This window comes from Erigeron canadensis, chromosome 1 (assembly GCF_010389155.1).
Source record: "Erigeron canadensis isolate Cc75 chromosome 1, C_canadensis_v1, whole genome shotgun sequence".
Lineage (NCBI taxonomy): Eukaryota > Viridiplantae > Streptophyta > Magnoliopsida > Asterales > Asteraceae > Erigeron > Erigeron canadensis.
The window spans coordinates 19,466,876-19,538,964 of NC_057761.1; the positions used below are offsets into that span (position 1 = coordinate 19,466,876).

Sequence of the window (72,089 nt, forward strand, 5' to 3'; positions counted from 1 at the left end):
TTACATACTCTAATCGACCTTCTATCACCCTTTGTCACCACCACCTCCTCCGATATCCACCACCGCCTCCCTTTTATATTGTCATCGCCTTCTAACCACCGTAATGAACAGGCACTATGCTTGTTTATATCTAAATGTTGTAATCAAAAGTTGAAACTCATCCAATGATCCTTATTCTTTTTATAAAAGAATTAAACAATTTAATGTCTTACGTATCTCTAAATCACAAATTTTTATAAGGTTTCGACATATAAGTTTGCAAAAATCTACAAAGGTAACATTAGAATTAAAGGTAGAAAAGTATATGTATAATAATAGATTTAGTTATGTAAAACAGATGGACAAAATCATGTTTTTAATTGCATTATATTGGAAATTAATTTGTAATGACAAAAAAGAGTATTAGTGCTCCATTTGAAATTACAATTAGCTTCATAAAATCATGTCTTTATTTGTACGTGAATAGTAATATTTTATATCTTTATTTTATTTATATTATTGTTACCATATATTAATATTATTTAAATATATATGAGGTTATAGTTTGTCTAAATATATAAAATAGAATGACTAATGTTGTGTTCACCTAATAATAAATTTGGTAAGTATACAATTATTATGATCTAATGGTTAAAACTAAAAGTTTGAACTCATCTAACGATCCTTATTTTTTCATAAAAAAATTTAGAACCTTGTTATATATATATTGGTAGATATTGTTAACATATATTAATATTATTTAAATATATATGAGGTTATAGTTTGTCTAAATATATAAGATAGAAGGACTAATGTTGTGTTCACCTAATAATAAATTTGGTAAGTATACAATTATTATGATCTAATGGTTAAAACTAAAAGTTTGAACTCATCTAACGGTCCTTATTTTTTCATAAAAAAATTTAAAATCTTGTTATATATATATTGGTAGATAAGCATTCCTAAAAAATGATTATGTCATAAAAATTTTGTTTTATTTATATAAGAGAAGAGATAAGAGATTCTAAAAAGCTAAGTTAAAATTTTTTTTAAAAAAAATAGTTATAAATAATTCAACCCTTTTATTAAATAATTTAATTTATAATAACTGATAATATTAAAGACTGTAAAATTTATACCATCTTAAAAAATAACGAAATTTTTTTTTTTATAGAATTTGGTGTCTCTTTGATTTGGTCATATCTATTACATATGACTAGATCCTCTACTAAGACCATTCGTAATTGTTCACCCTTTCACCTACACTTTTTTCTGCCACATTGGCATTACCTTCTCATTTCTTTCACCTTCTAATTTTTCCCTTAACCATTCACCTATCATTTGATCCCCACTAAATAAAACATAAGATATTAAAAATATAACTAAAAATACATTAAATAATACACAAGCAAGGAGAGATACACGAGATATCAAAAGCAAACAAAAGAAGCAGCATGTTGACCCCACCAAATAGCCTTTTTACCAATAACATAAAAAAAAAAAAAAAGAACAGAACATATAGCCGGTGATTGCTTTCACCGAGTTAGCTTTAACCAACTGATTTCATTGATGCCCCTTAAAGCTTTCACTTCTCTTCATTTGCCATCTCATCTCATTTCACCTTCTCTTCACCAACTTGTTACAAATGGTCTAATAGCAAATCAATACTTTTCATATTAAGTCACTTTTGATGGAATTTTTCTTTCTTAAAGTTAGTGGAGAAATAAGTTTGCACGATATTCTTTTACAACTCAGGTAGTAGATATAGTAGGTTAGTAAGTTGTTAAGAAGCATGAACTTGTTATGAGCTATATACCAAACGAATTAGTAAGAGGCTATCCAATGGGTACAACTCATCCTTCAAGGATTAGTCCCTGTTAGTGCTACATCAGTAAAAAATACCCCAAAGACTAATCCCCCAAAATACACCCAATGCACTCATCTCTCAAGGACTAGTCTTGGTCCCATTAACTATTTAATTCTACCATTTTATCTAATTATTTAATAATAATAATAATAATGATGATGATAATGATAACAACAACTAACTCACTGGCTGCCACTTTCTAGGAACAACCTGGGTTCGAATCTTGCCAGAGGCAGAATTGAATTTAAGTGGTTGAATTACCTTGACATTATCTCTGCTGGGGTTATGTGGGTACCAATTCGGTATATAGGATCAAACGGTTCCTATCAATCTACCATTTTTAATAATAATAATAATAATAATAATAATAATAATAATAATAATAATAATAATAATAATAATAATAATAATAATAATAGAAAGTGTATTTATTTAAAGAAAAAAAAGTTTATTTAGTTTAGGGTTATTTTTAAACTAAAGTTGAAGTGCAGGGTACAAATGAAAAATGTATAAAGGACAAAAGGCCAAAGCTCATTCTTCTTCCCCCAACATCCCCTCCTCCTCCTTCCGGATGATTTTCGACCGCCGGAAAAATTAAAATCAAACACACGCACACACACAGTCACACACTTACACACACATATATCTATATATTTATGTATGTATATATATATATATACGAGAGCAAGTACCCGCGCATTGCGGCAGTGAGATGGTGGGGGTGATAGGTCATAGTGTGTGATAGTCAAATGCCTTAACCGTACGGGCTCCGCCTTCGGATTTAAAAATTCGTCGAAAGTATATCGAATGACATCTCTAATGAAAGAGCATTAAATTTTAAGAACACCCATACAATTTTTATAATTTATCGATGTACGGTTTGTGAGATAAAAGATTTTGAATGAGTTGGATGAAGAAATGATTTATGGAGGAGAGTAAGAAAAAAAATGATTGGTTGAGATTTGAAGAGAGAGAAAAGGTGTTAGGTAAATATATAATTGATATATGGACATTTTAGAAAAGTAAATGTTGAAACTTAAAATGTATACAGGGGAGATCTGCTTTATAATATAGTATATATATATATATGGGAAATAATAAAGAAAAAATAATAAAAAACGTAATTAACAACTCGTCCCTCTATGAATGAGAGTACCGGACGAGCATGACGGAACCAGGGACGAGTCCCACCCAACGGTGTGGACTCGTCCGAAGAAGCCGAACGAACAGATGGACGGGCCAATTGGGTAGCCTCTAAAATACTACTTGCAACATAGACAAATTCTTATGTCTCGAGGTTTTCTTATTCAGATTATTTACGAAAAGTTATAAAATCTTTTAATTTACTTTGATATATGCGACCTAACCGAGACATTTCGTAATTGATTCTAGAATTTTCTTTGACCACCCCAAAATTATATCATTCAGAATTCAAATCTAATACCTCTTTTATGGACACTAAGACATATTCTTATAAAAAAAAAGTTATTGCCTTTAGTTAGTATAAAATTATATCTAAACTTTGTATATTTTCTTAGAGTCTTGTAAACCTCAAGTACTCTGTCTTTGTTAAAAAATGATTTTAAAACATCGAGTGTTACGGTTGTTTGCTCAGCTTTGAAATTGTCTTTATTTTGTCTTGTTTGACATCGAGTTTAGTGGTTATTTGAAAAATAAACTCAATAGTAAACTAAAAAGTAAATAAATAAAATCAAAACTAACAGTTACCCACTAGCTACGATAGTAAATAAACTTTCTTGTTTCTAAGATAATTAAAAAGGAAAAATTCATAAAAAAGTAACTCATTTATATGAATTTCTTATTAAAGGTAATTTATTTTGTTTTCGTCTATTTAAAGGATCATATTTTCAAAAAATTTTTAATAAAGGGTATCTTGTTAGTTTTTGATAGACTGAGCTCGTTAAATGCCACGTCATCAATTTTGCTGACGTGACACTTGACTTGACTTGACTTTGACCGGTCAAAGTCAAGTGCCAAGTCAGCAAAACTGATGACGTGGCATCAATGATGTGACACTTCACGAGTTTCGTCTGTCAAAAACTAACGAGATACCCTTTATTAGGAATTTTTTGAAAATAGGATCCTTTAAATAGACGAAAACAAAATAGGTTACCTTTAATAGGAAATTCGTGTAAATAGGTTACCTTTGTATGGATTTAACCCTAATTAAAAAACCTATCAATGCCTCATATGTGTGATCATTTTTCACATATCGAAACTTCCTATTTTCTATACAATTAATCATTTACCACAAAATAGTTTGGCTCTTCATATTGATTTTTAAGTTCTTATTTAAAAAAAAGTAATCTAAAAACAAAATTCATGAAATTTTTGAAACCAAAAATAAATTTAAAATGATGGTACATGATGTCTTAGGCTTAATAACAAGATAAAACTAATAAACAAAGAAAAATTAATGTAAAAATGATGTGGCATCCGATATTGTCTATCATCCAATAATTTATAGAAAATGGAGAGAATGAAATATTTTCATTCTCACCAATTTGTAGAAAACGAAGAGAATGAAAATTATTCTACATTTCTTTTTTCATTTTCGTTCTCTTATCATATCAAAAGAAGTGATTCTCATTTTTTTTCTCTCATTTCTATTCGTTCCCACCAAATGCGTCTGATTTGCATCTTGTTGTCATTATTTTTTTTTTTCTGATCAGATCTATGAAGTAAAAACCTCTTTTAAGCAAAATGATTCACAATTTAATATATACCATAAAACATAAATGAAAATTTCAAATCACAATACATGAAGATAACTATCATAAACTAATTAATATTATCATTTATTTCTTCTCTTTTACTCGTATTTTTATCCTTAGTCTTTTTTTATAGAACTAGCACGGTACCCGCACTATGCGGCGGTGGTTGTGGCGGCGACGTTGTGATTATTGGACTACTGTTGGTGGTGGAACGACGGTGAGTTGTGTATATATTTGATGTAAAAGGTTAATGGACATATTTTAAATGATAAAGGACTGACAGTGTAATTTAATCATTAATGTTAAGAGGATAGTGTATATGAAAGTATTTTAAGGGGTGTTAAGTGAAAATATTACATATTTTCAACATTACCAAAATAAAAAAGACTATTCTTTTTATAATATAATATAGATAAATCATTCTTTTTTTTTTTTTTAAATTTTAACCTTTAAAATGCCTACACTATCCTTATTTTTTATTCACTAAAGTTAATATCTCTCACTTAATATACATATAATACTCTTAATGAAATTATGTATAACATGCATTCTTAATACACGTAAGGTTAGAACAACATGCATTCTTAATTTTAATATCCCCCATTTAATATAACTATAATAACCTTAATGAAATTATTTACAACATGCATTCATTAACCCTTAAAATAACTAAACTACTCTCATTTACATTAGTTACCTTTATATTAGTAATCACACCATCACCGCCGCCACATCCGCCACCCGTCACCTCCACCGCCACTATTCACCATCACCGTCACTGCATTACGCGGATACCCATCTAGTATCAGTTAGAAGTAAAATTTTATGAAGTTGGTAATCATTTTTGGTAATGTTCCTATTCAGAAAATTTTAAACTTGAAATAAAAAAAATTAACAAATTATGATGCAATAGTATATTGCACGAATAGGGTGTTTGTACTGAATTGGGATACCAGATATGCATCGGTCAAAAAGTATATACTTGTTAATAAGGATAATGACATACGAATGTAAATATGTCATCACCTATGACAAAATGGTTATGTAATGTAGTGATCTACTCGGGTGGTTATGTAATGTATGCATCTATGTTTTTGGGCTATACTATGTAAAATATGTACGGACCTTACATAGTATAAAAAAAAATAATACATAGGTCCTTACATTGATTGACCCAAATAAAAAAGTCCTTACATAGTATAGCCAAAAAAAACATAGGTGCATACATTAAATAGCCACCTGAGTAGGTTACTATATTACATAACCATTTTGTCATAGGTGTTTACATTCGTATGCCATAATCCCTTGTTAATACTCGTAATACCTATACATCGACAAGTTAGAAACTTAAAATCTCGTTTAGAGCAAACTAAAAAGAAATAAAAGTAGTATTAGTAATATTGTGGTAAAAGGATTTTTTTTTTTAAAAGGAAACTCTATAATCCTTAATATCCTTAGTATTAGTAATATTGTTGTCTAATATGTTGTTAACAGCAAATGGTTATCTGTTGTTTCACCTTACATTCAGGGAAGGGTTTGAGTTTTTATTTCATCACCTGAAAAAATTAATGTGACAGCAGGGGCTAATGTTTATAGTATATAACATTTTCTGTTAATACTTATGTTTTCTATCCGTAGGGATTTATGTTTTCAAGTTACATCTCCACAAAACTAACATGTATATGGTAACCCCATTTATTTGTGAGTTATGAGATCTTAAGGGTCAGACCACTCGATCTATATAACCCGCATAATGCGGTATTGGCAATGATTGGTAGTGAAGTTGAGTAATGTAGGTTGATATAAATGTAATTTCTGTTAATGGGGATAACTTGGATGATGTTAACATTATTTTGGTTGCATGATGTTGCTCTTATAAACCATTAAAATCATGGGGGCTTTTTGACATGTGTAAAAAATGATTTAAGTGAGTTTGTGATAGGAACGCCATCTAAGATTTATGATGTTAACATCATGGAACATTTTCCCTTTATGTAAAGGTGGTAGTCCGGGGGTGTGGACGTCACTGGTCAGAAATTTGGATAAATCGTGGGTGGCAGGGACATTTGTTAAGTACTTGATCAGAGGAGAGGTGGGGAATGGGGCCGAAATCAGATTTTGGATCGACCCTTGGTTAACACCAAAGCCTCTTATGGACGAGTTCCCTTCGCTTTTTAGGATGGAAAAAGATAAGAAGTGTACGGTGAAGGATAGGATCGGGGATAACGCTAAGTGGGGGTGGAAGGGTTCAATAATTGGAGGGAAAGAAACGAAAGAATTAGAGATGCTGGAAGAATTGGTGGAACAGGTCAACTTAACAAACTCGGAGGACAATTGGGTATGAATCGGGAACATGAAGGAGGGATTTGACGTTAGAGGGGTGACGCAGTTGATTAGTGAGGACAGGAACTTTAGTGGGCGGTTCGTATTCAAATGGGTACCAAAGAAGTGCAATATCTTCCTTTGGAGAGTTTTGATGGATCGTGTTCCCACAACTAAGGCGCTCCAAGTTAGAAACTGTTTTAATGGGAATCCCATGTGTGGGCTGTACAACGAGGAGGATGAAACTATTGAGCATATTATGTGTTCGTGCAGGGTTGCGAACCAGGTTTAGGAAATGGTTGGGTCGTGGTGCAGGACTAGTCCACCTATTCTTTTCTCAACTAGGGACCTACTGTACTTTCATAAACATATGGGTTTTGCTGGAAGAAAAAGGAAGATCTATAAAGGAGTCGTATGGACTACGTGTTGGTGTATATGGAAAGCAAGAAATGACAAGAGGTTCAACAACGTGGAGGTTAGCCCGGTGAAGATCACTCAAAGCATTAAAGCGCTCGGGTACCTTTGGTTCAAGAATAGAGCAAAGCAACATAGGCTTAGTTGGGTAGAATGGGTAAACTTTAACATACTGTAAATTCGTTTGATACATTGTAATTGTTTAGGTCGCTCGTATTTGCGAGGACTGTGAATACTTGAATACAACATACCTTTCAAAAAAAATGTAAAGGTGGTAGTAAAGATAAGAATTTAAGATGTAAATTAATAAGATAAAAGTTATTGTGAAAATTAATTAATTAAAAGCATAATCGTTATTTTGAATTGGAACATTTTAATATGGGTGAATAACTTTTATATAGGGATAACAACATACGAATGTAACCACCTATGACCAAATGGTTATGTAATGTAGTGACCTATTCAGGTGGCTATGTAATGTATGCATCTATGTTTTCTTGGCTATACTATGTAAGATTCTTTTTATTTGTGTCAATCAATGTAAGAACCTATGTATTTTTTTTGGCTATACTATGTAAAGTCCGTACATATTTTACATAGTATAGCCAAGAAAACATAAGTGCATACATTACATAGCCACATGAATAAATCACTACATTACATAACCATTTGGTCATAAGTGGTTATATTTGTATGCCATAAACCCTTTTATATAATAATATAAATGAATAAAGAGTAGTGATAAAACCTTTAAAATAGTAGCCTAGTTATCCTCCTACAGTCCTATGCATGTTTAAAAAAAACTTATATTAAGAACATTATTAGACTAATCTATGATCAATCATTTTCCATAGATAAATAATTAAATATTATGCTTAGTGCTTATATATCATGAAAATGATGTGGTATATAGAAGGGAAGTGATAAATCTATAACAATTATCTGTCATTTACAATAAATGTGTAAGTTTTATTGTATAATGTACAACTGTATAAAGCAGGCGTTGTTATAGATGGCTAAAACTTGTTGTAGCTATACCACTTCCCATATAGAAGTTTAGTTACGGAGTAGTACTTAACAAATAAAATAACATAAGAAAGTAGTATTTTAAATGGTTGTTAATGAATCCAAGTAGGAGATCAGCAGAATCACATGTTAAAACTTTCACTAATATATTTTAAAATAAAAAAAATGAATAGACCACCTTTTATGAATTCCATTTATATATTAATGGAAATCAACTAATCAAGAATATCAACTTTCCTTCTGTCCTTCCTTCCTTGAACTCTTGGACCTGTCCTGTCTGTCTGGTCTCCCCTGTTTCCTCTTATGGTTTGGTTTTTTATCTCATGTGCTTTTTTTTTTTTACCTTCTTTTCTTTATTAATTAATGATACTTAAAAAAACGTATGTGTGCCTCCATGAATTCCATCTATATTAATATTACTACTATTACTAGTAGCTGTAAACATCAGTTGGCTGCTTTCCATCTTTTTTGTTTCCTCTAAATATATATATAAAAGTCAACATATATATCTCTTTTAGTTGTCTCTACAAATTCCAGAAGTTACATGATGGTATTTTATCTATAATAATAGTGATATCATATCATATAGCTTTTTATATATTGGGGAGTTGTATATAAATCTTGAAAGAAAAATGAATGGTAGTATGTATAGAAGAAGGAAAATGATGAATAAGAAAGAAATAAAGAATGAAATAAAAGAGTTTTTGAAAGAAATGATGGTTGAAAAGCCATTATATCCATTAGTCATCCCTTTGTTGTTGCTTTTATGGAGCATTGAGAAATGGTTCTTTAATCTTTCCAATTGGGTTCCTCTTGCTGTTGCTGTCTGGGCTACTGTTCAGGTATATATGTTTTCTCTTCATTAATTTCCACCTTCTTCTCTTTCTTTTTTGTTAAATTGTTTCTCAACTTCATTTATTCTTATATTTTTTATAAACCGGAGAGGGATCACGGGGACTCTGATGTCCGCGGTCTAACCGGGTGGCCCTTTCTTCCCTGCCAACCAACCCAAGATGTTTTTGAACCCGGATGGGTCTCTTCTGATGCCTTTAGGACATCTTACTACTAGACCACCTTAGAGTTTGTTATTGTTATTATTAATATGTTACAATCTTTATACATGTTTATAACTTACTTTGGTTTCTGGGTTTCCAGTGTCCTCAATATTAGAGGATGATCTTTGTATATTTTTTGTTAATCGATGTGGAAAACACACATATCCCAAAAATTTGCTGTATTTTTTTTTTTTCTAGAACGGCATTCTAATCTACTCCTATTCCTTGGGAAAACCCGGTAGGGATAACTGTATGTTGAATCATATATAACAATGATACATGCTAAAACCCGTATGGACCTTATGCCCGTCTATATGAGCTGGCCACCTGTACTATGAATTGTATTATCTACAAGATTCGGTAAATATTAAAGTGGGGAGTACTAAGTAAGGAGAGTTCGGTTTTAGGGTTGTTATAAAGTTGTCGATGCCAAATATAGATAGATTCAAGAAAAGAGAAAAGATGCATAAAATGAGAGGCAACGTCTAATGGTTTTTAAGTTTTATGAATAAACCATTATAGTAATATTGAGTTACGGGATCACAGATTGCAGGATCAAAGATTGTCTCATTTAGCTGTAATATTTCCTTACTAAATTAAAAAGGTTAAGTTATCACTTTTGGGATACCTAACTTTGTCTTTGTTGAATGCTAAAGTATCAAAGGAACTTACATTAAACCATGTATGCATTCATTATGTTTATGTAGGGTAAAGAGTAGTATAAGAATCTTTAGTGAATGACTGTTAGTGTATTACTTTACTGTATTAAGAAATCCCATGTGTGTCAAACAAGATTTCACATGCTTCATTTGTTTAATAATGCTTTGCATCTAAAAACACCATCTTGTTTTTATTTTATTTTATTTTTTTTGTCTTTTTTTACTATCAAATCTGTCAAGTGAATTAAGCTTTTCCTTTTTCACTGCCTTATTCTAGGTTTGTGGACAAAGAAACATATTAAATTTTACAAATATCATAAATTTAAGATGATATATTGATAAAATGAGTTTTCTACACCAACACTTTCGCGCAGAGTTGATTTATCTATGCTGATGGTATTAACTGGAATTTTCTAATAGACAAAACATTTAATCGTTTTTTAGATAAATCAAATAACTAGGTGTGGTTATACTAAATAGACAATGTACTCTTTCTTGTCTTGCAAACCTAAATTTTCTTTCTTATTAATAGTTGCATAACTCATATGTTGAGGTCATGTGAAATTAAGATTGAACGGTCAAAGTTTGTACAAACATGGTGATAAGTAAGGCGTCGTCTAGTTTTTTGAGTAGTTAAGATGTGTAAATATGTTTTGTATTGTAGTCAAGTAATAATGGTCGAAACTAATTCTGTATGGTGCGGTTGTGAAGAAAATGATTTCTAGTTTAATGTTGGACAATTGTTCCTTTCTGTATATGTCAAAAATTTTGTCGACGTTTTACGGTCAAATCTTCATACGTATGCAGATTTTAGAATCTCAAAAATAATAATAGCTGGTACAAGTTAATTTGGTTTCAAACTTATGACAAGAGTCTTAATAATAAATGATGAAATTGTTTGATAGTATTATGTATAAAATGGAATATAAGATAGATTGATATATTAATCTGCAGTATGGAAGTTATCGGCAGCGGACTGTTGTGCAAGACTTGAACAAAAAGTGGAAACAACTCATTTTGCAAACATCTGTATGCTCTTTTACTATAGATAACTTTCTTGGTTTGGTTATTATAGTACAAGTTGAACGAACCATCAGTGCATTCTAATTTTCCACCAGCCTACAACACCATTGGAGCATTGCGAGTGGCTCAACAAGCTCTTAGTTGAAATTTGGCCCAATTTCATTAATCCGAAGCTTTCATTGAAATTTTCATCCATCGTTGAGGTGATTACCCTTTTCTTATTGAAGGTTGTATACTATCAGTAGTTTGATCAACATTTAATCAAACTCTTTAATTCTGTTTTAGGAAATAAACTTCAATTAGGTGCTCATGCATGAATTACATCTCCTTAGGTGAAAATATTCAACCCATTTATATACTAACAGATGGAATTGGGTTGTGTTTAATCTCAAATGAGTCAATCTATAGCTAAAGGGGAAATTGGTCAAATGGATTGAACACTTAAGCGGGTTGAAAGTTGCACAAAGTCTGTATTTAAAAGCTTATGGTTTTCCATTTGAAGCTTATATGACCTCTATATTAATAATATTGTCTTTGTAATATTATTGGTACATTATTTATTTATGAAAGAGTGCAAAAAGTGTTTGTCGATCAACTCCATCAAGTCCTATTTCAACTTACACTAAAAGGTGTCCCAACACTAGGCATGTCTTAAATCACAATCTAGGTGACCACTCATCAATGAAACTATATGTGTTTCCTTTGCTTTGTATATATGTAGTTAGTATAGGCTGACAGGGCTTGATTTTCCTCATGCAGAAACGTCTAAAGCATAAGAAGCCAAAGCTAATTGTAAGCTCATCCATCTGTATGCTTTTTAAACTCACATGATTGAGAGGACAAATGTTCTGAATGTCATTTTGAAAGGGTTATTCTCTTCTGTCAGGAAAAAATTGAGCTGCTAGAGTTCTCTTTAGGTTCATGCCCTCCTATATTGGGAATGCATGGGGCTCAATGGTCCACCATAGGTGATCAGGTTTGATCTCTTGATCCGTGGACCTTCTTTATAACTTTAAAGTAATTCTTGATCAGAACTTGTATTATTATCCTTACAGAGTTTCATCCGTATGGGGTTTGACTGGGACACTACTAACATAAGTATCATGTTGCTTGCGAAGTTGCCAATGGGAACTGCTCGAATAGTTGTAAATAGCCTCCACATCAAAGGGGATGTATGTTGAACTTCTTTAACTTTTTCAGCACGTAGGCATGTATATGTACCAACCAAGTATGATGCTTATCATTCACTCACTTGGTACGTTTGCAGCTTCTTATTTCACCAATTTTGGATGGCAAAGCAGTTTTGTACTCGTTTGTGTCAACTCCTGAAGTCAGAATAGGTGTTGCATTTGGAAGTGGTGGCAGCCAGTCATTACCCGCAACAGAACTCCCCGGTGTTTCTTCGTGGTTGGTAAGCGTCTTAGTATATTAACTTGAAAAACGGGCCGAACAGATTAAAAGTTTCGCGAAGGAGATTTTTTATGCATAAAATCTCTTAGATTTTTTTAGTTAAAAGAAATAAATATATTTCCTTAATCATATTTTTCAAACCATTTATGTGTACTAATTACATGTAGCGTTTCACTGACCTGATCTGTACCAAAAAAAAAAAAAAACTTAAATTGGTCTGAATCTCTTTTGACCAATTACCAAACTACCCATGTATCCATATAGGACCGTAGAATTCACGATAAAACCCTTGGCTCATGGTTTTTAAAACTCACAGGTTAAAGTAAGTAATGATTCTCTGAATAAAACAATGGTTGAACCTCGTCGGCGTTGTCTTTCTTTGCCACCAGTGGACCTGAGGAAAAAGGCGGTAGGGGGTGTAATCCATGTTACAGTTGTAAATGCTGGGAAACTTTCTAGGAATAGTTTTAAAAGAAGGTATACAAGTGATGCTGGTGTAGTAGAGGATACCGAGATTATGGGTAAAGATTTTCATACATTTGTGGAAGTGGAACTTGAAGAGTTGACAAGGAGAACACCTGAGATTGCTGGACCCAACCCAACATGGGATTCAACGTTCAATATGGTTCTTCACGATGATGCGGGAATTCTCAAGTTTAACCTTTATGAATGCTGTGCAGACACTGTGAATTATAATTACCTTGCTAGCTGTGAAATCAAGGTATGTGTATTTAGTCAAAGGGCTAAACCGCTTCAAAAATCCAGCTGAAACATTGATTTCTACATAAATTAGGTACAACTGGAGATCTCAACCTGTTAGCTTATGAACGGGCCAATTCTGGTTATGTTTATCTGTAACGAGTCAAATAACAAAGGTTATCCAAAAAATCAAAAAATAGGTCTGACAGGTAAAAAAGTCAGAAAGAATATTTTAATGGCATAAAAAACCTCTTAGATCATATCATACTAGAATTAACTCATCATGTAAAATATAATTTTCATAGTCATCTATGACAGTAATTAATTATGAAGACTTTGAAAATGTTGGCAAAAAGTTTTCCGGGTACCTGACGCATCCAAAACTATATATTATGACTCATTGCCCACCTGCCTACACGCCCAATTCTCGATCTCTAGATTTATACACGCAATTTCTGTATCATAAACAATCAAATGTCACTGTCGTATAAATTGGGAAAAATAAGTCACGTTTGAATCTAAGTATTTTTGATGGGTGCAGCTGAGATATTGTACGGATGACTCAACCATCTTTTGGGCCGTAGGAGAAGAATTAAGTGTGATAGCGAAGCATGCTGAGTTTTGCGGAAAAGAAGTTGAAATGACGGTTCCGTTTGAGGGTATTAACTCAGCCAAGGTATGCTTATTTGCATGACATATTTAGGCCAGCTTTGAAAAGTCATCACACAGCTTCTGTCTCAATATATATCAACCTTTTTTTTTCTTGTAAAAACTTATAAGGTCTAGTTATTTTCTGGTACATATATTGACTCAAATATTACATTTGACCCAGATATATTATGCTTTACGTGTAAAATAAAGTAAGTTTTAATGGAAAAGACTTTTTGAGACACCCAACTTGATCAGTGAAAATAGTTGATTTGGGAAAGTATCTGTGAACAAAGTGTAGAATTGACTTTTGTTTCTCAAACCATCTCCAGTGGCTATATTAAAACTTCCTCTCTAGAGGTAAGAAATCCTCTGCAGTAGCTCCTACAAATGTGGATTTTATACATTTCTGTAAATAGAAAAGATCACGGTCAATGTGATATGGATCTAATATTAGTAATTGATCACCAATTTTGAAAATGCTAGTATAGTTAAATCCTATTTCTATCCCAAGAAACTGAAGATGGTTTCCATTCTGGGATTTTCTTGCAACTTGAAATATTTCAGTAAATTCTATGAGCATAGTGTTATCATCTAAAATTGTTTTAACCATTTAGACTATGATCTACGGTATTAATAATCATTCTACATATGACTAGTTTTTCTATTAACGCTTCTATGTACGGGTTTACAGTTGAAAGTGAAACTTACACTGAAGGAATGGCAATTTTCCAATGGTTTGCATAGCTTGAGCGGTTCTCAACTTAGCACACGAGCATCATCACTATATGGGTCCACTTCTAATCTTCAATCAAGAACCGGAAGGAAGTTTTATGTCACTGTTGTTGAAGGGAAAGAACTTCTAGAGAAGGACAGAAGTGGAAAGTCATATGTTAAACTACAATATGGGAAGGTATATGTATATGCATATCTCTATTTCTAAACGGGCTAAAAGTCTCCTGTAGAGTTAGTTTTGATGCATAAACCTTCTAACCCATTTTATCTGTATAATTTAAATTAATGAATAAAATGATATACCTGTAATCATATCTGACATGCTAGCTACATATAAAAAAATGGGTACACTTTTTGGACAAAAATGTTTTGAATCAGACCAATCCGTACTATAAGAATACAGTTTGAACCCGTTACCCAACTTGGCCATTTTACTATCCTACAGTGAGACAGTTAGTCGTTAAATATTCCTATATTCACAAGCTCGTGTGTTAAATCTTGAAATGAATTATGATAGACTATCCGAAGGACGAGAAGTGCTGCAAATGCTTCCCATCCTGCTTGGAATCAGAAATTTGAGTTTGAAGAGATCAGCGATAATGAATACCTAAAGATAAAAGTCTATAATGAAGACATGTTTGGAGATGAGAATATTGGTGGTGCAAGGGTTAATTTGGAAGGTCTAGTGGATGGGGTAGTACGAGATGTATGGATTCCACTTGAGAAAGTCAACAAGGGTGAAGTGCAGCTTCAAATCGAATCAACAACAATCGATGATTATGAAGTTTCCAAGGTATGTAATAATTGTGTTTGTTTTATTATATTGCTTTAAATTACATTCTTTTTAATGGTGTTAAACTCTCCTCAGACAAGGAATTAGATATATTTCTAGTTTGACTATAGTGTTGGGATTAGTACTTTTGGATATACCAATTCAGTTCGTTGGGTAATGGTTCAAAATAAGTTTTACCCAAAAAATGGGTGAGTTTTGTTATTGATATCTGGTTGTGTTGGCTCAACTACATTTGAAAATAATGGAAGAGGAGGCTATTTATCAAAAGTGTGGGTGGCTTTTGAACCCATTTGACATATTTACCTTGAGAAAAATATGGAACAGCATACCCTTAATTGAATTATATGAAAGTTGCTTGGTCAACATTGCGACCTCTACTTTTCCTAATTCAGAATTAAAATGGAAATAGTTTAACCAATTCTCAAAAGTATGACCTATATTCTAGTACCTAGTATTTAGGTTAATGAAGCAATCTATGATTCCCCAAGCCTTCTATGGATTCTTTTTCATGGATAGGGAGTAATTAGTCTTAAAATCACTTAGTCTAGTCTGATGACATTTGCTTCCATGCCTTTCTGGTGATATTTAGAGTTCACAAGGAGGTTTGATAGAGCTTGTTCTTATTGAAGCACGAGATCTTATTGCTGCAGACATTCGGGGAACAAGTGACCCATATGTCAGGGTACACTATGGCAATATGAAGAGAAGTACTAAGGTGAGATTTATTTGTTTGACTTTATTCTAATCATTAATAAACTCAACCCACAAGATTATCTGAACATTTTTAGTAAACTAACATGGATGTGTTTGGATTTTTGATATTTTACCCGAACGGGAAACATTGCATCTGTTTTGGGGCACTGCAAAATTTATTTGGGCATGAAGGGAGTAGCATTTACATGTGATTTCCGTGTTCACATAATTAGTCTTGCTTTAACTTCAACAGGTAATGTATAAAACCCTGACTCCCCAATGGCATCAAACTTTTGAATTTCCTGATGACGGAAGTCTCTTAGCTCTCCATGTAAAAGACTATAATGCCCTTTTACCAACATCAAGTATTGGTGATTGCATTGTCGAATATCAGAGATTGCCTCCAAATGAGATGTCAGATAAGTGGATACCCCTTCAAGGTGTTAAAAGGGGTGAGATTCATGTTCAAGTTACTAGAAAGGTTCCGCAAGTACAAAAGAGAGTTTCTGAATTTGAGTCACCCTCAAGTAGAGGACGTCAAATTTCAGGCCAGGTTAGCACTTGCATTTCTGAGCTCTTTGCATTCTCTAAGATCATGATAGGGATACGTCGTAGGGGATCGGGTTAATTTTTTGCAATTCTTGGGATTTCCTTGTTTTTTTTTTCCTTTTTGTTTACTTAGTTTTCTTGCGTCATTTGTTTCTTTTACTTGCAATGATTTGTTTACTGGCCGTTAGAGTTGACAGTTAGATATCGATTAACTGTTTTAAGTCTTGGACTTTTGTGGTACTCCTACTTTTTAAAGTGTAGGTACCATCTTAGTGATCTCTTTCATTTTCGTTCTTGCTAATAAGAATTTAGCCCCCACTTGTCTCAAGATCAGTACGCCTACGTCATGGTTTGAGTCATAAACACAGCTCTTCTTTTAATAATATTTTAACCTATCAAAGTGAAAAACAAGTGGAATTTATTCTATTATTATCGGAATATATAAATCAAGATGTATAAAGAACCATGCATTCATGCAGCAAAATAGCTATATAATATTGTTGCACCTAGTGAATATTGTTTTTATGTAAATATGTAAGAAATATGCAACCTTATTTTATAACTTGTTATACTTTCTTACAAAAATGATATTGTCAAGACTATATTGTTTATGCTACATGCTATGGTTTCACATTTACTAGAGGTGAAAACGGGATGGTTGGTTGACGTGTCAAAACGGGTAATTTGTTTGATGTGTGCCGCAACTGATTAGGTTGATTCACACACTTATGTTTTCTTCTTTTTTTCTTTGTGTTTACTTGTAGTAATTACAATTACTATTACTATATTAGCCTATGTTATCTGAAAAATGGAGGTTGTGTAGATTAGATAATACCTCCAGGATGATTTTTGATACAATTCTTTTTTACCAATAAAACACGGCCAATATCTGAAGGAATGAGTCCACCTCTGATATTTGAATTTTGGGCCACTTGTATGTAGGTTATCATTGTAACTCTTTGGATTTCATCTTGATTTTTTTTATACCATGACTTTCATAGATGAAGCAAACAATGATGAGAATTCGGTCGTTGATCGAGGATGAAAGTTTTGAAGAACTGTCAATGTCTCTGAATGAGTTGGAAAGCCTGCATGAAGTTGAAGAAGAATGCATTCTCCAACTAGAAACAGAGCAGATGTTGTTGCTCAACAAAATTAATCAGCTTGGTCAAGAAATCATCAACTCGTCACCATCTCCATCGCGCGCCAAAGTTCAAGTAATCGAGTAAGCAACATGCATAGATCAGGATAGGGTTGATTATATGATGTATTTTGCATGTGGCTATTATAAGGATTTCAGATAAGATGGAAAACATACACATATATGATGAAAAACTTCAGTGAGTATATATATTTAAGGGTGGGTTTGATTCGAGGAACTGGATTTTGGTATGGGTTTGAAAATGATATATGCTATTTGGTTTGAGGGCATAGGATGATTTCAACATGTGGAATGGGATAATTCACGGAGCAAAGCTAAACAAGTCATGACTGCCACAACTGGTAGTCGGCATCGTCTACACTCTACATCACATCACGCCGATACGCAGGAAGTTGATAAATAACCTTTTGACTTAGAATTTTGTATATAACCCTTTAGCTATTAGTTATATAAAAGTCAAAACCTTCATTTAAAACATTCTGCATTTTTATTATGATATAAAAGAACCTTGAAAATTAAAAGTACAAATGTTGTTACTCCGTATTACGGAGTATTAGGATTATGCCTATCATTGTTTTCAGTTTTGTGACAATCAAATTGAATAAGATTGATCTGCAAAGGAAAAAAAAACAAAAAAAAAGACCTTTCTAATCAAGTTGAGGGTCATATAATCGGACTAATTAAGTCAAGGAAAAACATCGTTTTCACTACTAAATTCACCTTATTTAAATCGTGATGCAATCATGCAAATCCTTCCATGTTGGAACCGTTACCAATATTCTATTTTAACAAATATGAAGAGAAAATTCTTACCTTTATCTTAAACTATGATGAACAATCTGGACAGTTGAGAGCCAAGAAAGAACTTTTTGGGCATGACATTAAAATTCTTGCTTACACTAAAATGGTTAGTGTAAGCACCAAGTAAGTTTGTGTAATTTAAGAGTCGCTCGGCCTCCAGAGCTCTCTCCCTCTCCTCCAAATTAGATATACGCGCGGAAGTAGCGGAAATTATCCTTTGCCTTCTGACAAGATCCTTATCAATTCTTCTTGTCGTATAGAGGCAATTTCTCGCTCTCAAACTCCTTTCAAGATCATATTGCACTTGTGCAATTTCGTCTGGAATGGCAGAAAGCCTGTTGAACACTGCATTCATATCCATATCACTAGGGTTGGGTGTGTAGGTGTGTGTAGGGGGGGGGGGGGGGGGGGGTAGAAGATAAGATAAAGGATGAGAGTGGAGTGAAGGAATGAAGTAAAAAACCTCCAACAGCCTAAGAAAAGAATTTCGCCCCGCGAGTACGTCGGACCTGCTATACTCAAAAAAGGTTGTTTGAACAAACTTGGCGACTATATAACAAATTGTTGCTTATAGCTGCAGACTTTATGAACCTGTACACCAGCTTACGTAGCTACAACCAACCTGTGTCATGCAGAATTCATTTCTTGCAGAAAAAGAATGAATAGTAGAAAAAAAGAGAATCGAATCCAATTTGCCCCTTTTTAAGTACTCATTGTAGTCTAGAGAAGAGAAAACTTGAATAACTTAGTTATTAGTCAATTAGTCTTGCTTTTTTTTTTTTTTTCGGTTTTTCTAAAAATGAAAGATGCGAAAAAAGCAATCCATTTAGTCAAATCAGAAATGTAGATCTACATAAGAAACAAGATGTCTTCTATTCTCCCATTCTAAAGCCAATCGAGTTCATAACAACAAAAAAGAAAGAAAGGAATGGATCTCACACATAGCCTATAGAAATGAAGAAGCAGCTAAGAGTATTATAGTTTGCCGTTCTAAAATTTAGAAAAAAGAAAACAAAGAGAAACAAAACAAAATTTTCCAAGCACACTTGGTTTACATCTCACATTATGGGCATGAGCTAACTGAGTATGTGCTGTGGAGAACATCAACCTTTCAGAATATGTTTTACTTTTCTGTTTTTGCCCTTCAGAGATAAGTTAAACACATTACACATACAATGCACACACAATTTAGAGATTGGCCATTAACAAAATGTACTCTCACATGATAATTTTAAATATCTTACATTTATTTGAATCTAGAAGTAAAATTTGGAGTGAGGTCTATTTACATCTACACCTACTTAATTATTACTTCTTTTTCTTGTCTTCTTTAACTATTTCCAGTACGACAGGAGCTGCCGGTATGCTAAACCACCACTCTCTCAATCTCCGACTCCATCTTTCTGTGCTTGGTGTCCTTATAGGAGAGTACTTTGTGAATTCCTCCAAGAACACAGCCAAAATTACAAATCTCATGGGTACAAACGCCACAAATACAGCGATAATCACAAGTGCAACTGCAAATCGATCACTTGCCTGACAAAGAAAAAACAGACATTTTTTAGAGTAAAACTCTACACATTTACCGTATCTGTTAAACTTTGTCAAGACTTTCATTTGGATATCAAATTAACATTTCCGTAAACTTTCAAGCTGAAGGTACAAATTCACTCGTTCCTAGTTAAAGGTTGGTAATGATATCAATAATAATGGTGAGGATATTGTCAAACGATGCTTAGATTTTCGACTTGTATACAGAAGAAAATAACCTCCTATACTGAATGTTCTATTCTGAGGCCCTGAGAGACTAGAAAATGGAAATTGCAACCACTCCGTTAGGAACTTTTTAAGCTACAGCCAATCTACTTCCATGTTATTAACCCTATGGGGCTAGTGAGTGACAAACACTTGGATTCTCCAAATGAGGTTCAGTTCAACATGACAGTTACTCCTTGGAGCCACCTACTCCCACGGCCCACCTAAAAGATCAAGATTGCGGAACGCTGGCGGTTTGCCCGCTTCCAAGAATTATTGCGTATTCTAGGAACCCTGTGTTCTCTGATCAAACAACTTGGCTGGTAGCCCGGGTGGTCTGGGGGTCACCTAAAAAGAGTAAAATCTAGTCTTCGTTATAAGTACAAATATAATAATGACCCTTCCTAATTAAGAGTTGGTTAAGATATGGAAAAGTTATTTTAGGGGCTCCTTATTTTAGGGACCATTAGGGACTCGTGTTTTTTGTAACTTACATACCACCATGATCATCTCCGACCACCACCATGATTTTCCGGCGACGGGCCTGCCAGAAAATCATGTGTAAGTTACACATGTGTAAGTAAGTTACACATGTGTAAGTTAACTTACACATGATTTTCCGGTGGGCCCGTCGCCGGAAAGTCTTAGTGTTTTTACAAAAAAGTCTTGTATATCGTAGTAGATGATGATGGTGGTGTGTAAGTTACAAAAAACACGAGTCCCTAATGGTCCCTAAAATAAGGAGTCCCTAAAATAACCCACCCCTAGTTAAGATATATCTGATGGCCTACAAAATTGTCACACAGTTTAACTAACATCGAATATTAAATACAGGATTCCAATAATACTTTGTTTTCGTTCTCTTGCAAGGCCTGGAGAGACCATGCTAGAAAGTGAAAAGTGAAACCTTTCCAGTATTGAGAAGTTCTTAAGCTAAATTTTATCTAATTCAAACTGTCATCTGTATAAAGTAATAAAACGTCATGAAAATGTAGTCAGACTTCACAAAAAAGCTATTTTATGTGTACCAAAGTCTCTCTTTGTTACTGTATGCATTTGCTGATCTTTTCATTAATTAACCAAAATTATTTTGTAAGATAACTTGCGGACATGACAGCCATATATGTTATCAGATAGTCTGCCCCATATTATCAAACCGGCGTCACATCACCAGTTTACAAGTTACATGAGGTTAGATACATAATGACAACAAGTGAAGATTCCATACAGTTCAAAGTCCAATACATATACAACAGACATTGGTGCAAAGTTGGATACATTTTCGTGAAGATTCCCCAAAACCATGATGACAGTCATTGACGTGCAAAACATTTCCTTGAATCATCATCATTAGATGTTATTTTATATATTTATAGAACGATCAAATAATTTCCTAAATTTTTGTATCCATTTAGATGTGGCAATTTGACCCATTAACAAGAAAACATACCCCAAATCCACTCGTTTATAAGCAAATGGGTCAAACTTGCCACCTCTACATTTAACAAACACGTGGTTTACAGTTTACTAGAGTGTTCAACTATTGGTCAAAGATCCAAATACAACCTCGAACGTCACAAGATGAGTTATTAAGGTGAACCTGATATACCGTACAGTATCATCAATGAGTCGATGATATAGGACGCTATTTGTGATTTAGTCTTATTTTCATAGCGGAAAAGAAGATGAGGGAAAGGCACCTGTGGAAATATGGACAACAGAAGACCACGTAGTTTGAGAAGAACAACATTCCCATCTTGGATTAGTTCTTCAGCCTGAGAAATTGCGTTTTGGACGGCCAAGAGCTGCTCCATTGTGTTCATTGGCGGTGGTGCTATCACCTTAAACTCATCCACTGGCCGTCCTCGACTAGACCATCGTGTCATTAGAATAAAAAGTGCAAGAAAGCCAAGCAATGACGCAAAGACATAAGAAATTAATCCCCTGCAGCAAATAAAGAAAGTAAATATGCTTCTCCTTTTTTACACCACATTAATAACATTTAAGCTACAAACTCTATTTCTTTTCTGAGTCATATTTGTCCTATATATTCCAGAACTCTACAGTTGTTCTTACACAACCAAAAACTGTTGATACACAGCTCTCTCATATACTTCTTAAACACATAAGTGATTTACCTAGATTTGAAATCAGAAGCTATACATTTATATTTATGTTGCATTTGGTTACAAGCCTGTAAACAGCAACTCCAAAGCATTAATAAATTGTGCAAAAGAATGCACTGTTCATCCTTCTTTTTCTTGTAATTGCAAGTTCTAATCAAACTAGTTCGTAGATATCATCAATCATCATAACATTATTGCATTATTATTCCAATTTTACCAATCAGTATCATGCTAGGTTACTAAGTGCACAGTGCACTTACTCTAGAATCATGTGATTTAACTCTAAAGAGACATAAAGGTATCTAAAATAAGAAGAGTAAATAGTTACAAACATTTTGAAGAAAGTAACTCTCCTACGTAACTGTTACTTGTGATATTAACCAAACAGAACCCTAGAATTTGTATCAAATCAAGGATGCTAATGGATATCTCACTATTACTATTTATAGAGTCATCTAATTGGGTTAAATATGGTTCCTACGTTATTGTAATACTATTTCCATACATTCTAGCCAGATATCTTTCTGAGTTATTACTGCCATATCTACTGGCTATCTAATTTTGTGATTTCAACATGTCAGCTGAACTTGTGTTAGAGAATTTGCCCTAAGTCCACACCTCACTAGTCCATTTAATTCTTACTGAACACTAAATAAATTCAAACAAGACGATTTGCTAAATGCCACCTTCCTGTTTTAGCAACAAAATAAAATAGATATATGTAAAGAATAATCAAATTATGAGCTTACCCATAAATGACGTAAGTAAATACCAGACAAAAAGAAAGTGACATCACAGGCTCTTCCCAGTAAAATAATTTGACAAGACGATTCCCAAGTTCAGTAACTGGATAGAGCAACTCCTACAAGTAAAAACAAATAACAAGTTTCACTAATCATGATAACTTGCTCCAAATCACACAGATACCATAGAGCATAATTTGCTTTGCTTAGTTCTTTATAGAATTGGTAAATGCTAGAAATGCAGTTACTCCTCGCTCAACATTAGAACAGGATAATCGTATGGACTCTTGATATTTTCAGAGAGCGATTTCGACATATTTACTTTGAACGGGTTGTTGGGTTGTATATCAACTGGTTCAGTCAAACAAGCTGAATTTTGTCTAAAAGTTCATCGTTTCTGTAATTTTATTATATACATAAAACATAGCTTACGCATCCAACTCAGCCCGGTCTATATCGACCCAGACCCCGCAGTTAGATTTGTAACACTTGACCCACTCCTCTAGCCACATCTACTTGATTAAAGTAGACCATTTACAATGAAACTCTCTAAAGTTTAAGTTGCTTGTAAAACTAGTGAAATAAAAAAAATGAAAATAAAAAACTCCACAATACCTTCATGACAGCCAAATTGGTATCGATTCCTTCAACTTTGACTCCATCGACCGTGGCTTGTGCATTGGCAACCATCTTGTAACTGCTTCTGGATTCCTTAACAGCTTTCTCTAATGGAGTTAGCATTCCAACACTTACATCTCCAACAACAATTCCAGATTCGTTAGAAGTTGTACCAAACACTAATCCATAGCTAGAAGCCATGGTGGTAGCTGAAATTGAAAACATTCCACTTGTGATACTGCTATTTCTGCTGGTTGCAAGTGTTTCCAGTATTCGATCTCCACCTGGAAGTTGATCACAAGCATTGAACATAAGACCAGCCTCAAAGCACAACGGGATTGGAGAACTCATGTCTTTGAGAGCTTGCATCCGTACAATTCCATATATTGCTTTCAGGAGTGTTTCATCCCTTGCAACACCCATAATCTGGAACTTGCGTATAAATCTGTGGGCATATAAAATTTCACGTATGATAGCTAGCCAGTAGTCACGCCGAGCATGCCCCTTTAGCTCAGGAAGCTCCATAACAACTGCTTCTGATCTACATATTGAAACCTCAATGTCTCGATCACTTTATATATATCCTCATGTACATACAACAACACTATAGAATTGACAATTTAAACCTATTTACTTATGTATGGGTTGATTCGGCTTACGCTTTCTATAGCACGTCAACTAGAGAAAATTAGCTTGAAAGAAAATGGGTTAAGTGGGTTGACAGTCACCTAAAGAATTTATAGTTCTATACTTAATATGAAGCCTAATAGCACCAACTAAAACAAAAACAAGTGACTCTCTTTTCCCCCAACCCAGTAACCTCTGTGTGTGTGTGTGTGTATGTGTCTGTCTGTCTCCCTCTCTCTCACACACACACACACAACATTACCACCATCCACCTCTGGTAACCACTGAATATCAAAAAATTATACATATAAATTATGAATTTTGATAATTGAATTAATTTTCAATTTATAAAAAATAGAGAAGCCGCCTAAAACTAACTGCCTACACCAAATCGTGTTGGATACTATGCTAGCACTTTCTAATGCTTAAAATCTCCTAAAGTCAAAAGATTATATTATTCTCAAAATACAAACTTTGTAATTTATATCTGACACATTTATCATGAGAAAAAAAAACAACACTTGGACATGATTTTTGAGTCAGTCCAACCTGCCTGAGCCGTTTTATAGTAAAAAGTTACCGAGTTTGACCCAAAATCATTTTGAGCCGGTTCCATTTTGAGCCTCTTCCAACCAACATAAGTTGGTACTAATAGGATATAGGTATAAAAATATGATAAGAAATGTAGCAGTGATAGACATATTATATGCATCATCAGGCCTTACATGGAAACTGATTTATATAAGAAGGCTTTGTCAAAAAGTCTGGTTCCCCATGGACCAGTCAACTCTGGCTTCACAAACTGCTTCAAATCATCAGCCAACTCATAAACTGTTGGCTTGTCATAAGATACAACCCGAAGAGCCTCAAAGTACATAGCATGATCTGTCAGAGTTAACCTGCCTGCCACCATAAATATAACATAAGAATTTCAGCATAATACTAGCGTTTCTATAACCCAGGAATATTTCAGTAATAAACTTGAACTTACCAGGCCATGTTGAGATCCCTACATGTTGAAGAACAGGCTGGGTAGTTACCGTGCCATCCATTTCCAGAATTTTTTCCCCTCTTTCAGATCTTTGGGATGAAAGGAGAGATGACTCTGACTGAGATTTTAGTTTTCTCAAAGCCCTGTAGATATAATTTGTAGGATGACCATAAATGTTAAGAAGTCCACAATTAGTAATTAACACAGATAGTAGCTACCTATCCAACCCAATAAGGTATTTGTCGAAGGTAGAATATTGAAGCCGCCCTCCGGTCGATGTTGTAAGAAATTCAAATATATAGTCGCTGATGATGACATCAGCTATAACAGGAACCGCTGGTGCGATCCGGGAGAAGGCCTCTATCCCCACACTTGCATCCTCTTCTATCTGCAAAATCAAACATTCAAACATACGTCCATACATGCTAGAAGTATATCAAACACCAACAAAATGCCCTTTTGTACAATAGTTAAGGAGTCTTTAAACTGCAAAGAAGCACATTTAAAGTTTAATGTCAAAACTCTATGTCATCAGAACGCATCTTTAGTTATTAAGTGGCAGGATTCATTGTTTGCCTAGTCCAACTAAGCTAGAAGAAAAGCATCATATTTTCCTCCCTTCTATTAGAACTATTAAGGAAAACAGGTTATCGATGTAGAATACATACATCCATAGTGGGCTGACTAGCAGTATCAGGAACCTCCCAAGCAAGCATCATATCAAATGTTAGACGTCGAAATTTTTTGTCCTCCATGTAACCGTTCACTTGTGTGGACACAGCAAGAGCCCTGAAACATGAATATTCTAGAAAATTCCTGGCATACAGTGACGGATCTTTTGTAGCATCAGAAGCCTCCCGATTAAAGATATCTTGAAGCTCACGAGTAGGAATGTCAAGGATTCTGCAGTAGTAAATGAGTAAAATTTATACCTAGATGGAACAAAAAGGAGATACAGACATACAATAGGTCTGCAAAGAGAAGTTACTTTGAACATCGCCGGACAACTATATTGGCCACGGGAGATAACTCAAATACCCAGTTTCTGTCAGCAGATGGAGACAGTTTCATCTCCTCAAACTCTTCATGAAATGGACTTCGGCTTTTCAATAACCATTTAAATGATCCATCTCTCACAAAACCCTCAATAATACTTCTGGTTTTGCTGACTGCAGCCATCTTCTAAATTCTCTCTTTCTTGACTACCAACTTAACATGCAATCATATCCAACTGTCAAACCACCTATCAAACAACATCTTTAGCAAACTACAATGTTAAAAACATTTTTAATCACCCTAAAAGGAAATATCATAATTATACTTTCATTCAAACTACGACCTAGCGTTGTCATATAGTCCACCTAAGAGTTAACTCGTTAAAGATCAACAAGAAACCATAATTCTTTTATCTAAAATATCTTAGGTATGAGAAAAGTTCCTTTCTGAATCCTTAATGATTAATTCGACCGAAATTTTTCACATTTAGAAGCCAAATTACCCAGGTTCTAAGTTCTAACATCATATTCATAAATTAAGTTAACAGAATTAGAACTTAGAGCCATATTCACTGTGCAAAGACATAGAAAAAAGCACAACTTGTAATTTAAATCGAAACCAATGCTTTTTACATTCTATTTCCTACAGTTACCTAGCGAGAGAACCAAGAAATACACACACACACATATATACATATATATTTGTGTGTATCCATCACTAAGGGTAAATAGCTCTACTTATAAGTAGTACAAGACTTGAACATGAAGAAAAAGAGAGCTATAAAACAAACACTAGATTCCTTCTAGTCAGTAGATATCTGTTGTTACCACATGGCTACTATTATTGCCATAAACACAAACAAAACAGTACATATAATGAATAAATTCTTGACAGTTTCCGATAGGGAGGTCAAATAAAAAAGATACAATCAGTTAATGAAGCTAAACATACTATAACTGTACACCAGCAGTCTAAGTTTATGGCAACATTACCGCATTGATTAAGGAGGATCAAACACCATTTAACGGAAATACATTTGGCGAATTCTTCTTGCCGGAAAATTCATAATAATACGACCAAGGCTTAAACAGGGGAAGTAGATGAACTTTTAACAACATTCATCTAATAATATGACGATCACTAAGTCATGAGTCGGTTATTAGACTAAATAGCAATTTTATTTTATTTAAAATGCAGCAGCAAATATAAACAGAAACTTGTTGATCTACTACAAATAATACTAATACTACCCCTTGTGATTTATATATCTAGAATTCAGAAATAACTAAGCATAGCAGACAAATATATTTTAGAAGCAAAAAAAAGAAAAAAAACGTACCAAATGAAGAAATTTGACAGGAAATCTTTGCGAAAAAGAGGTGCCGGTGGTGAGATGAGAATCAGCCTGATAAAACAGCGTGATTTCTGGACCTTTTTTTCTTTTTCTAATACAACCGCATTCTTTTCTTTTTCTTTACTTTTTCATCTCTAATCATTTACGAGTATAATTTTAGAGAAAACTACATTTGTCGTCCTAAACTTGACTCGTTTGTTGATTTTTGTCATCAAAGTGAAAAAACAGCAAACGAAATCCTAAACTTGGTGTATTTTTTTTTTTAATTTTCGTCCCCGTAACTAACGACATTAGTTTTTTTCCGTTAAGGTTGCCCATGTTCGTTAGTATTTTTGTTCACTTTTCGTCCTTTCCTTTTTTTCACTTTTCTTTGCATTTTTTTACCTATCGATGTAGAATCGTAAAGGGTTATAGAAGATCTTAAAAGAAACTATTGAATGAGTAGAGCCACTATCAAATTATACTAAGAAAGGACGATAATGTATAAACAAATGACGATTTATCAAACGAGACAATGACATAAATGTACGATTAACACGATGAATAAATAAAATAAAATACATAACAAGTCATCTCTACCAATGTACTAAAATACGATTGTAGTTTTCTCTAGGTGATACATGTCTCCTTTAGATTATACTTAATTAAACCTTTTTTTTCTTTTAAGATTATTAAAATTAATATAATATTTGTTATCATCATTTCTAACATTTTTTATTATTGAACTTTATAAATCATCAAACCAACTCACCGTTATACTATAATGTTTTTATTAACTATACAGTATTATTTAAACTAATGCACCATTAACTGTTTTATTTTAAAATTTTAATGTATATATTATGGTAAGTATAAATAGAAAAACAAATATTGTAATATGTCTCTTACTCTTATTTTAAATACGATTTATACACCGTTTGACAGTTTTGAAATTATTAAAATGAAAAAAAAATTGTAAAAAAATGGAAAGGATGAAAAGTGCACAAAAAAATAATGAACGTGGCCAAGCATAACGAATAAAAAAAACTAATTTCGGTTAGTCGTGAGGACGAAAAGTGAAATTGCAAAGTTCAGGATTTGTTTGCTATTTTTTCACTTTAGTGACAAAAGTGAAAAAAATACCAAGCTCATTGACAAAAAATTGTAACTTTCTCATAATTCTATATACACTATTTTATATCGATATTTATTTTTTTATTTTATATATTATGAAGCAATTGCCGTCTTTTTTTTTTCAATTAACTTTTTGATAACCAAGAATATCTCTTTTATTTATTAGTTTAAACATCCTTAATTAATATACATATAATAACCTTAATGAAATTATTTACAACAACATCACTCAACCCATCAAATAACTATGTTACCTCTTTTACATAATTACTTTGACATCTAATCCAATACTATACTAAAAGAGGATCCCGAAGAAGCATTTGGAGCCACCAGGATCTCTCTTGAGACCAAATTCTAGCCCATCCCTTCTTTTATTTTTTTAATTTTTTTTTCTGATTAACTTAAATTTAATACAACATAAAAAAAATAATTTGTAAACCCTGTTAATTTATTTTACTTCTACTTTTATATTTACAAAAGAATTTGAAAATAAAATAAAAACTCAATCAAAATCTTCTACAACAACTTCTAACAATTCAACCTAATCCTATCTTGAAATTTTTTGCAGAACATTGAGACACCGTCACACCGATTACCCCATTCAATTTTGTATACCATTGATTATGTATACAATAAATTCTCATCCAATTAATGTAAATGTATCTATTGAAAATTGTTCTCTATTCATTTACCGTAAAAGTTGTATATCTTAGCATATAAGCTATAACAAATTGATCCAGAATCTATAATACGTTTCATTTCAAGCGAGACATAATTTCCTTAAAACGAAACCTCAAAAACATTTTTTGAATTTACTCGTCCATCAGACGGCCTTAAAAACTAGTTAATAATAATATCTTCACCATCACGGCTGTTGTCGCCACCCATCATCGTCGCCGCCACATGGCACGAACATTTGTCTAGTATAATATAATACGTTAGGGTACCGACAAGGGACCTTGAATATATTGTGGAACAACCCACTAATAATATGATGGTTGTGCATATGGGGATAATGGTGGCGATGACGTAGACCGTTTGACATGAAAGAAAAAATCTAACCCCTTTCTAAATAAGTAAGCATGAAAATAGAATTTAAAAAATGTGTATTAAAATATCAAAATAATATAGTTTAGTGGTAATGGGTCAAATTATGGTTGAAGAGGTCATAAATTAAAATTCTCCATTTTTTGTTTACAACATAAATATAAGAGCGCATTTCATATATAACATTATTAAATCATAACTCGAAAGGGTTCAAAACGTATTTGTTGCTAAGAAAATTTATAAATGTAAAATATATCCAACTTATTTTAAATATATCAAATATACTCATTTTAGATAAATATAAGTATCAAATATACTCAATATAAATGTAAAAATATCAAATTTAGAAAATTATAAATATAAAGATATCAAATATTCATTCTAAATATATAAATATCAAATATCCCAAATTTCTATGATTGTTTGAATCGTGAAATAACGACGGAATATAATGGATGATGTAATGGTATGAGAAATGTAATGAATTGGGTTATTACCTTCCATTATTCTGTAATAACACTAAAATTATACGTATTTTATTGTGTGTTATCTATTCATTTTAATGAATTTATAACTCATTTGATCATTAATGAATTTATTTGATGTACTTATTAATTACATAAGTGTTTTTAGGTAAAATTAAAGATTGAACAATAATTAGTAAAGAAATAATTAAGAACAAATTAAAACGGATGAAAAAGTCAAAGGCTGCAATAATGCTCTATTCTTGTCTTATGAGTCCAATCTAAAATAAATAAAATGATGAGATGAGAATAGAGGAGATATAATTCTTTCAAATCATCTACCAATAACTATAAAACAACCCCTTAAAATCTTTTTTGAAAAAGCTACAACCCTTAGATGCAAAAGAAGTTTTAATTCTAACTATTGGATTATTTTGCTAATATCACTATCCTTTTTTAGATTACTAATTATAAAACTAATAATACTAAATACTAAATATTAATTACAAACTAATTGCTACTAATCATTCCTAAAATGTAAACTATACTATATATTCCGTAAAGTTTAATCTAAGGATTGATTATTTCTATTTCTATTTTTAGATTACTAAATAGTAAATATACTAAATTATTAACCAACAATATATATATATATATATATATAAAGTATTGTCTAATCAAAACAATTTTTATATAAAATTTAGATAGTCCATTAGTTATTGAAATTTATATTTTAGTTTTATTTAATATAATATATGTTTGGTCTATTATATTTTATTGCATATGTAAAGTCAATTTTAATACTAACTAATGCATAAATAAAAAAAGTAACGAACATATACTCCTCCCATATATCATAAAAATTCTGTAAATTAATAATAATAATGATGAGATGAGATATTTAATTAATTTAATGAGATTTTATTTATCTTTTAAACAAGATATTATTATACTAATAAATTATCAATTTATTAATTTTAAAAAATGTGACTTTTAAATTTTTAAAAAATAAATTACAAAAACAAGTTTCAAGAGATATTTTTTCTCCATTTAAATTAGACATGGTTAAAAATACGAGAAGATAATGCCCTAACCCTTAAATTTAATTATATTAAAATCTGAAGTCAACGAGATAGGTATCCGCGCAATGTGACGGTAGTGGCAGCAACGGGTGGTGGTGGTATGTGGTTATCAATCTAAAAGTAATTGATGTAAATGTTAATATAGTTATTATATGGTTATCGGATATATCTTGTTTATATAATTTTATTAAGAGTTGTTTATAGACATTAGGTGAAAATATTTAAATTAATGAATAAAGTAAAGATAGTTTGAATAAATATGGTTGAAATATTTTAAGGATATTTTAGGTAGATTTAGTGTGTGAGTAGAAAATGTGTTAAAACTTAAGGGTATTTTGAGTATTTCAAAAGTAGAAAGTTTAAAAAAAGAAAGAGGCAGTTTGTTTTATAATAAAGTATAGATATAGATGTAGATTGGAGCTTAATAAAAAAACAAGTGACCAGAGATTATTTTTTTTCAATGCAATTTTAATATTTGTTATCTTTAAGTAATTTTTATGTTGTAGTATTTTATGTATTGGGGTTCAATTTTGTCTAATCTCAAATTGAGACTAGAAAAATTATTAACTTTATCGATTTTATTAATTATGGACTTTTAACATATAGAAGTCCTGCTTTATCCGTTAATAACTTATGATTTTCTATTAGGGATAAAAGAATATATAACTTTCTTTGTAGTTCATGTAATGCACAAAACTCCAATGTGTTTGAGAGGGTATTAAATAGAGTTTTTAAAAATATTGAAATAGTTACTTTAAATGCTTTATAATATAGTTTAAATATAGATTTTAAATAAAAAATAATATATTATTTGAGAATTTTATTATAAATTTTAAGAAAAAAATATTAACTGTGTATTATGAAAACTTAATATTTTTATCCCGCGTATTACGCGGGAAAATAATCTAGTACCAAATATGAGAGGAAATTTTTTAAAACAAAAGTAATAGAAAAATCCTTTCAAATTATATAACTTCATTTCTTTCTCATCTTAAAAAAAACTCACGAAGTCAATATATTTTAAAACTATTTGAATTATTTTCTTTTCCTTCATAACAAAAACTCAAAAGTATAATGTAAAGGACAAAACAGAAACAACCTCTATAGAGGAAGAGACCTTAATTATGGTCAACCTCACCAGAGGAAGATCACCTCATTAGAGCTTGACCACGACAGAAGAAGGGCCTCGATAAATGGTCATGCAAAACCAAGATTTTCAATTATACTTTCTCGTCTCTTCCGTATGGAGTGATTGACAACCACCTATGTAGCTAGTAAGCAAGCCTATAATTCATCTTTAACAGCAAACACGATACTGTCATACCCCATCACCCATGCCATACTAATAAGCCCTGGGATGCTTTTTATGGTATAAAATGATGACGCATATGAAGAAGAAAGTGTACACCAGGGAATCTAAAGTCAGTTGCTGCTGCCATTTGCATTCGCTTAAAGCACCAGAACCACCATATAACACCAACCACAAAAACAAGTTTACATTACCATTTCTCCGTTTAGAAGTTACCATTAATTTAGTAAGCTTACTATTTTACATCGGTTCTAAATCACGAACACCATCACCTCCATCATTACTTTTAATCTTAAACAGGTCCAAAGCACCATTAAATCAATTACTCAATGTCTCATTAAGCTTTGTTGATCCATCGTTACTATTAATGAGCACAAAGCTTTCAATTTTGTATAGTTAATTCTTTTATCTTTATGTTCCCACTGATACCTAATCGATAACAAACCATAATGGCTTTTTTAGGTCGGAAGTAGAGCTCTTTGAAATTGAAAGCGGTACAATAACTGCTGCTACTGTTATACTCCCACACTATAAGAGACGGCTCATCTTCTAGACCATCTACCCTATGTTTCAAACTTGTTAAACCTGGTCAAAAAGGGTTCTGGGGATTTTTTTTTTGTTGATAAATATACACAAATTTGGTAAAATTCTTTCTATTTCTTTTTAAGAAAATGCCAAATGAAGCCATTAGAACTTTAATTAACATGTATAAAAAAAATTGTACACAATTATCTATACTATATTAATAAGGGTCTAATCACTGGATACACCATGTACTTTCCTTCTTGTACACGGTTGCATAATATCAAATTTTATTGAAGTGGAACACCCTTATACTTTCATTTTTTGTACATGGTTGCATAAGGTGACCGGTTATAGCCGGTAAATTCTATTTTGATTAAAAAAAACTTACGTGTAAATATAATTCTTACGTGGACTTTTATTTATAATAATATTACGATAAAATAATACCTGATGTGTAAAATGGCCAAATTACCCCAATCGGGTAATATATAACCCGGGTCAAACACAATTAGGGCACCAAAATCACCCCTTCTCAATACGATCGCGACCAATGTCTCTGTAAGGAAAAATGATTGATCCCTAATCGGATATCGACAGTCAGGTTAGTATCCCCAATTCGCTCTTTTTTTGCCCTAATTTTGTAAAAGTACCAATATTGTACTTCTTGTATTAACAGATATTGAATCAAGATGCCATTGTTATGTGCTAATTTGTATAGAGAAGGGGTTTTCGTTTATGAGCCTTTTAGATATGAAAGTGCTTTGGTTAATGTTGTTAGTGACATCGATTTTAGTGGGTTTAGTCATGGGGAGTTGTTTGGATTTATGGTTAAATGTATACCATCCCTCCCAATCAGTTATATTACAAAATTCCTTCCCACCCAATTACACAAGTGTTAAAGCTTAAGAATGATGATGACATGAAGACTTTCATTGAAACTGGTATTGCAAATTCTCATCAAATAGACCTATATGTTGATCATCATGGGTATGATATACTTGATATGATTAAAGGTATACTCTTTTTTGTTGGTAATGAATCCGAACACTCTGATGATGACTTAGAGTTAAGAGATGATGTACCAGAGTGCTAAACTTGATATGGAAGATGAAGAAGTAGTAATTCCTAAGAGACAAATAGATGATAAGTGGTTGAACTCTTTGTGTGATGGTGGTTATATCCGTATGGAAAGGAGGGTTAGACAAAACAATGGGAACCCAATGACAGGTGAGGTATATGATACTCACATACCACATTAGTATAAGATTAGACATGGTGTGAGGTACCCTTACAATGATCCAACCATACCTTGGAAGCAACAGAAACCAACACTGGGAATGAGATATGAATCACCAGAACACTTAAAATTTGCTTTGGTCTATGCAGTGGCTAATGGTTTTCAGTTATGGTACTACATAAATACCAAATACCAATTGCTAGTCAAATGTGACAAAAATGTGGAGGAAGGTAGGTGTTCTAGCAAGAGAGGTGTCAATAATAAGATAGTTGGAAGACAGACAAGGAGATTGAAGTTAGCACAACAAGCAGCTGAGAAGGGTGAATGTAGCAAACCTGTAGTTGGTGGAAAAAGCAAGCAAAAAACAAAGAAGGGTAAAGTAAAGAAGGTTGAGTCTAGCAAAAAGCCTATAGTTTCACCAAGGAGAACCAAACATATGGCTAAAAGGGCTAAAATAGTATGCCCCTTTAGACTTTGGGCTTCATGGATGCAAACTGAAAGATCCTTCCAGATCAAAACTTTAGTAGATGAACATAGTTGTGTGAGGAAGTTTAACTTAGGCTCTTTGGTAACATGTAAGTGGATTGCAGTGCATTATGCTAAGTAAGAAGATAATGAAGGACAGAAAGTTAAGTTATAGAAGGATGAAGCAGGACATCAAGGAGAAGTTTTTGATAGATGTATCCCATGGACAGTGTAAAAAAGCAAAGCTTTGGGCACTTCATGATTATGGGGGTGGGTTGCTAGAGCATTATGGTAGATTGTGGGACTACAGGGAAGAAATTATGAGATCAAACCCTGGTTCAACAGTTGCATTGGATGTTGATTCTGATGGAAGCCCCTACTTCAACAGAATATACATCTGCTTTAAAGGTATCCAATAATCATTATGTTGTGTCTTGTTTTTTCTTATTAGCCATATATATATATATATACTAATTACTCTCAAATCAATGAAATGCAGCTATGAAGGATGGATGGTTGAATGGATGTAGGAAAGTAATAGGAATAGATGGGTGCTTTTTGAAGTCCACAGTTAAAGGAGTGTTGCTTTTTGAAGTCCACAGTTAAAGGAGTGTTGCTGACTGCAGTGGGAAGGGATGCAAACAACCAAATGTTTCCCATTGAATGGGCAGTATCTGGAGCAGAAAACAAAGATACATGGAACTGGTTCCTATCCTTGTTGCATGATGATCTAGACTTGAACCATGGAATGGGGTTGACAATAATTTCAGATGGACACAAGTTATGAACACAACTTTAATAATAGTATTTGTCTTATTTTTATTCTAGCTAAAATGTGTCTAAATAGGGACTATTGGAAGCAGTTGGTACATGGCTTCCTGATGCAGAGCACATGCAATGTGTGAGACACATTTATGCCAACTTTAAGAAGAAATGGAATGGACTTCTGTAACAACCGTCCCAGAAATGTTCTATTTAAGTTCTTAAAAACGTACATATGCCACTAGATCGGCCAGACAGTCTAATTTATATGAGTTCTAGACGTACTTTAGATGTTTACTATGTGCTTATATGAACTTCAAATTGATCTAAATATTAATATTGTACGACGAGTTCGCGATTACGTGCAATAATATAATATGTTCGGTGCGTAAATGTTAAAAGTTCATAAAAGAGTTCAGCCTAATTTAATTTCAAAAATGGCCCTTGTAGTTGTGAAATCTCATTTTTATGACAAAGTATAAAAAGAAGGTGTAAAACCCTAAAAGTTTACTATTCATCATCTCCTACCTCTCTTCACACACTCCCCACACCTTAAAACACACACTAAATTTATCTCCTGATTTTGGTTGGTTTGGGTGAAATCATTGATATCATTAGCTTCCTTGTAATCATCAAAACGTGTTTCTGCAATCGGTTTTGAGGTAACAACAACAAATCTTATGTTTTGATGAAACTAAAAATAAACCTTTTAGACTTGTGTTCTTGATGATTTGGTCGTTGATTGATGTCAAAAACGTGTTAAAGATTAATGGGTTTATGTTTAAATGTGTCTAGTAACCGTTTTGTGATCAAATTTGGGTCGTAACATGCCTTAATCTTCAAAACTTGTGATTTTGTTAAGTTCAGTCTTATGTCCGTATGCCTGCAACATCAAACGAAATTATCTTGTTCAAAACGAAATTAGCTTTACGAATTTAACAAAAAAAAACTTCGTTCAGTTCAGTCAAACGAACTTAAGGTCTACATTCGTTCAGTTCAGTCAAACGAACTTAAGGTCTACATTCGTTCAGTTCAGCCAAACGAACTTAAGGTCTACATTCGTTTAGTTCAGTCAAACGAACTTAAGGTCTACATTCGTTCAGTTCAGTCAAACGAATTTAAGGTCTAAATTCGTTCAGTTCAGTCAAACGAACTTAAGGCTCACTTTCGTTCAGTTCATGTACGTAAAGTTCAGTTAAAACTATTTTGAGTCAAAACGTTCGAAGGACCAAATCATCCGTTCATTAAGGTCATTTGTGATTTGAATAATCACTTAGACTAATATATGTATTTCTATATGGTTATTACGTGCGTAGGAGTCCGGCAAGGCGTAATTGGATCTCGATAGATATACTTATCTATCTTTATACTCGTTCACTGTACTAGTTCTCTATATTGTACCAGATCACTGTGAGTTCACTTATTTCCCCTTCGTACATTTTTAAAGTTCTTTATCGGGGACTGAAAAGCATGAAAACTATTTTGTACTTATATATATATACAGACTTATATATATATTTTCTTGACTGTACTATGTACTATCTTGAGACAGACAGACTATTTATGTACAGACTATTTTCAGACAGACTATGTACTGACAGACTATTTATGTTATGATACTTATTTTCTAAATGTGTGTTCTAGATCTTGAATGGGCAGGATCTTGAATACATTCTTGTATGTACTTATTGTCTATGTATGAGACCTAAGACTTACTGCTATCAATTCATCTCCCACCTGTTCTGGGAATGGACCGTAGGTATATGGACAGCGCTGTTAGGGTAGGCCCATCCTCATTCTCCACAGTTCAGGAGAATGCATATTACCTAGACTTATTGATCACCTGTTCTGATCACATGTTCTGGTCACTGGTTTTGACCTAGTTCATACTTATAGACTATCTGAGTACATGAGTTCCCTGATTTATCATAGCTCGTTATGACCAAGCGGATTAGCAGTAATAATAGACATACATATTAAGTACATTACAGATTCTAAACTATTGTTATTACAGCAAGGTACATTTGACAGCCGTACAGACTATATGACTTAACTTTTATACATACCAGTACTATGTATATTTATAAAGTACTTTATGTGAATCTCACCAACTACTTTCGTAGTTGACCTTTGAACTTACATGCTTTTCAGGCTAGGTACTAGGTCTTTAGCATAAGAGTCTTCCGTTCTAAGCTCATCCTTTTGGTGACGGTTCGTGCATACAAGTCCTGGAGCTACGAAGGCCTTATTGTTATTCCAGTTCAAGTACTGTTCTATGAGACAATTGTTCTGTCCCATGAATTTGGCTATTCTGATTCAGTTATATTCTGTAATAACATTTGTACTTCTGATCTAGACTTAATTATGATTTGTAATGACTTTGTTCTCTTGATCTTTGATTAATCTTAATGGCTGTGTTGAACTTGTACTGTGTGCATTTGTACTTGTCTGTGCATCCCGTATATTCCGCTTTAGCGGGGTGTTACAACTTCAGTACAGAAACCAGCAATTTGAGGGTTTTACATAGTGGATACCAGCAATTTGAGGGTTTTACATAGTGGATACCAGCAGTTTGAGGTGTACAAATTGGATGATTCCATAGGTGTTTATTTGGATGCAAAAAAGTGTGACTGTAGGCTGTGGGAGCTTAGTGGTATGCCTTGTGTTCATGTTATTGCAACCTACATGTTCATCAACAAGGACCCATATGAGGGAGTAAGTCCATGGTTTGAAAAAGCCAGATGGCAAGATGCTTATGCTTATTCTATTAGTACAGTTAGGGGTTCATCACATTGGAAAAGGCTTAAAAATGAAAAACCTTTACCACCTGTCCAAAAGAAAATGCCTAGAAGGCCCAAGAAAAAGAGGGCAAGACATCAAACTGAAGATCCAAACAAAGTGTCAAGAGCTGGGAGAGAAATGACCTGCAAGAACTATAATCAGAAAGGCCACAACAAGAAAACTTGCAAAAATCCTCCAACTGACAAACCTTGTAAGAAAAAAGGCAAGAACTAGATCCAGTACATTTGCTGAAGAGGTAAACTAATAAATGTTAAAATCTCAATTTGTTTCTTTCTTACCTTTTAACCCTTAACAATTGGTATAATATAGGGTACTCATCAAGAAACTGCTACCCGGGAAGCTGCTAACCAAGATTCTGCTACTCAAGATAATGCTAACCAAGATCCTACTAATCAACATCTTGAACCCATGGCACAAGATGAACAACCATTTGAAGAGCTTGCTACTAAAGATAATTCTATGGAAAGAACCATGGAATAAGAGGGAGTACCACATCAAGCCCCAGCTACTCAAGAATCTCATAATGTTTCTGCAAGAACAAGAAAACCATCATACAGGATTCTTAGGTAGAGGGCTTTCAAGCCTATCATTGCTAAGGATGGAAGTGGTACATCGGAGAAGCCAATTTCTCTTTGAGAAATTCCACTTCTTTTATTAGTCTGCTAGGGCATCTTTTGCTTATCAATGGCACAACCTTTTGTTAAGATACTTTAATGTTCTCCACATGTTTGGTGTCAAGTAGTTGGCAAGTACTGGCCACTTAAATATGTATGTTTCTAATGTATCCAACAATTGCACATATTTTGAACATGGAATCTTATCTTTATGTTTCATGCTTATTGATTTTTTTTTGTCTATTATTATTGTCTATTTTGACTATTTTACTTTGACTCTTCTATTTTGACTAGTTTACTACAAGTTGTGAATCGGTTTTCATATACAATTTGAGTATATATTTACTATAGTAAGCCTTTTTGTTGCATCAAAATAAGCAGTTGCAGAAACAACAATGCTAACTAAATAAGCAAATTTCAACCCAAAATACTATTTCATTCCATTAGTAACACCTTTTCATACAACCCAATATACACTATCAACTACATTAAACAAAACTTAATAACCAAAAAAAAAAAATCAAACCCATAACAACTATCAAGACCACTGCCAATTTTTTGTAGAAGCCATATTTTGACTCCATCTTGTTCAAATCCAATTGCACAAGTGAATTTTCATTTTGTTTCTGCAGCTCCATAGTTTCCATCTCCACTTTCGATTTGTAAGCAAAAAACTCAATCTCCAGTTGTAGCAGCATATCCTTATACTTGTAAGGTACCCTATTGTTGTATGGATCGTAATAAGACGTGATTCGTTATGTCAAGAGCGCGGAATCCTTTTGAGATAGCTAGATTGCTATTGCCTTTTGTCAATTAATGAGTGATTAATCAACCTAAGGTGTTGCACGAGCTTGTAATTCGTGTAGGATGTCACACGAATAGCAATTCGACCTGATTCGTTAATTGTAAATTGTTGATAAACAATTGATTAAAAATCAATCAATAATTTCGTGAATTAGCTTGGTATTTATACTTGTAGGGTTTAGGTTCGTGTGGGCTTAGGCCTTAATCGAAGTAATTAAGCCCGATTAAACAACACCTAACTGGCCTCATGCTGACGTCAGCACGAGGTCAATCTTACATGTTGATGACGTTAGCACGAGGTTCGACCCTTTGGTTCTTTGTTTGACCTTGTTTGACCTGTACATAACATCCAACCATCGTTTAAGTGTTCTACGACACTTATAAACCTTGGTTCTATGTTCTTGTACCTGCAAAACAATATATATTACACAAACACAATAATAACCATAAACAGATATCTTATTGAAGTTCAAGCATAATCTTTAAATATAAACGTAAGTCCAAATGATGTATTATTTAAACAATTACACACATATTCCTAAAACAAAAACGTTAATCAAATCTATGTTGCTATTGTCACACAAATTTGCATTTACAGACTCCCCCTTGACATTAGCAACTACATTTCTTTAAATCGTTATGTAACTTGAACTTCAAAGTCATCCGTTAAACAGAAGTCTTGTGCTATTCACATGGATTTTCTCTTATAAACAATGTGCGAGAATATTGCGATAGCGCCTTTCTTCAACTCTCCAAAATCTCACAGCTGAACAAGGTGTATCTAAGAGTCTTCTCTGATCACCTCTTGACAAATTGACTACATGCATTGGATCATACATGCGTAGCAACATCTGTTCCTTTGAATTATCAAAAACATTTGTGCTTCGCCTGACTTAATATCTATTTGCTAATATGTCATTGTTGTCAGCACCTCTTGATCCCATTTAATAGCGGGAACTTCTTCAACACATTTAATCTTTCTCTGGACAAACCGAAATGTGCCATCTAGATTCTTAATCTTTTTCTTTGGCGTTGGTTTAATCAACCAATCTTCAGGCTTCAAACCTTTATCACTGAAATTCCAAATTCTTTCCTTTTGAAATCTCAGCCAATAGAAATGTGTAGTGCATTTCTCTGAAGATTAACAAACCATCTTCTTCCCAAATCTATCATATCAGAATCATTGAGAGAGTGGAAATGTCTTTGACTGATTGACATGTACTGACATCCTTCTTTTCTCTTGATAACGAACAAATTGATTTTATGATCATAAAACCAACTTTGTATCATTGAGAAGTATTTTGGTGCATCCTTGTCTGAGATAAACTCCCAAAATATCGATGGCTTATACGTATCACGTATCACCACACCAGTATGTCCTCTATAGCCTGGAATCAATCTGTCAATAACAAACTGATTATCTTGCTCCGCCGGTGGTATTTTAAACCTTCCAATATCAAACCTGCGCGTAGCATCAACCTTCCAACCTATATTCACAACATATTCATGTTCTTCAAAAGTCAAATTTGCATAAACCCTGAACATTAACTTTGCAGTATTCCTTCGATCATCTGGAATGTGTCTGATCGTGTTAGAAATCCAAAAATAGTGATACATTGTAACTTAAGTTATGGACTTACTTGTTGTTAAGTCATGAGTTGATAATTTCTAAGGTTGAGGGGCTAATAGTGTTAATTAGCATAGTTAGATAGTTTAGACTATAAATAGCCCTCAATTCCTTAGAAATTATAACAAACTTGACACATTAACAACTTATTATTCATACAACACACTTGAAAATCACACTCTTAATCCCAATTCTCTCTCAAAACACACACAAACACCAAGAACACACACACTAACCAAACGCCATTGTTGATGTGAATTCGGTTGAGGAAATCGTGTTGATTACATTTGGTATCAGAGCTAAACATCGTTCTGATCTCGATCCATAACTGAATTCAATCACTTCTCATCACAAATCACATTTAATTTTGTTTTAATTCTGCTTTTGTTCGTCATTTTTGTTCGTTCTGAAAATCCAAAAATTAACCTCTCAAATCACATAAAATCACAAAAGTCCAGATTTTGAGTTTTTGGCGCTAAAATTTGGGATTTGATTCTGTTGTGTTATAAGCTAAGTTTTGTTAATCGGATCATTGCTGAGGTGAAAACAAACCGTTTGCAAGTGGTTTCATGTACCAATTCTCAGAAAATCAAAAGATATTGAAGTTTTAAATTTCGTCAATGGAGTTGTTCATGTTCAGAGGTTGAAGACGACGGTTAAAACGATCTTAATTTAGATCGTCTCAGTTTGCTTTCCTTCATATTTTCATATCAGTGTTGTGGATTGTCAAACGATTCAAATTTTGATCGTTTTGACAAGTGTTGTGTTGTGAATAACTGATTGTGGCTAACTGATCCTTTGGATTGGTTTTGGTCAATTCAGTTATTGAAAATTACACAAGTTATTGAGAAATTCTGAAGAGGAACCAAAACGATCTCTTTTAGATCGTTTCAGTTCTCTTAGAAACTAGAACGATCTCTTTTAGATCGTTTCAAGTTTCACTCATAATTTTTTCTGGTTTGAGTAATTTCATACTACTTTTGGGTAACTGATCTTCGTGATTGGTTTTGCTCAATTCATTTCATTACAATTCATACCAAAACTCTGCACAAATCATTTCAGAACACTTAGAATTTTCATTCTTCATTCAATATTAGATCGTTTCAATTTTAATTCAAATTAGATCGTTTCATTATCCCAGAATTAGATCGTTTCATTCTTCATACAATTTAGATCGTTTCACTTGAAATCCCAGTTCAAGTCGTTTCTTTTTCACTCCAATTCAGATCGTTTCATTCTGTTTTTCAAATTCAGATCGTTTCAATTTTATCACAAATTAGATCGTTTCATATTTTTCTAACTTCTTAAAAATCAACTCAATTCTCAATTCAAATCAATTTCAAATGACTACTCGTGAAGCATTATCTCTAGGTACTGATACAAGACCACCAGTTCTTTATCGTGGTAATTATGGACTTTGGAAGAAAAGGTTCATGGATTACATTGAACGTCAGACAAATGGTCACATGCTTAAGGACTCAATCATCAATGGACTTGCTATGCATTGTCATCCTACTACCCATACCATTTTGACTCCTGATCTTTTAAACGCTGAACAAAGAGATCGTACTGTTGCTGACAACAGAGCTAGGTCATGCTTGTACCAAGCACTTCCTGATGAGATCTATGGCTCAGTTGATTCTTACGACACAGCAAAGGAGATTTGGGATGAAGTTGCTAGACAAATGGAAGGTTCTGATGTAACTTCAACAATTCGACTGACTAATGTCTTAACCGAATTTGACAATTTTCAGAAATCTCCAAATGAATCTCTTGAGTTCGTCTACTATCGATTTTGCAATGTGATCAATGAACTGAGAAAGAACAAGGTCAAGAAAGATGAGATTGAGTTGAACATCAAGTTTATCAAAGCACTTGGTTTCGAATGGGAAGAATATGGAACCCAAATCAAACAACATCAAGATCTGACCAAATTCACCATTCATACTCTTTATGAATCTTTCAAGTTGAATGAGAGCAAAGTTCTAAGCAAAAATTCATTCAACAAAGTGTCAGAAGTTGTATCTACTGATCCTTTGGCATTGGTTGTTGAACGAAAGGTTTCTGAGGCTCTTAAAAGACAAATGACTATTGTTTCTTCATCTGATGAAGAAGGAGAAGATTACTTGGCTCCAAGAGATGGTGTTCCTGATAAATTCTACCAAGCTCTTGCCGCTGTTACCAAGCATTTCAAGAAGAAATATTTCAAAGCGAGGCCAACTAACAACAATCTTCGAACTTCATCAACAAGTGCATTTCCAAAGAAGGAACAATTTCATAACAAGAGTTTTGAAAAAGGTGAAACAACTATCTCCAAGCAAAGAGACAAGAAAGCTGAAAATGAGAAACAAATCATGGAGAAAGAGAAGACATCTGACAAAAAGTGTTACAACTGTGGATTTCCTGGTCATTTTGCTGTGGATTGCAAACTGCCTCGCAAAAAGGATTATGCATACTACAAGCAGAAGATGCTTCTGGCAAAGCAAGTTGAAGCCGGTCAAGCCTTGATTGCTGAAGATGACAAGTGGCTCTTGCTTACTGATGATGAAGATGAAGATCTGTCTGCAAATGTATGTTTCATGGCAAGGTTGAGCAAAGATAAGATGCTGGAGGCTGACAACAATGATGAGGAATATCCCGATGATGAGGTAAATCTCGACTCTACTTTTTCATCAATTAAGGATAAAGAGTCTTGTAGAATTGCCTTATCAAACCTGACAAATCATTACACTTCTTTAGCCAACAAAAACAAGAAATTGAAAAATAGCATTGTATTTTCAAAAAGGGAATACACAAAACTTCTTGAAGAAAATTCTAAACTTCTTTTTGAATATGATGCTATGAAACAAGAATTTCAAAACTATAAAGAAAAAATGTTGGTCAAAGAATGTGAAATGAATGCGTCTCCTAACTCTAAGTTATTGGAAAAATGTCATAATCTAGAAAAGACCATTCTTGATCTTGAAAAGGCCAATCAAGATCTTGAAATTCAAAAGACCAATGAATGGCTTCGTGCAAATGCGAGACAAATGGATGTTGATATTCTGAATAAAAAGCTTCAAGAAGCTACACCAAAAACAATTGAACTTGAAAGAAAAGTTTCTGATTTAAATCATAACTGTTTTTTAAAAGGCATTGAGATTGAAAATCTTGGAAAACAAATTGAGGAACATAAAAGGAATATACTTTTCTATCAAGAAAAGTTGTACAAAGTTGAACAAAACCCTCTTTTGGATTTCACTGCCTATTTCAATAAGTGAAAGATTGATAAATCAGAACTTCTTCTTGGGTTGGGATTTGAGAATATCACTCCATTGCAAAAAGCCAAAGAAAAAATCGAACCCTTGTATGATGAAAAGTTTTTAAGACTTGGTATGGTTCAACAATTCATACGTCCATTGGATGACGAATTTGAGACTGATGAAGTTGAGAAAATTCAAAACAATAAATTTTTGGTTAATTATGATGCCATCAACACTTCTTACGAAATGAAAAAGTCTTCAATTTTTGAATTAGAAGAGATTGCGTCAAATTTTCAAAACCAAGAATCTGTCGTTTTCCCACCTAAACCAACTAAATTGTATGTTCCATCCACTATTTTGGAAAAACAAATAGAAGGTTTGCAACAAAAGGTGGAATCTCAACAAAACTTTATCAATACACTAAAGTCTCAAAGTCCGAATTCAAAGAATGAATCAATTGTTGTTGATATCAAGAAAGTTTGTGTGAATGTTTCTACACAAACAGATTTTTGTCTTTCAGTAGACCATTCAACTCAGACTGCTTATGTTTCATCTACTTCTACCTCCACCCAAACCTTGACTGATTCTTTTGAGTATTCATGTCAAAATACTGCTACTGGCATAGCTGATGATTATGTGCAATCTGATTTATCAAATGACGAACTTGCGCATAGTTTAGTTTTGTTATGGTACTACGTTAGGTTTTTCACTTGTGAGTTTCCTGAAGAGTTAGTTGTTCACCCTAAGCCTTGTGCTAGTATAGGTGTTGATACTTCTACTCAATTTTCTTGTGAAACCAAAGAAGCGTCAGTTCAAGTTAATTTTATCCCTGAGACAACCAAAAGTGTGAAGTTGGAAAACAAAACTCCTGATTTTTCAAAATTTTCTCCGGATTCATCATTCAACAAATCTGATTTTGATAAATTCATGGAGGGAGAATATGTTTTTGATTCTGAAACTGAGAAAAAGATTGAATCTACCAAAATCAAAGTTGAATCAAAAGAGAAATCTCCAAAATCATTTTTCAAAGCTCCAACTTCATATTATTCAGAGAAACGGGTTACTTCCAAACCCATCAAGACTGAACCAAAGACTGTCACCAAACCAAGAATCAATAAGTTAAAAACAAAGTGTCCCACCCCGGAAAAGCATGTTAAAACCAAACAAGATGAGACCAATCCCAAAATCAAATACAACAAAGTGAAACTTCTGAAAATCAATTCAAATGTTTCTTCATCTAGCTCTCATTCTAGTTCAAATTCTAAAGTATCTAAGTCTAGCTCAGTTTTGCTAACTAGGGATGCTTCAAATGGTGCAACTAGGTATAGGGATAGATATGGCTGGTTTTCTCATGATAAACCTAAGAAACAAGAAGTTTCTGCACCTCCAAAATAGTCTGAAAAGATAAAAGTGCTTCAAAACTCTCATTCTAATCTTCTTAATATCAATTCAACAGGTGGAAAGAGCTTGATTAGTGAGTCTAAATGGGTAGCTAAGTCATTAGTACCTAAGATCACTAATGTTGATAAAAAGAAGAAAAGGCGAAGAAGAAAAGATGGTAGAAAGAAGAAGCATGTTTTTGTTGAGTCAAACAATTTATCTTTTAAGTTCTCTGAGTTAAACAATGATAATGGTGCCAAGGCTAGGCCTTGTGATGTTGTAAACAATGATAATTCTTGTTCTCATATGCATGATTTGAATGTTGGTAAACATGTCACTTTTGATTCATGCGTTAATATTCGATTGTTTAATCCAAATGTGCTTATTGATAATGTGCTTGTTAACAAGCATGTTGACATGAAAGCATGTTTGTATGCATCTCCTAAGTTATACCCCCTGCCTGTTTTAACTAACCACAAAGGACCCGTCTTTAAGTGGGTACCTAAAGTCGGTTAAATTTTTGTTTGCAGGAAATAACCATCTGTGTATGGATACTCGATTCAGGGTGTTCAAAACACATGACTGGCAATAAATCATTGCTCAAGAATTTTGTTGAAAGATTCATGGGAACTGTTCGTTTCGGAAACAACAATTTTGCTCTAATTCTAGGTTATGGAGAGATTGAAAGAAACGGAATTGTCATCAAAAAGGTTCATTATGTTGAAGGCCTGAGTCATAACTTGTTCAGTGTTGGACAGTTCTGTGACAACAATCTTCAAGTACTTTTTCGACAATCTCTGTGCAAAGTTCAAACTCTAGATGGAGTTGATATCCTATGCGGAGATCGTGAAGACAATCTTTTCACAGTTAATCTTGATGATAACCAACCAACTGATAATATCTGTCTTGTTGCAAAAGCTACTTCGAAAAATTCTTGGTTGTGGCACATAAGACTTTCTCACTTGAATTATCAAACCATCAATGCTTTAGTCAACAAGCAACTTGTTGAAGGTTTGCCTGATTACAAATATGAAAGTGAGCATGTTTGTCCCTCTTGTGCAGTTGGGAAGATCAAGAGAACTTCTCATAAACCAAAGAAAATTCCACATACTTTGGCACCTCTTCATTTGCTTCACATGGATCTTTGTGGGCCTATGAAAGTACAAAGCAGAAACGGGAAGAGATATATTCTGGTTATCATTGATGATTATTCTAGATACACTTGGGTCAAGTTTCTTGCTTCAAAAGATGAAACAACTCAAATCTTGATCAATTTCATCACTTCCACTCAAGTGAATCTTCAACTTCCAGTCCGTTATATCCGTTCAGATAATGGTACTGAGTTCAAAAATGCCATCTTCAATGAATTTTGCAAATCAAAAGGCATTACTCACCAATTCTCTGCTGTTCGTACCCCACAACAAAATGGTGTTGTTGAAAGGAGAAACCGTACGCTGGTGGAAGCAGCAAGAACAATGCTTGCTTATTCCAAGTTACCATCAAACATGTGGGCTGAAGCTGTTGACACAGCTTGTCATACTCAAAATCGGTCCATCATCAATTAGCGTCATGAGAAGACTCCTTATGAGGTTATTAACAAACGCAAACCCAACATCAATTACTTCCATATTTTTGGGTGTGTTTGTTATACCTTGAATGATCGGGAAAATGTTGGAAAGTTTGAAAGGAAAAGTGACGAAGGTTACTTTGTTGGTTACTCAAAGACATCAATTGCATATCGCATCTTTAATCGTCGAACAAACACGATTCAAGAAACCATGAATGTTTGGTTTGACGAGATGTCTGGTATGATATTTGAACAAGAAAGTTTGCTACCAACATCTAGTGATCTAAGTACTTTAAGTGCTTCCTCAAGGACATCTACCTTAGCTTCAAAATTCAAGAAATATCCAACTCCAACAAGTGAAGAGCTAGATATTCTTTTCGAAGAATTCTACAATTCAAAACCGATTCAAGAAAAGGAACCTCAAGTCATGATTGAACCAATTCCGAACAATAACCCCATTCAAACAAATGAATCAATTCCAGACAACAATCATGAATCCTCTTCAAATTCCATAGAGCAAGAAGAATCATCTTCAAGTGATATTTATTCTCAAAAGAATGATCAAGAACAACCTTCTCAATTCACCCAAACAACAAATCCATCAAATACTCCAAATGTGTATGTACCACTGGATTTTGATCATCCAAATTTTGAGGAAAGAGTTCTTCTAAGCTATGATTCCATTGCTCAACAGAACTCTGGATTTAATGATGATAATGTTGACCTTCATCAACAAGATCCTCTTCCTCATGAACACAAGTGGTCACGTATACGCAAAGATCATCCTACAGAACAAATCATTGGAGATCCACAAGCTGGTGTTTCTACCCGTACTACAGTCAATGAGTGTCTTGTTGCACTTTCACTAAGTAACATTGAACCCAAAACAGTCTCTGAAGCTCTTAGTGATCCAGAGTGGGTTAAAGCAATGCAAGATGAATTAGCTCAGTTTGAAAGGCTGAAGGTATGGAGATTGGTTCCAAATCCAAGGACAGAAGAACCAATTCGCACCAAGTGGATTTTCAAAAACAAGAAGGATGAAAATGGAGTTGTGGTAAGGAACAAATCCAGATTAGTTGCAAAGGGTTACTGCCAACAACCTGGTGTGGATTTCGACGAAACTTTTGCTCCTGTTGCAAGAATGGAGGCAATTCGTATCTTCTTAGCTTATGCTGCATTCAGAAACTTTACAGTGTTTCAAATGGATGTGAAGACAACATTCTTGAATGGAGAACTCAAAGAAGAAGTTTACGTGGAGCAACCTGAAGGTTTTGTTGATCCTAAGAAGCCAAACCATGTCTACAGGTTAGACAAGGCTCTCTATGGGTTGAAGCAGGCACCTCGCGCATGGTATGATTCCTTATCTACTTTCTTACTCAAAGGAGGCTTTACCAAAGGTACAATTGACCCTACCCTGTTTACTCGTAAGCAAGGTAAACATGTTTTGCTTGTCCAAATATATGTTGATGACATTATTTTTGGGTCAACCGAAACTTTTTGCCGAAATTTTTCATCTCTAATGGTCAATCATTTTGAAATGAGCATGATTGGGGAAATGAATTACTTTTTGGGTCTACAAATCAAACAATTACCAACTGGTATTTTTATATCACAAGGTAAGTACATAAAAGATATGTTGAAAAAATTTGAAATGACTAACTGTTCTTCAATTTCAACCCCAATGGCTGCTCGTACAAACATAAATACTGATAAAAATGGGAAACCATTTGACCAAAAGAGGTATAGAAGCATGATTGGTTCGTTGTTGTATCTAACAACATCTCGCCCAGATATAATGTTTGCAACATGTATGTGTGCAAGGTATCAAGCCGCTCCAACTGATTTACATTACCAAGCTGTGAAACGAATTTTTCGTTATCTGAAGGGTACACCCAATCTTGGTCTCTGGTATCCAAGGGATACTGGATTCAATTTAACTGCCTATTCAGATGCAGATCATGCAGGTTGTAAGCTGGATCGCAAGAGCACATCTGGTACTTTACAATTCTTAGGGGATAAGATTGTAAGTTGGTCATCCAAGAAACAAAATTGTGTATCACTATCAACAGCGGAGGCTGAATATGTGGCTGCTGCTAGTTGCTGTGCTCAAGTGTTATGGATGAAAACACAACTTACCGATTATGGTCTGACATATGATCGTGTCCCTATCTATTGTGATTCTCAAAGTGTCATCGCAATTGCTGTCAACTCAGTCAACCACTCACGATCAAAGCACATTGATGTGAGATATCATTTTCTTAAAGATCATGTTGAGAAAGGTGACATCGAACTTTATTTCGTGGGAACTGACCATCAACTGGCTGATTTGTTCACAAAACCACTGGACGAAAAAAGGTTTAATTTTATTAAAAAAAAAAAAAAAATTTTTTGAAAAACCAAAAATCAAATACAAAAATATAAAATATTGAAAAATAACAAAAAGATTTTCTTAAATTTCTTTTATTTCAAAGTGGTTTACATATACTCTGTATGTAACCCATGCTTAAAAGATGTATTTATTATTTTGTGGCTTATGCACACTCAGTGTATAACCCGTGCTTATTTGTGTTATTTATTTCAACATGGCTTGCATATACTCTGTATGCAACCCGGTCTTAAAAAGGAAAATTATTTATGCTTCAAAGTTGGAATTAATTCATGTTGTTATACATATAAATTGATATAAGATAACACGGAATTGAACGCATTTGTGTACTTCCAAGTAGTCTTATATGAATGTACATGTGTAATACAAGATGTTGATTGCAATTTTTGTTACATCTGTTTCAAAAACTCTCAATTGTTGATATAAGAAACAAAGGATTGAACGCCTTTGTGTACTCTTGAGTTATCTTATTTTGAACAATTGACTGAGTTCATTTTTCATAAAACCTGTTTTGATTTCACACAAATCATTTTTGCTCCACCTTTTCTATGAAAATCTTTTTGATCTATCTTTGCATAGATTAAGGGGGAGTTTGTGATTTCAAATCTCTTTCAAACTTCAAATGTGTTTTAAAATTTTCTTTCACATTTGATGTTTTTTTTTCACATCATTTACTTCAAAAGAAGTTCGGTGTTTAGTTTGCACATGAGCGAATAGGTTTTTCTCAAAATTATACTCCATGAATTTCTTCATTACCGAAGAATTCTAACCCCGGAGTATTCACTTCTTTTATTAGAGAGTGAGGGTATTTTGAGAGATGATGATTTTGTGCAACTAAGCTGGAGGGAGTAAAGTCGAAAAGTAAGAGGTTAAGGTGATATGTTGCGAGAAAAGGGTTAAAAGAATTGATACCCTTCCCTAAAACTCTCAAATCGCCGGGTAAAACACATGTCTATCGGATATCATTTGTTGATATCTTGATTAAGACTTCATGGACCCAGTGAAGCAATGCACATCTTTACCTAACCACTCAAGTGTTTCTTAACAAATGCTTGTTTTACTTCTCACGGAGATTTTCTCATTTCTATTAACTCTTCATTTGGAAGATGTTAATATTGAAAAAGGGTGACACTCTGCTCTAGTCCCCGACTTCATTTGATCACTTTGTATTTAGAGCTCTTATCATTGATCATTAATTTGATCGTTATTCATTCTTTAGGACACATTTGCGTCATATCTTTGTGATATACATGCTTATCTTTGTGATACAGCCGGAACATTTGTAGTGATATCTTAATTGATATTTCACGATGATCAAATGGAAATCCTACCATTGCTAACATCATTTCCAGCTTTGAACGTAGGTCTCATAATTGCATTTTTTTGTAATTATTGAGTTAACAAGAAGTCTATTGTGACTTTGGATTTTTTTCTCAAAAGTCTTTAAGGATAGTAGAACATGGTTATAGAACGCTTAGGTGACACTGACCATGATTTACATTCTTTGAAGCAATCTTGAGGTTGGAAAGCCAAAAGATCAAACTATGTTAGAGGTTTGCTTTGAGCATGTCTCAATGATACATAAGAAATCCGATAAATGATAATAAATTTCCTTCGGTCATTTCATTAATCCTTTCGATTTTTGAATGCAAACGGATCATTCTTATCCGGTTTCTTTTCTCATCACCAGCACATAGAAAACACCAACACCATGATACAATGGTTATCCAAACAACTTCAATCTTACATTTTAGTCATCCATAGGAACAATTGGGTTGGATTATGTGATTAGATTGATGTTTTGTTTATTGATAAATCTTCATGTGCATAATGTCTAAATTTTGGTCATGATTATTTCTTCTAAATATTCAAATCAATCAATGTTTTCATAATGACATTGGTTTCCAACTTTGTCATTATGAGGGGGAGAAAATAGTATGATTGATTATTGATTAGGAGAAGAAATTAGAATGATTGATAAGGACAAGGAGAAAAAGTTTGTGTTTGGTTGTTTCAATTGCTTTCAGAGATACTATCATTCAACTCGCTTCAAAAATCAAAGAGAATGTGATTACTTATGGATTAATGAGGAGCATGATTACTTCATAAGAGACTTTCCAAAACCTTATTGAAATGTTTACTCTCAAAAGTGTACAAGACAATGTGACAAAGATCAATATTTCAAAGGACAAAAGATTCAAGTTTCAAGACAAAGGAGAGTAAGATCTTCAAGTTATACAACAACACTTTACCAAAATCTACATTGCACACATCAAGGGGGAGAGTAAATGTTTCTGAAAAATCATTCCAAGATTTCAAAGAAATGACTTCAAGATTCGAAGATTGAAGAATTCAGAACAAATTCATACCTTCCGCACCTCAAAAGACAACTCTGATTCATGATTCAACAATCCTCGAAGATTTAATACACACACTCATCATTCTCTGTTCTCAAAGAACATTGAGAAACAACAGATGATTTAACTTCAAGAAGTCCAAAGACCAAGATTGAATCAAGTTCTCCAAAGACAATGAGAAAGCTTTGAAGACTTGTTTTTCACACACCAATTGTCTTCATCACCGGACTCATCAAATTCATTCCTACAAGACAAATCAACACGTACTTCAGACCTTACAATATATCACTAAGGGGGAGAATGTTAGAAATCCAAAAATAGTGATACATTGTAACTTAAGTTATGGACTTACTTGTTGTTAAGTCATGAGTTGATAATTTCTAAGGTTGAGGGGCTAATAGTGTTAATTAGCATAGTTAGATAGTTTAGACTATAAATAGCCCTCAATTCCTTAGAAATTATAACAAACTTGACACATTAACAACTTATTATTCATACAACACACTTGAAAATCACACTCTTAATCCCAATTCTCTCTCAAAACACACACAAACACCAAGAACACACACACTAACCAAACGCCATTGTTGATGTGAATTCGGTTGAGGAAATCGTGTTGATTACAGATCGTATTAAGTCTGAGATGTTCTTTTACAGCGTCTGGTTCAACTTGAATGTCTTGATCATCATTAAAGACACGATCAAAGTCATAAGGTACATCAAGTAACCTTTTTCTGTCAGTTTCAGAAACAAATCCTTCTTCTTCCAGATCTTCATCATTGACATAAATAAGAAACAAGTATAAATACATAAAACAAAGCATTTAAAATAAATAATACTATACCATAAATATAATGTAATAATTACATCAACATTTATCTTATAATCGTTATCTATTTTAAATAACAAAAATAATATTATATCATAAATATAATGTAACTACTTAATACATTAATATTTATCTTATAATTAATATAAATTATCTTAAGTATAGAAATCATTAACATTAAGGTCTATAATCTGAATCTTCAGGATCATCAGAACTAGAATCAGAGCCAGACGACATGTTATTCAAAATCCTTAGTCGTCTTCTCTCTCTCCAATGACGATCTGAATCTGACCATTGATCACTATCAAGGTCTATACTCGCTTGATTAACCTCTATGCTAAGATTTTCCCATACTTTTGATTATTCATCAACAAGATTATGAGGATCATTCGCGAACTTTTCTTGAATCTCCCTTTCTATTCTATCCTGTTCTGATCTCACTCTCCGTGGATTGTGATAATCGGGATTTTTACTAGAATTGGAGTTACCTGAATTGGAATTTTCCTCATCTTTCGTTGACTTTGGACCATCATCAGGATTTGCATCTGGAGCAACCACCACAACTTTTCCTTTATCTTTCTGAGTCCCAGATGTACTAGCACCAGCTGTATCAGCAATCTCTGACTCTTTCTGTCTTGGTGACTCCCCGTGAATTCTTGCAGTCTCTGAAACAATCATATCATCTTAACCTTCATTCTCTGGCTCACCATCTCTTCCGATTATCCTGGATTGAGTCTGATTAGGATCTTGAGCAGCTGGGTCTTGATCTTCATGATCATCATCTCTACGCTTTTTAGCAAGCTCATCATCCTTACAAGTACTCTTATCTCCCCCTTGAGCCAAGAATTGGTCAAGTCTTTCACCAAGAGAATAAACAATAGATGTCATTAAATTCAACTCTTCTTGGTGTTTCCCAGCTTGGCATTTCAACTGTCTTTCCAAAGCTGTAACTTGCATCTCTAACAACTTGTTCTCAGAAATCACTTGACTCAGCTGAACTTGCATAAGCAAAGCTGAACCAGAAGTAGAAGCAATGTTAGATGTAGAGGCAGGTGGTGGCATCGTAACTTCAAATGAAGGCATACGAGCACTAAAAGTCCCTGATGGAGGCATCTGAGGTCTTTGTAGAGGCAACAGCAGATGTCCCATAGCTATAGAAATAGGAACCACGACCTAAACTGGAGTAGAAGAAGGCCTAGGTGCTTGAACTGTCGGCTCTGGGTCTTGATGAACTAACGACTCTGGAAGAGAAGGAATCGTAACAGTTGTAGCCTCAACAAATCTAGCATGAGAACCATCTAAACGAATCTTAAACTTAGTTCTCGGCCTCTTCTCACCAACAGAAGTAGCAACTGAAGTATCAACAAAAGTAGTAAACACCGAAACCGGAACATCAGTAACGGAAGCTCGTAGAGCAGCAACTAATGGAGTATCACCCGAAGTAGGTGCATGAGACCTCTCCATAGCAGCTTGATAGTTAGCAAAATCTCTATCAACTTCAGAATGAGATCGCTGAGAAGTTTGTAGTTTTTTCACAGCGTCAATCCCTTTTCCTTGTCTTCTTCTTTTTGGTAGTCTTTCTACCTCTTCTTCATCATCTTCTGAATCATCTGCAGCATTAACAGTAACAGGTAATCCAGAAGGACCAACATCATCACCAACTGAAGCAGAAATAGAAGTAGCAACTCCAAAGTTGGTGGCACAAGATTTGCAGGATCATTCAAATCCTCCTCAGGAGCATCAAACTTTGGATCATTCTCTAGATTTTCAGTAAACAAAGGAACATTATTAAGTCCCTCAAACTGACCAGCTTGCTCTTCCAGAAGATCTTCTTGATCTTGAGCATCATCATCAGCAGTAGCAGCAACGGGCACTTCATCTTCCCAACCTTGTCTAGGTACAACATAGTCAGTATTAATCAAATGTCCGAAAAGGTGGATTATCAACTTTATCAGGAACATCATCACCCGATGCGTGTTTCATACTCTTAACAAACATTTTATGAGTTAAACGGCCTAAATTAAACGTAGGACCGTCAAACTGTAAATCAGCTGCAAAGTGCCGAATGATTATCATCACAAATCTAGGAAACAAAAAGAACTTCTTGTCGCTCCCAAATGATCTCAACTGCTTAACAAAATTATCATATATGTACCGAGAAAAGCTATAAGGCTTGTTCAGCACTAGAGCAACCATCTGTGAAGCAGTGTAGATGTTCATCTGATCATGAGCTGCACTCCGATGACTGATGGACCTCTACATATAACAGGCAAACAACTTCCATTTGCCTCCAAGACGATTCTTGCGATAAGTTTGTGTAAAATCACCAACATAACCCATACGCCTAAGAGCACCGTCACAAAATGATTCCTCAAAATCAGTAGGACCTTGCTCCATGTCGTCATTACCTAAGTCCAAAATGGTCCTTAAGTCTCCAACTGAGAACGAGAAAGTACGACCTTCAACCGTTGTGCGAATGGCAGTATGATCACCCATCTGCACTGGTCTAGCCGAGTTCCAAAACTGTCGAATGAGACTTATAACTAACGAGGGGTTCTTGGTCAATGCAAATCGAATGCAAAATACATGCGAGATACTGAAGGACATTGTGAAAATCTGGTGTGCATCCCGGTTGTGTAATGCTGAGATTGATCGCAGTATTATGTTCCTTGACAAACACGCGAGCACCTGCACCTTGTCCTGCCATACCTGCACAAAAACACACGAAAAACGACATGAAAATAAAAAGTTAAAAATCAAAATTACAAAATTTTTGAAGTGTCACGATCTGGTTCGTGGTGACGTCAGCACGAGGCATAGCCTTCTCGTGATGATGTAACACCCATCATTTAAAAACAAAACCGATGACAAGTCAATACAATTCATAAATATCTAAACATAAATTCAAAGGTCTAAAGGAGCAGCCACTATGGGTAAACTATAATCCTTTTCAAGCAATCTACCCATGCCTCGCTCTTTATTCATCAACACTCAAAGCTTTCTAAACCTGAAGGAACAACACATTTCAAGAAACAAGTGTTAGCTAACGAATTAGCTAAGTAAGATAACACGAGCTTGTAAAAACATTTGTCCAATTAAAATGTATTAAAAGTCATATTTCATCATTAAGGCACATAACATCTCATATAGCCATAAACATCATTCGTATAGGATCGTTCGTCTTAGATGTGCCTAATCATCTTTTCATCATCACATATAACATCATTTCAAGTGTGACATAAGTCACTCATATCATATAAGGTGTAAGTTTGTGTGTAGGCGGTCAAAAGACCTAACGGGGACCTCACACCCGACTGGATGATTAAGCCTTACGGCGGTCCATCAGTGTCGTTAAGGAATGACAAGCCAATCCAGGAGTAGTCCGTATGTTCAAGACATTGGTGGTTAATCACGCCACCCGGAGATACTCTAACCACGTAATTATGTTGCAAGGAGCCACCCAAGCAACCATATACGTACTCACCGGGCAAGGGCAAGTATGGGTTAAGCTTAACACTTTCATATCATGTACGAGCTCGATTTACATTACATATACTTCAGGAATCTACATTACCTAAACATAACACATAATCATCTTTTACATTTGGGCCCTTAAACGTGTATGTGACATGGCAACTTAAAGAGTCTAGTGAACTAGATAATAAGCCATACAAACATGCACAATACAATACATCTCAAAACATATCATATCATATCATTTCATTTCATTTCATTTCATTTCATATCACATTATTTCATTTCATATCATAGGGACTGCATATCAGGCCTCAAAGGTCATTTACATAGCCCATATCACCTCCCGTGTATCCCGATTACCCATAAACAATCAAGATATCAAATGGAAGTTATTATAAGAAAACCATCTTTTGTTGAACCCTCAGCATGTCAAAGTAGTGTATCTTACCTCTTAGAAGCGTACAAAATGTTAACGTAAGTTACCGAGCTTTGCAAGTATTCCCGACTACCTATAATCATTAAAAGACATAATAAGCTAAATAAGTACCTACTTACTTTTGTTCATGAATCAAGCCTAAGTATCTATAAACATGACCCATGACAAGGCTTGATGCATCGGACATTCGATTAATACTTTAAAGCTTACATAACTCGACGAAACTCGACATTCACTCACTAAATTAACCTTTCTGGAAACTTGACATCACAATCATCTTTTAAAAGCATAGCCATTAGAAAGTATACTCTCTTACAATTCCGTGGATAGCTTATTTGTTAAAAACGGAGTTACGGTTCAAAAGTTATGGCCATTTGAAAATTCCGTCGCTATTGCATCGCAACTACCAAGTTGCGTCGCAGCTATGTGTCACTGTTTTCTAGTTGCGCCACAGCTTAGTAGTTGCGCCGCAGCTAGCCCCGATCCTGCACAAACCTCATTGTTTAACCTCCAAAACTTAACCAAACACACCCCAAACCTTATGAACGACTTTTAACCCTCAAAATTCATCATTTTACGACTTTAATGATGTCATGAAAACAACCCTTAACATCCAATTGATTTGCAACACAACAACAATCGTTTTAGGTTACCGAATCGATTAAAACTCACGGTTTTGACTCCAATCAACCCTCTAAAGACCTAGATCAGTTATGAATCGAATCAAGGGATTGAAAGGACATGAAATCAATGTTATTATACCTGGAATACCTGAAGATTATAAAGAGAATGTAAAAACTTGATCAAAACACTCTCGAATCAACCAAACGAAGATGAAATCGAACAAGGGATTGATTATCACAATGGGGAATGGTTAGGGCTCAAAGAAAAAAGGATAATATGAATAAATAGAAGCTAATGACCTGCTCCAAGACCCTAATCCCGTTTTTAATTTCCACCTATGTCAAAACTAGTCCTTAGGCTTCCTTATGGCTCATATTTAGCTCAAAACACCTATTGGGAATACTTACAACACATTAAACACTTTAAGCACATCAAAAGGCATATAAAACATATCTTAAGCACTTTAGCACATTAATCATTAAGGCACTAAAGCCTAACACATATAACACATTAAACACATATAGTCATTAAATCATTTATAGGCCTAACAGACACGTAATGTTGACTTAACGACTCAAGTCAACCGTTAAATAAAAAGTTTGGGATGTTACAGATGACATCAACACAAACTGATCTCCGTGTACCCAGAAAAACGTCTCCATATGACAATCAAATCGATTGAAATCAATATTAATGATCATCTTGGACTTGTTTTTATGTAATTTACGCCCAGAAATTCAATCAAAATACAATATTATGAACACGAAGTGATCATATGCTTCGTGTTCTGCATCTCCTTCGTGTGAATAGTGACCGAACAACAAAAATCCCAATTAATCTTCATTTTAGACTTGTTAATTCGAATTTTAGTTAGATTTAGAATGTATAAACATCAATTAATCTAATTTTAAGTCCAACTTTAGTCCAAATCATCAGAAATTAAAGATCTAATTCTTAGTTTGTCCTTGGTACTGTTGACGTGAAGAAAATTCGAAAATCGGGCATTATAACGACTTGTAATCAATCATTTTCGAAGTCAAAACATCAATAAACTATACGAGATTGTAACTATACCAACAAATCTGCATGTTTAACACAAAAAGATGAAGAAGTCAATCAAAAATAGGTTCGGATGAACAGTGCGCGCGAGGATGAAGCTCGTGTGGTTAATTTTTTAGAGTTAATAATCGATTAAAGGTGAATAATTAAGATTAAAACCCATATTTACATCTAAGCTAGTGGGCTTCTTGCTAACGTCATCGCGAGGCATGTTGACGTCAGCACGGACGAACTTGCAAAAATCAACACAATCGAGCTGCACACTTCTGTCAATTTTCCAAAAGAAAATGACCAATGAAAAATTACAAAATTTCCAGAAAACATAAACCTGTAGATACTCGTTACCTGAACTTGTATCTGCTCAAAAACGTAATCTTACCAAAAATCATTCGTACTAACATGTCATCAGAATAATGTATAAACACGATCTTACATTATAATCTTGACATAAAGTCGATCATTTCTCCATTGATGCTTAACTTAACAAATGCAAACTTACATTAAAACATATTCAATTGTATAATGCATTAAAAATTCATCAAATTATCATATCAACAACCTATCACAATAAGTCTTAGGTTGTGATCTTGATAAAACAAATATAACCTATTACACCAAGTTCTAGGTTATTACAAGGTTACAAATCCTTGTATCATGTTACATGCATAGACCATTGTCCGTTGCAATGCAATTCTAAGGTCAAGAGGAGACGATTTTGTCCTCAATCGCGATCTGAAATTTTGATGTCATTTTTCCTTTTAAGTGAAATTTGTTATCTGTAACCTGCACACTTAACAAACTTCATTAATGCATCAAAATCAGCAAAAATAACATAAGCATGCAAAAACAATCAAAACTTAACCTAGCAGTAAAAAATCTAAGGCAAGTCCAATCTTTGTCAAACATACTTATCAACCAAAAACAATTGAAATCTCAAACATATATTGAAACTTATTCAAAAATATTTTGACTTTTAAATTTTCAATCCAAAAAGCATTTTCTTAGTTAAACAACTTATGTATTAATTAGAAAATCCATCTCTTAAACACACATATACTAACAAGACTTATATAATCCACTAAAGATCATATAATTTCCCATGGAATCATCAGATGTTTATCAAATCCCCCGTGCAATAAGAACTAGTTTGACACACAAACTGACACTTATTGTACACAAATAATGATATAATAAGAATAAAATAAAGTAAAATCTAAACTATTTTATTTATTTACAAGAAATCTTAAGTTTCTGCAAATTAGATCAAATTAGCAATTACATAAGCCTGCGAGTGAGAAATAATTCTCTTATTATTAGTTATGAACAGCGACCCAACTACGATTACTGGTATGTTTGTCCTTTTAAACACTTGGTACTTCCAGTTTCCCTTTGGTTGTGACACTTTTGTATTACTTGAGCCAAGGATAATCACCATGTAACCAGAGTAAGTTACTCATGCCACACTTTAGTTTGCGAACTTATGTGACCTACATGTAGATATACTTCCATAATTGACACAACCACTAAGATAACAAATATTCAAGATATATTCAAAAACATCCTTAAACAAACCATGAGACACTTTTTAGATAACAACATTTAATTAGTTTGTGATTTAACATTATTTGCTTTTGCATTTCATTATTTATAAGGAACTCGTGATTTTCTATGAGACCCATGTAGCAAACGTTCTGACAACCTATCCCAAGTTGGAAGCTTTAGGTAGGTTAGGTATACAAAGACACCCCAAGGACATACTTGTCCGAATCTCAAAGACCACATTAGCCCCTTAATTACATTCATTTCATTTGCATAAATATTATCACATTTAACTTTCATGCTCATGACTTGTAGAGGTTTTTACCTATACATTGAACAAATCCTATAATAATGCTAAATTTTTCATAGAATTTAAGGACTAGATCAATTCATTACTGAAAAGCACGCATTCTCAGCCATATATCTCAATATGTTTCCCACAAGAACATTGTATAAATTAAGTTCAGATTGAAGGAAACCTTGGTACTTTGTACCTACCAATATATCCCAAATTGTAATCACTGAACTAAACAATTATATTACGATTAAGCAGACTTAAAAGCTAAGTATCCTCACTTCTAATCGACTTTAAGAATTAACTTAAATTTCTATCTTATTTCTTTTGGTTTTCTGATTTTTCACATTTTTATAATTTTTATGACACTAAGAGCTCTTTTTGTATTTTTATGACTTTAGCTATTTACAAACACAAACTAAGACACAAACATACAAAAATTAGTTCTTCGAGATATTTAATATGAATCAGCATTCTTCATACCATTTAGAAGAATCAGCTTCTCAAAGCGAGTCTTATCAAATGCTTTGGTATACAAATCTGCTAAATTATCATCAGTTATAACCTTTTCCAAATGAATTAACTTCTTTTGGGCACAATCACGCAAGAAATGATGCCTTATATCAATATGCTTGGTGACTTTATGCATGACAGGGTAACTTGTAATGTCTATAGCTGACTTATTGTCTATCTTAATAGGAGTATCAAGAAAATCCATAGCGTAGTCATGAAGTTGTTGCTGAATCCACAATACTTGGGAACAACAACTACTAGCAGCCATATACTCTGCTTCACATGAAGACTGAGCAACATATGTCTGCTTCTTGCACTGCCACGATACTAATTGATGTGTGAAATATAGTAATAAAATTTATAAACACGAATTACTAGAAAGCTGACTACAACACACTCACAAGCAGTGAACCTGTTCGTATGCAGTATATAAACTGGTAAATCCAAGGTCGATCACAAGGACTTTGTAAGTAATTGTTAAAATAAAGTGGGTTTTTATGGCCGAATTGACACTTTGCAGAAGTCAGTAAAATGGTTAGTAATCCCGAAGGATTAATCGCAAAAGAGAGAGTTTTTGATTAAAACAATAATTTAAAAGGACACACCTACTTGGATCAACTTACATGTCAATAATCGGGTCTAAACATTACTTGCATAGTAATGAAGTCTTGCAATATTGTAACTAATAATTAAAATAGAGAAAGTAAAGTAATCGAACAATGTTATGGATGAGGTAGTGATCGAACTGCTCGAATTGTTCCTGCTTATCGAATACCTCACAAAAGTGAGGTCTCCTTTTTGCGGCTGCCAATCCTGCGCCCCTCATGAATCATCCCCTCTTTACAATAATGAATCTTCAATATATAATGTTTTTGATTTTGACTTGATGACCACGTCCTCTAAAACCACAGCTTCTATTGTTTTCAATATTTGTTTTAAAAGCCCATGTCAAGTACCAAAACTACATAGTCACTTTAGTGATGGTTCTCGTGTACTTGCAAGCGCAGTTAATCTGGCAGCCCGATTCTGATTAAATGCCTACGTACCATTATCAAAAAGCCCATCTAACAAGGTCAACCTTTAATTCTTGAAGTCATGGAGTCTTTTCTCATATTTGACTAATGAACCTCGACTCCCCAGTGGTACCATCTGTTGACTTTTTACAGGTCAACTCCAACTTCTAGTGCTTTGCTTCATTTTGAACCTTTTAGATCATTTTTATTTGTTTTCATCATGAACTATACAAATGACCTGAAACCACAATTTAGTACATATAAGTATCAAAATTCCTTCAAAAAAAATAATAAAATAAGCATAAAAGGTTCATAATTGATATGGTGAACATATCTAAAATGAGTCTCATCACTAATCTACCTCCTAAAAACTTACAACCCCTAGTCGTAGACTTCCTTTAATTGTTACAACCACCAAAGTCCGAATCAGTATATGCAACAAAATCAAACGTTCCTCCCATAGGATACCATGACCAAGCCCTTGGTTTCCTTTCAAATAACGTAGGATATATTTTGCTGCAACTAAATGTGACTCTTTCGGACTAGCTTGAAATCTAGCGCAAAGACAAACAGCGAACATAATATCTGGATGCGAAGCAGTCAAATACATTAATGAGCCAATGATAGCACGATAATAAGTTGCATCCACAAGTTCATATTTAGGATTAAGAACCCCTAAACCATGATTCTGCTGAATAGGAGTACCATATGTCTTGGTTCTAACATCTGAAACCTCTCTAAAATGTCATCGACATACTTAGACTGGTGTATGAAAAATCCATCTTTCCTTTGATCAACTTGCAGTCCGAGGAAGAATTGCAGTTCCCCCATAGCACTCATTTCAAATTCCTTTTTCATGCTCATTTCAAAATCTTTGCACATCTTTGTGTTAGATGAACCAAAAATGATATCATCAACATAAACTTGTACAATCAGATAATCTCGCTTCCGCCATTTGATAAACAAGGTGTTGTCTATCGAACCTCTTATAAAACCATTTGTCAACAAATGTGTTGACAACTTTTCATACCACACTCTGGGTGCTTGATGCAATCCATAAAGAGCCTTATCAAGTTGATATGCTCTACTTGGATAGTTCGGAACTTCAAACCCTGGTGGTTGGTAAACATAAACTTCTTCTTTAACTTCACCATACAAGAAGGCACTCTTAACGTCTAACTGATACACCTTTATACCTTTGAAACTAGCGTAAGGGAGTCTCAATGAGAGCTAAGAAAGGTAATGAGTTTGAATGCCTTCATTGTTGCTGGCTACCTTTCACTTAGAAGTAATAATAGGAAGTCCAAGGCTGCCTTATCTTATGGGCAATGCTCCCTTTGCCGTAAAGAGTAGCCATATCCAGTGCGATCTCCTCATACTCAGGCGTCGCCTCAAATCCCATTTATAAACTCTACAACTGCTCCGGTCACACTGCACCACCCTTAATTTAACGGGCCTTTAGGCTAAGGATAGATTGTCTGATAGACGAATTCGTCGACCGCCAATGCTCTAATAAGCTGTCTTTCTCCCAGGGATGCTCTTCTTGTCCTACCAGTCGGGTTGCTGGACTGGTTCTTTTGAGGGAGGCCTATAAATTGCATGGGTCCAAGAATAACCTTATAGCTTCAATCCTAGCAACTAGTACAAAAGTTTCGTTATAGTCATATCTTTCTCGTTGTGCAAACCCCTGAACAACTAAACGTGCCTTGTTCCTAGTAACGATCCTTTTGTCATCTTGTTTGCATTTGAATACCCAACAAGTTCCAGTCGGTTCTTTACCTCTAGGCACATCTACTAACTCCCATACTCCAAGTTTTTCGAATTGAGCTAATTTTTCTTGCATAGCTTCAACCCAACAAGGATCTTGTAGAGCCACCTTAACATTTTTAGGTTCTGCTTGTGAAATGAAACCCGAATACAAACACTCAGTTATCAAGTCTAAATCCTTCACTTCACAAAATAAATGTAACACCCGTCGTTTAAAAATATGAATTTCCAAAAATTTTTGCCCAACGGCGTCAAAGAAAGCGGAATAAAACTTTTAAAAGACGAAACCAACAAAATCTGTTTGGTTCATTCATTAAATGGTATTACTAGCCATATCATCAAAATAAGTTCAATTGGATACCCATCGGTTGCCCAACATTAAACAATCGATCACAATATCAATTCAATACATAAACATCTTAACGTTTAACAAATGTCTAAAATAAGTAGCCACTATGGGTAAACTACAACCAGCTTCAAGATCATCTACCCATGCCTCACATCTTCTCACATCTACCTCCTCACTAATGTTGGACCTGAGGGCACAACACATTTTAAAAGAGCAAGTGTTAGCTAAAGAATTAGCTAAGTAAGATAACACGTCATAAATAAAACATTTGTCCATTTAAAACTTTATAGAAAAGTCATATGAATCATTAAGGCACAAGTCACATCATACAATACATCTCACATAAATATATCACATCAAACATCTTCATATAGGATGGGTCATCCTAAATGTGCCTAGTCATCTTTTTGCATCTTCACATATAACATCTAATAATCTTTATAGTTGTGACATAAGTTACGCTCTCATATAACATATACATCTTTATAAAGGTGACATAAGTCACAACCGACTAGATGAACAAACCTTACAGTTGTACATCAATGTCGTTAAGGAATGGCAAGCCAATCCCCGAGTAATTCGTATGTACAAGACAAGTGGGGTTGGTAAGACCTCACATATTACTCTCCACGTTATACCTTGTTGCAAGGAGCCACCCAAGCAACCACATCAAACGCACAACCCTGGAAAAGGCATGTACAGGTTAAGCTTAACACTTTTCACATCATTTACGAGCTCGATTTACATCACATATAGTTTAGGTGTCCATGTTACCTAAACATCCTCACATATACATCTTTTACGTTTAGGCCCTTAAACGTGCACATGTCATGGCAACTTAATAAGTCTAGTGAACTAGATGAACAAGCCATGTAATCATGCACATTTCACATATCATCAACATATACCACATTTTACTTCATCTCAAGACATTACATAGCATTTCATAGCATATCATTACGTCTGATATCATTGCATAACATATTTCATTACATATCGTATTTCATAACAACTCCAAGCATTTCATATCATTTCACATCACATCATAACGTCACATATCTTTGGGGTAGCATTTCAAGCTTCAATATGCAAATTCATAGCCCATATCACCTCCCGTGTAATCCCGATTAACCATAAGTAAACAAGATATCAATTGGGAAGTTAGTATATGAAAACCATGTTTTTGTTGAACCCTCGGCGTGTCAAAGTAGTGTATCTTACCTCAGAGTAGCACACAACAAATGATAACGTAAGTTACCAAGCTTTGCAAGTATTCCCGACTACCTATAATCATTAAACGACATAATGGGCTAAACAAGTACCTACTTAATTAAGTTCATGAATCAAGCCTACATATCTATAAACATGACCCATGACAAGGCTTGATGCATCGGACATTCGATTAATACTTTAAAGCTTACATAACTCGACGAAACTCGATATACACTCACTAAATTAACCTTTCTGGAAACTTGACATCACAATCATATTTCAAAAACATTACCATTAGAAATTAGACTCTCTCACGATTCCGTGGATATCTTATTTGTCAAAAACGGAGTTACGGTTCAAAAGTTATGGTCATTTTAAAATTCTGTCGCTAATGCATCGCAGTTGGGCAAAATTGCGTAGCAGTTAAAGTCACTGGATATAAACTGTGTCGCAGTTTAGTGACTGCGGCGCATCAAGCCCATTTTCTGCACAAATCACCTTGTTTAACCTCCAAAACTTAACCAAACACATCCCAAACGATCCCTAACCTTATGAACGACTTTTGTACCTCAAAATTCATCATTTTAAGACCATAATGATGCAATGAAATCATTGATTAACCCCTACTTGATTTGCATCACAATAACAAACGTTTTAGGTTACCAAATCGATCAAAATACACGTTGTTGACATCAATTGATCTTCTAATAACCTAGACCAGTTATGGATTAAAATGATATAAAATCAATGTTGTTATACCTTTAATACCTGTAGATTGCAAGAGGGATGCAAAAGACTTGAACAAAGACACTCGAAATCACACGTTTTGAAGGATTTTGCAAAGGAATCGAATGGAGAGGAGGGGAACGGTTTAGAGAGGCCAACAACTGATATTTTTGATCATGATTGGGGCTAAAGGAACCCTAATCAGCTGGACCAACTTTCTAAAGCTTACGCTTAAGCCCCTCAACTATACATCTTCACATCTAAGGCTTAAACGACTTAACGGGAATACTTACTAACACTTTAATCACATTAACACATGAATCATTAAGGCTTTAAAACCTTACACATAATGCACATTAATCACACATAAACATTAAATCTCCTAGGGACTAAACTGACACGTTGTGTTGACTTAACAACTCAAGTCAACCATTAAATAAAAAGTTCGGGATGTTACAATAAACTAGTCATCTCCTTATTTAATTGATTTCTAGTTCGAATTGGCTCTGTCGCATCACCAAGTATATTTTCAACTAGATGATCCTTATTTACTCTATACTGAGGAACTTGATCAACATTTAGATTATCTCTTAAGTTTGTTTGAATCTGAAACTCTGGAGAACTAAAACCATCTTTCGATTCTTCAGAAATAGGATCATTATCAGGTAATGCAAACTTGGATGGAGAGAGTAGAGTAGTGTTCTCGGGTTCAATATCATCTGAATCTGTCGTCTTATTATTGTTCTTACTACCTTCACCAACAATAGTAGAAGACTGGACTTTGGTTGGAGTAGTATCAACATTTTGACATTAGTACCCAAGTCAACCTTCCCTGCCAGTTTGTTGTAAACCCTTCGAATTGGAGTACCCGGTTTATAACCCATGAAAAATCTCTCTTCAACCTTTGGATCAAACTTTGACTATGGTTTTCTTTTATTCTTGAATTCAGTTCCGTTGTCACTCCTGATTCTCTTAATACGTACTCCATATACATTTTCAGTTTCGACAAAGAAATTTATCAAAATCTAGGGAGTTTCATCTTTCGATTGAAGAAAGAATCCCCATGAGAATCTCGAGTAATCATCAGTAACCACCAAACAGTAATACATCCCACCGATACTTCTTACACTCACTGGACCAAACAAATCCATGTGAAGTAGCTTAAATGGGTTGGCAAGAGAATTTTCTTGCTTCGGTTTATGAGCAGACTTTTGCTGTTTACCTTTTAAACAAGGTACACATTTATCTTCCATTTCAAACCATTTCATGGGAACACCTTCAACCAAACCATGTTTTACTATTTCATTCATCTTTCGGAAATGAATATGTCCCATTCTTCTATGCCATAACAAAGATTCAGATTCGTTTGCTTTAGTCAATAAGCAAACTGACTACTTTGGAACATCAACAACTAACACAAGGCCATAGATGTCTCTCTTCCTAGGAGCCTTCAGCAGGATCCAGTCTTTACGAATAACATATCCCGACTTCAAAATAAGTGCTTCTTTCTCAGTAAAATGGACATGATTACCCTTGTCATAAATATGAGAAACACTCATAAGATTATGAGATAGTTGTTCCCATTGACAACATCACCTTGGCCTAAGATATTGCCGCCCTTGGGACCTGCAAAACTAACATAAGAACCAGTAACATCTTCATAATTGGACAACAATTTCTTGTCCCCTGTCATGTGCCGAGAGTATCCACTGTCAACATACCAAAGACTAATTGGCTTCCTTGGTTCTTCCTGCAGATAAGACAATAAGATGGTTAGTTTCTGAAAGGAACCAAAACCTGCTGAGGTTTAGGTTTATCGAATTCATCTCTTATAATTCGATCCAATATCCATTGCTCTCTGATGGAGCCTTGGATGAAGATGATGTTTTAGATTGTTTCTTAAGTGAGACAAAACGAGTCTTAGGAGGAGAATTCATTGGTGAATGAGTACCAAATCTAGGTTGACTCCCTAATCGATCATAAAATTTAGAAGAGTTTTCATTTCTAGGAGTGGGTGATCGATTCTTTTGAGCATTCTTATTCCTAGGTGACTTACTCTTCTGAGGTGTACGAGCACAACTCGGACTTCCACTACTAGTAGTAGTATTATGTGGATTTCCCTGTCGTTTGAGAGTCTTAGATCTATTGTGTTAACACATTAGACTCATCATATGATAATGATTTAAGTAACTTAACATAGTTCTATGCATTTGCATTATTTGGATGCCTTGTTGCGTAATCCTCATAATACATTCTTCTATATGCACTCATAGACTCTGGTGAAGTTACTTGTTCAACTAGTTTACCCTTCCCTTTAGCATTAGGAATTTCATCAACATCCTTTGACTTGACTGTCATTCTTAGGATTCTTGACCTTCCTATTTGGACACTCATTAGCTATATGACCTCTTTCACGACAAGTATAACATTTCTTCGCTTGTTGTTTTCTAGAGTGATCATATTCTATTTTAGGGATTGGTATACCATACTCTTTCATTTCATTTATGGCATCTAGCGTTTGTATTGCTTCTTCCATAGTCCTTACTGACTTAAATGGAGCATAATGTCTATCCTTATATGCAATTTGTTTAGCTAACCATTCTTCTTTATTTTCTACACACCAAACTTTATCAATTCTAGATTTAGGTTGAATCCTAGTTATAGATACTTCTTTATCATAGAAAACTGTATCACATTCTTTCAGAGTATAATATACTACTTCATTAGGATCAAAATCTAATTCAGTCTCAATTTCCTTTTGGTGATCTTGTTGTAGAAGTAAATCAGAATCTTTAGATAATTTAGTTTCCTTCTTAAGAATAGCATTTTCAGCATTTAAACTAGATACATTTTCATTAAGCTTTGACACCTCAAGTTTTAAGTCAGACACCATTTTGCAAACATTAACAATTGAAAATAAAGAACATGATACCTTTTGATCTGCAACCTTGCAATCTGCCATATATGCAACGAAATCTTTAGTTGTCATACCTTTAGGTATCACAAATTCCTTCGTCTGATCTTCAATGCTCTTCTGAGAAATGTCATCAACTGGCTTAGATGACTCAACCTTTTCTTCTGATGTTTTAAGAGCAGTCTTAGATTCACTCTCAGATCTAACAATTTCAACAACTTTTCGAACATTCTGCTTAACAATCACAGACGCATTCTCTTCACTTGAGTTCACAGCATAGTCAATTGTCTCAGCTACTTCATCATAAACTTCAACCATGTAAGCATGATTTGAAGTATCTTCAGACTGTGTATCCTATTGATAAGTACCATCTGGATTTTGTACAACAACAACCTTTGACTCCATAAACTGAGGAGAGCTTGTTTGTTGAGGAGAAGCAGATAATATAATCATTGCTTCAGTCTTTTGATTGTTTGGAGGAGTAATACCACCTTGATTGTAGTTTTGTCTACCAGCAACGGTATTATCATTTCTTTTAGGTCATTGACACTCTCTAGCAAAGTGACCAAATCCATCGTAATTATAACATTTCACCTTGGATTTGTCAAAGCCTTTGGTGCTATTGCCTATAAACCTCCCAATTTTCTGAGTGAACCTTCTGACCTTGATTGTTAACATAGCTAGGTGCCATTGTAGATCCATTTCTTCAAAGTCATCAGGATCCATATGATTGTAATCCTCATCAATCAATGGGATCAATAACCTTTCCTCCAATAAATGCTTCATGAGCTGTACAAAAGGCTGAGTAGACACTCATTCTACCTTTTGCAGAACTCATACTCATTGGCATAGAATGGAAAGATTAAGTATTGCTCTTGACATTAGTATTTGCACTGTCATAAGCAACATATCCTACAAGACCTTCTACATCAACTATTGGTGTAACTTCAGCACCACTTAGAAATGCATTAGTTCCTGAGCTAGTACTTGCTAAATGAACAGGATTAGCATGATACAATGATGGATCTTGAGTAAAATCGGAGTGAGTATCCTTGATCCTTCTCTTCATTTCTCTATTCTTTAATTTGGAAACTACCGTCTCAAAGTCCCATGAACTGTAATCCTTATCATCTTGAAGGTGATGAACATATTCAGTCCATACTTTTGGTAGTACATCCAAAAATTTATCTACTAACTCAGTTTGAGGGTATGCAACTCCAAAATATGATAACTCAGTAGTTAAATGACTGAATCAAGTAATTATCTCATCAAGAGATCCTCCTTTCAGTCCATTAAAGGCTTCATACTGACGCTTAAGAAGTTTAATACGATTTCTCTTCAAAGTAGCATCGCCCTCACAGTATTTTTCTAGGGCATCCCATAACTCCTTTGAAGTAGTGTACTTTTTAAACAAATGCACACTATCTTGAGGTAAGGCCATAGTAAGTGTTGAAAGTGCCTTTCCTTCCACAACATATTTCTTCTTTTCGGCATCTGGCATATCAGTATAAGTGTATGTACCGATTACACCATTTTTCTCAAATGTCACCAGACAAAACCTTGAGTTATCATTACCCACATATCAATATCATTTAGATGAATATAATCTTCAAATCGTCTTTTCCACATCCAATAGTTTTCCCTATGGAAAAGCTTTGGAGGTGTGTTGTCACGACCAACCTCATGGTCATGCATGATCATTTGACTGATAAGCAGGGCATTAGGAGAGTTTGCAACAGCTGGTACAGTAGTCATTTCGAATCTTTTTGTCAGACTAATAGACGAAATACTATATTGTATGACACGAGGTCGTGCTAAGGTGGCACGAGCTAGAAAGACGAAGAGCATGCGAAACAGGTTCGTGCTGACGTGGCACGAAGTGGACACGAAGTCTCAGTCGTGCTGACATAAGCGCTTAACAAAGTTTACTTCGTGCTGACGTAAGCACGAGGTCGCGCGAAGACAAACACGCACTTGTAGAAAATAACAAATTTCAAATTGCTTTTGCAATCAATAGCGAATCAAACAATCTTACACCTTCTGGTAATCAACCTTAGGGCTTTGATACCACTGTTGAAACACGTTAGATCGTTTAAATCGTGACCAATTCGACTATGAAAGGGCGGAATCCTTGCTTCTTGTTATAAGATTCAAACAAGGAAGTAGACATCTTCGTGATAATGCAACCACGAACTTGTTTCAGATCGACATATCATTTTCAGCATGACATCAACGCGAAGTAAAGGATACTAAGGCATGACGTAAGCACGAACTTGATTATAAAAATTTGATTATCTTTGTGGTGATGTCAGCACGAAGGAAAACATTTTCGTGATGACGTATACAAGAACTTAATCAAAATTCGTGATAACTTGTCCATGAACTCGTGGTGACGTAAGCACGAATTAAAAATCTTCATGGTGACGTCATCGTGGACTTGATCCACTTCGTGCTGACGTAAGCACGGAGTCGTGAATTGCATGCGAAGAACAGAGTTCGTGCTGACGTAAGCACAAGGTAGAACCCTCTTCGTGCTGACGTAAGCACAAGGACGCGTGAATTTCATCATCTTTACGAATTAACACACGAATTTAGCAGAATATTCTCAATAAAGATCATGATTGAAGACTAAAAACGTCTTCCCTGCTCTGATACCACTTGTAAGGTACCCTATTGTTGTATGGATCATAATAAGACGTGATTCGTTATGTCAAGAGTACGGAATCCTCTTGAAATAACTAGATTGCTATTTCTTTTTGTCAATTAATGAGTG

At 34.1% G+C, this 72,089-nt stretch overlaps 2 protein-coding genes across 3 annotated transcripts; one reads left to right on the forward strand and one right to left on the reverse strand.

Annotated features, from left to right (window-relative positions):
- The first annotated feature begins 8,936 nt into the window (after positions 1 to 8,936).
- LOC122607790 lies at positions 8,937 to 18,293 on the forward strand. The gene is made up of 14 exons (XM_043780841.1): positions 8,937 to 9,185; positions 11,012 to 11,086; positions 11,176 to 11,283; positions 11,840 to 11,872; positions 11,967 to 12,056; positions 12,136 to 12,252; positions 12,348 to 12,491; positions 12,807 to 13,211; positions 13,731 to 13,865; positions 14,532 to 14,750; positions 15,090 to 15,365; positions 15,955 to 16,080; positions 16,312 to 16,611; positions 17,609 to 18,293. Exons 1-14 carry the CDS (start codon positions 8,976 to 8,978, stop codon positions 17,834 to 17,836), a joined length of 2,466 nt encoding a protein of 821 aa, XP_043636776.1. The 5' UTR covers positions 8,937 to 8,975; the 3' UTR covers positions 17,837 to 18,293.
- Positions 18,294 to 19,772: 1,479 nt separating this feature from the next.
- LOC122584333 lies at positions 19,773 to 27,893 on the reverse strand. Of its 2 annotated transcripts, none has more exons than XM_043756539.1 (10): positions 27,766 to 27,893; positions 26,419 to 26,673; positions 26,099 to 26,333; positions 25,649 to 25,818; positions 25,431 to 25,573; positions 25,165 to 25,342; positions 23,810 to 24,353; positions 23,201 to 23,313; positions 22,026 to 22,269; positions 19,773 to 20,106 (listed from the first exon to the last, which is right to left on the reverse strand). In XM_043756539.1, the coding sequence occupies exons 2-10, from the start codon at positions 26,607 to 26,609 to the stop codon at positions 19,879 to 19,881; spliced, it is 2,046 nt and encodes a 681-aa protein (XP_043612474.1). In that variant the 5' UTR covers positions 26,610 to 26,673; positions 27,766 to 27,893; the 3' UTR covers positions 19,773 to 19,878. The 2 variants fall into 2 exon arrangements, with proteins under 2 accessions (XP_043612474.1, XP_043612479.1); XM_043756544.1 differs by having other exon boundaries at positions 26,419 to 26,687.
- Positions 27,894 to 72,089: the final 44,196 nt, after the last annotated feature.

Excerpts from the sequence above, each read along its gene's own strand:
- LOC122607790 (XM_043780841.1), top strand. The coding sequence starts at position 8,976 with ATGAATGGTAGTATGTATAGAAGAAGGAAAATGATGAATAAGAAAGAA. Across the intron at positions 9,186-11,011 it reads CTGTCTGGGCTACTGTTCAG|TATGGAAGTTATCGGCAGCG; the intron begins GTATATATGTTT and ends ATTAATCTGCAG. Across the intron at positions 13,212-13,730 it reads TTGCTAGCTGTGAAATCAAG|CTGAGATATTGTACGGATGA; the intron begins GTATGTGTATTT and ends TGATGGGTGCAG.
- LOC122584333 (XM_043756539.1), bottom strand. The coding sequence starts at position 26,609 with ATGGCTGCAGTCAGCAAAACCAGAAGTATTATTGAGGGTTTTGTGAGA. Across the intron at positions 24,354-25,164 it reads TTATATAAATCAGTTTCCAT|ATCAGAAGCAGTTGTTATGG; the intron begins GTAAGGCCTGAT and ends TTCAATATGTAG. Across the intron at positions 23,314-23,809 it reads CCAATTTGGCTGTCATGAAG|GAGTTGCTCTATCCAGTTAC; the intron begins GTATTGTGGAGT and ends TTTTACTTGTAG.